The sequence below is a fragment of the Triturus cristatus genome, chromosome 12 (genome assembly GCF_964204655.1).
Source record: "Triturus cristatus chromosome 12, aTriCri1.1, whole genome shotgun sequence".
NCBI lineage: Eukaryota > Metazoa > Chordata > Amphibia > Caudata > Salamandridae > Triturus > Triturus cristatus.
Genome location: NC_140595.1, coordinates 569,072,484 through 569,144,572, shown reverse-complemented (window position 1 = coordinate 569,144,572; position 72,089 = coordinate 569,072,484). Strand labels below are relative to the sequence as shown.

At 43.5% G+C, this 72,089-nt stretch overlaps 1 long non-coding RNA gene across 1 annotated transcript; it reads left to right on the top strand.

The window, feature by feature from the left end:
• The first annotated feature begins 36,425 nt into the window (after window positions 1-36,425).
• LOC146776274 (uncharacterized) lies at window positions 36,426-38,286 on the top strand. Its single transcript, XR_014971960.1, has 2 exons — window positions 36,426-36,541; window positions 36,815-38,286. It is a non-coding gene; the product is annotated as an uncharacterized LOC146776274 (long non-coding RNA).
• The last annotated feature ends 33,803 nt before the right edge of the window (window positions 38,287-72,089 follow it).

Sequence of the window (72,089 nt, the reverse complement as noted above, 5' to 3'; positions counted from 1 at the left end):
TGGGGTAGGTTTGAAGGGATTGGATGAAACGTAGGATGCTAATGTGACTGACCAATCAATCTGTACTCCTATACATGAACAGGCCAGCCAGGCATATATAAGGCAGCCAGGTCCCATGAGAGAGCACTTGCCTGCACATCCATTCATCCATGACCACTGCTGCTGATAGTGATTCCTCTGGCACCATGTCCAGGACTGTGGAGAGGTCACAGCCATTCACCCAGGAGGAGAACCTTGCCCTGATAGATGTGATCCTCCCACAGTTCCAGAGCCTGTATGGTCGACCAGGGGTTCAGGTGAGTGCAGACTCCACTAGCTTAGACTGTGCCCCTTTTGTGTGACAGTGACTTCTGGCATTGTGTCCATGTGTGACAGACATGCACTGTTGTTTGGAGTGGGTCCCAGGGTGTGGAAGGCCTCATGTCACCCATGCAGAGCATGCTGTGTTTCCTGTGTGCACTCCTCACTTGCATAGTGCCTACTGTGACAATGAATGCAAGGTGCATGCCACATTCTGCCTGCATACTCCTCCTGGGGATGTTGTTTCCACAGTCCTGATGTGATCCTGTGTTCCCCCCAGTGTGACAGGTGTCAGTACCCATGGATGTGTGTTTGTTCAGTGTACCTGTGCTGTGAGTGTCCAAAGGCCGTGTTCGTCCCCTGCACATTGGTGTGTGTGTTAGTCCCCTGTCATGTGGGTGAGTGCATATGGGGAGTGTTGCACACAAGCAGCATGAGGGATGGATATGGCCTGGCCATCGGATGTGAGCAGGGAGCAGTGCTGTGTGCATGCCGTGCTGAGCCAGCCCCACACCTGTGACACCCCCGTCTACTGGCACATGGGCAGAGTGAGGTGTGTACCCGCAGTTGGCAATGCCATGTGATTGTCCTGTACCTGTGTGTGTCTGTGTACTCTGCTGAGGTAGCATCAGTGTGCTGGGGCAGGTGACTGCTGTGAGGTGCTGTACATAATCCTGGTGTAGCCTGTGAGGCACAGTGTGATCCCTGGTCAGTGAGTGTGTGGTACCCCTCATGCCACCCGTGTGCTTCCACTGGCACGTAGTGCATTTGGCCTTCCACAGTGGATAATGTCCCTATGACAAAGGTGCAATTAGTTGCATGCATACCATGGCCTGTTCATAATGAGGATTGTTCTATATGTGTGTCTCTGTGTCTTTGCTCATGTGGATTAATGTATTCTCTCTTTTGCATCCTCACAGGTAGGCGCCATTGCCAAGGGGGAGATCTGGAGGGAAGCCGTCAGTGCCGTGAGGGGTACAGAGGGTCGGAGGCGGAGCCTGTCTCAGGTGAGGAAACGCTGGCAGGACATCCGGTGCTGGACGAGGAGGATTGCACGGCTCCTGCTGGGGGACTCACCTGAGAGCCGTAAGAACCGTGGCCGCCGTCGTCTGACCCACATCCAGAAGCGTGTGCTGGCGGTGGTCTTCCCCGATATGGACAGGCGCCTACAGGAGAGGCAGCAGCAGGAAGGGGGTAGGTACATGTGTGTCAGTTGTGTGTCCCCAGCCAATGTAAGTGTGCAGTTGCATGGATACACTGCCAGGGTTTGATTGTGCAGTGCGTCAACTTCTCCACAAAGTAGCACAGTGCTGTTCTCACTCCCTCCCTTCCCCTCCTTGAAATGTGTTCCCTGGTCTGTCGCCACTCTTGCACAAGGTTATTTATGCAGGCAGTTCATGCAGGTGCCCTATGCTATCAGCATCATGTGTGGGGGTGATGTGCCACAGGTATGGGGACCTTGCGTGTGCCATGGCCAATTTCAGTCATTGTGGTGTCCATGTCACTTGGCACTGATTGTGAATCACGACATAGGGGTGTGTCTCCAAAATGTACAGCCTTCCAGCATGCATGTCCAATTGTGTGCCCTCTGACATGATGTGCCTGAGTGGGAGGCCTGCTAAGTGCAGGGACGGTTGCTTAATTTGCAGTCATGTCCATCCTGGACCATGGAGGAGTGTGGGCACTACTGTGCCCTGGGGCACCTCTTCCTAGGTATCATGTGCGTCATCCAACAATATGGCCATTCACTGTGTCTTTGCCATGGGTTGCGTAGGGTGGCATTGTACCCTGGGCTCAACTGTTAGGACCTACAGGTTGCTACATGTGTCCACTGTACAGGGGGACCCATTTTGCTTGTGCATACTCACAGTGGGCATTACCTGTGTGTGTTGTTGAGACAATCTGATGATGTTTGCCTGTCAATGATGTGTGGACATGGCCACCAGGGGCTGTGTGTTTACAGTCATGAATTAGTGGAGGCCATGTGTTTCCATCCCAGAGTAAGAGGTGTACATACTTTCTCCGTCTCAATGAGATTGTCTCAGGTGTGGGTGGTTTGTGCGTACAAGGCCTACATGTCAGAAGCTTCATCCTGCTTGCTGGGTTTAGCCTGTGTGTGATGTTTGACTGGACATACGCTCAAGGTGCAGTGACCCTGTCATGTGTGGCCTGGTTTCATGTATTGCCTTTGCAGCATGCGGCAAGAGTAAATGGATATGATTCATGCTCATCCCTTTTTGACGACGCAGTGTGGTGCAGGTGCTGTGCACATTTGTCCCCAGAGGCTGACTCCTCTCTAAAATTTCAGGTGCAGTGATTTGCTGTTGTGTCATGATCTCCATTGTGTCTCAGTGGCATGGTGGGTAGAAAAACTGTGTGTTCCATGGCCTACATGTGTACATTGTTTTGTAGGTGTTACTCCTGTTGCTTTTCAGGCTATGCAATGTGACCTATGTATATTTGACTCATGTGACATAAGTGTACAGGTGTCTGATTTTCTCCTGTCTCTTCACCTTGCCCACAGCATCGCCGGGGGACACGGAAGGAGACACTAGCACGGACCGGGAGGAGAGATTGAGCACCAGTACCAGCAGTGCTGTCCTGTCTGGCACATGGAGTGGCACGGAGGCCGAAGGGAGTGAGGCGGAGGACCTGTTGACTGCCAACACAGACTATGACGCAGACGGGTCCGAGGCTGAGCTCCCAGAGGTGGCGGAGTCTGCCCCCCCAGCTGATGGCAGCCCTCCACATCCCCCCGCCACCTCAGGTTCCATCACCGGCCTCCCACATGCTCGTGGCCCTTCCCTCCGTGCTCGGTCCCCACATGTCTCCTTCCTGCCAGGCACCGCACCCCCTGCCCCTGTCACCACTGCTGCGGTGAGTGCGGAGTCTGTGGACATCCTGAGGCAGTTGCAGGTTGGTCAGACTGCGATGCTAAATGTCCTCCATGCCCACACCCAGGTGCTGACCCAGATGGAGGCATACATGGAGGGCATGTCGGCTGCGCAGTCTGACCAACGGCAGTTGCTGAGGTCCATAGACTCCACACTGACTGCAGCACTGGATCTCCTGCAGCGCTGCGTAACACCCCCTACCCCTGCCCCATCCACAATTCCCACTCCCGTGCCTGTCCCACGCACATCCAGACGTCAGCGTGCACGCACCCCAACAGACACAGGCACCACACCACCAGGGAAGTCGAAGCGCACACCTCCTGTCACGCACACACAGGGTGAGGAAGGCACACCCACTGGGTCGGGGGGGAAACGTAGAACACGCAGCCACAGTGGGAGTCCGCATTCCACACAACCCACTCCCTCCAAATCCACTCCCCTTAGCTCTCCTGGCCAACAGTCAGTGACAGCATCATCCACTGCGAGTGTGCCCCCCAGCCCCAGGATGACACCACCCCGCAAGCGGTGGAGGCGGGACCCGGCCAGGGGAGTTGAGTCCCCCACCCTGTCCACACCCTCCCCCAGTGGCGCTGCGACCCATCCCTTTGCCCCCCCCCCCTCCTTGGGGCCTGTGGTTGGATTGGGTACGGGGGAGTCGCTGGGGGAACTTGCCGACGTGTGCAGCGCCATTCTGTCCTCCACCTTTGGCGCTGGCACCCCCCCTGTGGCAGATTCATCCCTCCCTGCACCCACAACACCTACCCTTTCCCCTCCTGTCCCTGCGGTGCCTGTTTCCACCCTCCCCCCTGATGCCCCCTCTTCTGTGGATGAAATGGACTTGTGAACTGTGCAGGCAAGCTAGGGGACACACGTCCCGATGTGTACCCCCCCCCCGGACATTGCTGCTGGGCTGGCCCATGGCCCTTGTACATAGTGGACATTTTCTCTGATATATTTTCCTGCTGAATAAAGCCTTTTCTTTTTGTTTTGCACACTGATGCTTTCCTGGACTTGCTGTTGGTGCTGGTGCTCCCTGCGTTGGGGTGGTGATAATGTGTTAGGGGTCTGTGAAATGTTGGAGTGTGCTGCTCATGGGGTGTACCCTGCCATCTGCGTGCCATCACAAAGGTCTCTGCAAATGGTATTTGGTCATGTTTGCTCTCACTGTATGGTGACATTGTCCCAAGGTGTGTTCCGTCCTCTGTGGCCCAGGCCATTTTTCCTGCAGGGTGTCTCCCAAATGCTGTGCTGTGCTGTGTCTACATTTCCTGGATGTGTGAGGGTTGCCTTTCAATATAGCCATGCTGGCTCAGCGATGGCTCCGCCTGCATCTGGGGTATCACCCTTGTAGGTCACTGAACTTGTTGATGGGGTATATTGTCCGATGTCTGGGCACTGCTGGGAGTGATAGGTACACACCCCTCCTGTGTCTGGGCACTGCTGGGAGTGATAGGCACACACCCCTCCTGTGTCTGGGCACTGCTGGGAGGACCCTGCACCCACCCCTCCTGTGTCTGGGCACTGCTGGGGGTGTTTTGCACACCCCATTCTTATAGCAGGTTCGGTGCGTACATGCACGGGTGGGGGTTTGGTGCGTACATACACGGGTGGGGGTTCGGTGCGTACATACACGGGTGGGGGTTTGGTGCGTACATACACGGGTGGGGGTTTGGTGCGTACATACACGGCTGGGGGGGGTTCGGGGGCGTACATACACGGGTGGTGGTTCGGTGCGTACATACACGGGTGGTGGTTCGGTGCGTACATACACGGCTGGGGTGGGGGTTTGGTGCGTACATACACGGGTGGGGGTTCGGTCCGTACATACACGGGTGGGGGTTCGGGGCGTACATACTCTGCTGGGGTGGGGGTTCGGTGCGTACATACACGGGTGGTGGTTCGGTGCGTACATACACGGCTGGGGTGGGGGTTTGGTGCGTACATACACGGCTGGTGTGGTGGTTTGGTGCGTACATACACGGGTGGGCGTTTGGTGCGTACATACACGGGTGGTGGTTTGGTGCGTACATACACGGCTGGGGTGGTGGTTTGGTGCGTACATACACGGGTGGGGGTTTGGTGCGTACATACACGGCTGGGGTGGGGGTTCGGTCCGTACATACACGGGTGGGGGTTCGGGGCGTACATACTCTGCTGGGGTGGGGGTTCGGTCCGTACATACACGGGTGGTGGTTCGGTGCGTACATACACGGCTGGGGTGGGTGTTAGGTGCGTACATACACGGGTGGGGGTTTGGTGCGTACATACACGGCTGGTGGTTCGGTGCGTACATACACGGCTGGGGGGGGGTTCGGTGCGTACATACACGGGTGGTGGTTCGGTGCGTACATACACGGCTGGGGTGGGGGTTTGGTGCGTACATACACGGCTGGTGTGGTGGTTTGGTGCGTACATACACGGGTGGGCGTTTGGTGCGTACATACACGGGTGGTGGTTTGGTGCGTACATACACGGCTGGGGTGGTGGTTTGGTGCGTACATACACGGGTGGTGGTTTGGTGCGTACATACACGGCTGGGGTGGGGGTTCGGTCCGTACATACACGGGTGGGGGTTCGGGGCGTACATACTCTGCTGGGGTGGGGGTTCGGTCCGTACATACACGGGTGGTGGTTCGGTGCGTACATACACGGCTGGGGTGGGTGTTAGGTGCGTACATACACGGGTGGGGGTTTGGTGCGTACATACACGGCTGGGGGGGGTTCGGGGGCGTACATACACGGGTGGTGGTTCGGTGCGTACATACACGGGTGGTGGTTCGGTGCGTACATACACGGCTGGGGTGGGGGTTTGGTGCGTACATACACGGCTGGTGGTTCGGTGCGTACATACACGGCTGGGGTGGGGGTTTGGTGCGTACATACACGGCTGGTGGTTCGGTGCGTACATACACGGCTGGGGGGGGGTTCGGGGGCGTACATACACGGGTGGTGGTTTGGTGCGTACATACACGGCTGGGGTGGGGGTTCGGTCCGTACATACACGGGTGGGGGTTCGGGGCGTACATACTCTGCTGGGGTGGGGGTTCGGTCCGTACATACACGGGTGGGGGTTCGGGGCGTACATACTCTGCTGGGGTGGGTGTTAGGTGCGTACATACACGGGTGGGGGTTTGGTGCGTACATACACGGCTGGTGGTTCGGTGCGTACATACACGGCTGGGGGGGGTTAGGGGGCGTACATACACGGGTGGTGGTTTGGTGCGTACATACACGGCTGGGGTGGGGGTTCGGTCCGTACATACACGGGTGGGGGTTCGGGGCGTACATACTCTGCTGGGGTGGGGGTTCGGGGGCGTACATACACGGGTGGTGGTTCGGTGCGTACATACACGGGTGGTGGTTCGGTGCGTACATACACGGCTGGGGTGGGGGTTTGGTGCGTACATACACGGCTGGTGTGGTGGTTTGGTGCGTACATACACGGGTGGGGGTTTGGTGCGTACATACACGGCTGGGGGTTCGGGGCGTACATACCAGGGTGGGGTGGGGGTTCGGGGCGTACATGCACGGGTGGCGCTTGGGTGCGTACATACACGGGTGGGGGTTCGGGGCGTACATACCAGGGTGGGGTGGGGGTTCGGGGCGTACATACACGGGTGGCGCTTGGGTGCGTACATACACGGGTGGCGGTTCGGGGCGTACATACACGGGTGGGGGTTCGGGGCGTACATACACGAGTGGGGGTTCGGGGCGTACATGCACGGGTGGGGGTACGGGCCGTACTTCCACGGGTGGGGGTACGGTCCGTACATACCCCTGCCCACGCTCTGCGTGCCTGGGTACGGGCCGTACCCATGCCTTTGGTGTGTGGGTACGGTGCGTCCCACCATTGTTGCGGGCCGTGGGGTCCGCACCGTACACAGGCCTTGGGGGCGTGGCTACGGGTCGTACCACGCGTACCCCTACATGACCCCAGCAATGCTGGTACGAGCTGTACCAAGGCCTTTCTGACGTGGGTACGGGCCGTACCGCTATTGTTGGAGTGACGTAGGGGGACGCGTGGTACGTTCCGTACCCACGCTCTTGCGGCCTGGGTAGGGTACGTACCGGTTCGCGTGACCATCCACTTCCGTTGTGGCGGACGCTTGCGTTGCTGGCCTTGCCCCCACCCCCTGGAAGTGACCAGGCCCTGATGGTCAGGTATGTCCAGGCCATGTGTGATTTGGTACCATGTGTTGGTGTTGTGTGTCCTGCCCCTGCCCCCCCCTTTGCCCCTGGTTGTTGTGCTGACCTTCTGCGGCGTCTGCGTCGGTTCCTGTACGCCAGGTGGACTGCTAGGAGGGCAGGGATGGCACGTAGGTTCGGGTCCATGTCTGTTCGTCGCGTCCAGCTGCTCCTTGCGTGTGTCGTCCTGATTTCCCGGCAGTTTTTGGCAGCCGGTAAATATTTTCCGTGCGGGATGACGTCGGTTCGAATCGTACTTCCTGGTTCGTGAAACGTAGGCTGGATGCGTACCGACGTCACGTCGGCTCCTTTCAGGATCGGAATTGTGTTTAGTTTCTGTTCGGTCGGTGTTTTGTTCGAATCGTACGGAAATGGTGTTTCCGTATGAATCGTACTTGCATTTTCGGATGGATTTCGCACCGGGTACGAGTCGGACGGAGAAAAGGCTCCGTCCGACGGTTCGTACCCGGTTTTTACCGGATCGGAATTGGCACCTTAATAGGGGTAAGCCAGTTGTTATAGATACATATGGCAGAAAGAATCTTTGCCAACAATGGCTATGAAATGTATTTAAAGAAATCTAGAACAGTTTCCTAAAATCTTCTTTTAGGATACAAACCTTTCGGAAGAGAAATGGATAAGCACCTAATTTCTCAAAGAAATGTGTCCCGTAACAACTCCAATCTTTTATCGATTTTCTTTTTTTGCTCATATCTGTCTGGTTATGCAATCAGAGTCAGGCCCACTCATCCACTAATATCCTTCTAAGGAAGATATGGACAAAAGAACATTCAAAAATCTCAAATAAATGACAGACATTCAATTTAACAAGATGACTTTATGATTAAGGAGATTCCTAAAACTAATAGTTACTGATAAGTACTGTACAATGAGAGACAACTTAACCCCAAAGAACTGAAATCATACATATGCTCTGCTGCTGAGGAATGAATTGCACCAGAGGAAAAATAATGTGCAAACAGTCATGCAAAAAAAAAAACAAGCGGTAGCCAAGAAAAGCTAATGATTCTAGTGCTCACCAACGCTACACTGACAGCTAGCACTAATGCCAATGCAGCCAATGAATAAATGAAAATTGCTATAGCGCACAGTACCATAAATGAGGTACCCCGACACTAGTGCCAATGCTTAAAGCACCGAACATAAGATATGTTCAGTACACCTCAATCAAGGCAGCAGCAAATGTCTAGGTTAAACATGGGCCTGTGCTCGGAGTGCAAGTTCTTGTGGTATAAACCTTTTAATTCATGACTCAATCCAAATTCATGCCATATGGTCCCACCCCATACTATTCATTATTAACACGTCAACCCCAACAACAGTAGGCGCCAAGCAAACTGACTCTGCTGCTCGTGCATTGATAAAAGGAGCCTGTACATCTCTGCTTTCCTAGTGCTGAATTCTGGTATAAACAAATATTGTAGATGATTCAATGACATGTTTCTCCCACATGGACCTATGAGGTTTCAGTGTTTTATGGTCAGGCATGCAATCTAGACATGAACTATTGCACAGCAATGTCTTCAAGGATTACAAAGGGAAATGAATAAAATGTGAACAGATTTGTGAAAAAGTGTCTAAGCTCTAAGGGACTTTCTCCATAAAAAATGGGAGAAATACATTTGCACCTCGAGCAAAGGCACATATGCTAAGGGAATCAAGAAGCTAATAAGGCATTAGTAACTCAGGCTTGTGCCCTTTTAACCCGGTACAAAGTGGATGTGGATCCTGATAATCGAATTCGCCATAAAACCTTAACTTTCTAAAGACTTCAAAAGGCTACATTGAGAAACAGAAATATACAGTGGAACCTAACTGAAGATGGACTAAATTAATTCCTGGTAATGAAGACAGATTAATTTATAATGGGGGTAAAACATTAACACTCCTAAGTTCAGCAAATGAAGGAATGGCCTCCTCACCTTTGAGTAACAGCTATATTGATCATTCTGAGACACAGATATTGGTTGGTACTGATGATAAAATATGCACCACAATATATACCGCAATGACAGCTGAATCAATTTATGTAGTCACAAATCCTATTTTAATGTACCTGATAAATGTGTGACACCACTTTGTAGTTAGATACTTAGGGCCTTTTGCAGAGTCTTGCAGTGCTACGACCGCAGTACTCGAGGTGGCGGTCTGACTAACGCCACCACTCTGGGTACGCCGCCATATTTCGAGAGTGGTACAAAAGGGGGTGGTGATGGACGGAGCATCAGAACCAATCAAACACTCACACCCAGTCAACAGATCTGGGTTTGATCCATCACCGTTCTTTAGCCCACTCTGCCACCCCAGTTCAGACATGGCCATATGCAAATCAGTCTGACCCTGTGCCTCATGGGAACAGTCCAGCCCGAACTGCCAAGCCATGCCTTCCCTGGACCGGAAACAAGCTTCCTAGGACCGGTTTCTGGCATTCCAGCCGTCTTCAGCCAAGCTTGCTTGAATCCAGTGGCAAAGTGAGCAAGGGACTCACGTCTGAGCATACCCTGCCAACTTATGGCGAACAAAGCGGTACAAAAGGGGGTGGTGATGCACAGAGCATCAGAACCAATCAAACACTCACACCCAGTCAACAAATCTGGGTTTGATCCATCACCGTTTTTTAGCCCACTCTGCCACCCCAGTTCAGACATGGCCATATGGAAATCAGTCTGACCCTGTGCCTCATGGGAACAGTCCAGCCCGAACTGCCAAGCCATGCCTTCCCTGGACCGGAAACAAGCTTCCTAGGACCGGTTTCTGGCATTCCAGCCGTCTTCAGCCAAGCTTGCTTGAATCCAGTGGCAAAGTGAGCAAGGGACTCACGTCTGAGCATACCCTGCCAACTTATGGCGAACAAAGCGGTACAAAAGGGGGTGGTGATGGACGGAGCATCAGAACCAATCAAACACTCACACCCAGTCCACAGATCTGGGTTTGATCCATCACCGTTCTTTAGCCCACTCTGCCACCCCAGTTCAGACATGGCCATATGCAAATCAGTCTGACCCTGTGCCTCATGGGAACAGTCCAGCCATGTCTGAACTGGGGTGGCAGAGTGGGCCAAAGAACGGTGACTGGGGGGAGTGCTTGCAATGTTCAACACTCCGTCCATCATTTCCTTTGGTTTTTGCCATATTTCGAGAGTGGCAGTCGGACCGCCACTAGATTGCCACCTCCTCCAGGATCCAGGATTGCGTGGTGATGGCTCAGCAGAAAGGGTCAGGAATCTCCTGCCGGTGCAACTGTGGCACTGCCGAGCCTATTCCGAGTTGCATTTCCACCGCTCATTTCATGGCGGTGAGCCTGCCCTGAAAAGGGTGGCGGAGATGCAACTAAGAGGGCCCTGCTTGCTGCTTCTGGGCCTGAGGGTGCCTTGAAATTGCAACCCCGTTCGTGCATGGTGTGGCATGCCATGGAGCATGCCACAACATGCAGGAACGTGCTGCAGGTGCTGTCATGGCAGCGGTCTGCTAATAACGCTTTCCTATGAGCTTAACACAGCCGCAGCCATGAGACCGCTGCAGCACCGCCCGCACTGAATTCAAGTTGGAATCCGGCAGGCAGGTGCACCACGGGCTTGGTGGTCCTTTTGTGGGCGCAGCTGTCATATTCCTACAGGAGGACCACCAAACTCATAATAAGGCCCTTAGGCTTCTATGATGATATACCGAAGCAAAAATATCGAGGCACAATTACTATTTATTTATTTATTTTATAGTTTTATAGAGCGCGAACCAGCCCCGTGAGGGTATTAGAGCTCTTTACAGGATTTAGGGGGAGGAATACAAAACATAAGGATGGGAGGGATCAGATTGGGAGAGATAGGGATACATTATACGGGAGGAGCACGCAGTCTAAAGTCCAAGCTACATGTGGGAGAAAATTAAAGCAGGTAGATAAAAAATACAAGAAGGCTACCTTATACAGGAGGTACACGCCGTCTAAGGTCCAAGCTACATGTGGAATACAAATTAAAGCAGGTAGTTATAATATAGAAGAAGGCACGCAGTCTCAGCTCTTGGGGGGATGCCCAGGAGTGCAGAAAAATGTATCATCCGTGGAGGCCGTGGATAATGCCGAGGTGGAGGGTGGAACAAGTCTATGAGGTGATTGCAAAGTATTCATTAGATGAGGTATTTTCCCATTAAGAAAGTTTTGGTCTCCTTCTTAAAGTGTGCCAATGACAGCAGTCTTCTGATAGAGAGTGGGAGAGAGTTCCAGATTCTTGGAGCGGCCCCAGAGAAGACTCGATTGTAGGTTTTTATGTTCTGCAAGCGTGCTGGCTGCAGCAGCAGGTTTTTGGCAGATCGGGAGTTTCTATCGTGAAAAAATACCAGGATCAAAAATACTGTGTTTACATACTTTGTAAGTAAACTACACAAATATCAAGACAAAAATATTGTGTCCCAAAAAAAAGGTACAATAATCGATTTTACTATAAATGCCATTACATTCAATTCAAATTATATTTTAAAGTTTAGAATAATAAAACAGTTAAAAATAAAAAATATAACATTCTATATAAATTAGCAATTTAAGAATGTATGCTTTAAAATCGAAATTCTGTAGAAAATAAACACAAATAAATACAATTACAATTGTTCATAATATGAACATACATAACAAAACATAAATCAAATTATATAAAGAAACACAGTAACAAAATGAAAAAGTTAAAATATGAGGTAAAAAAATAAAAAGTACTTTTTTTACAAGTAATTTGAAATCATATTTTTTAAAAAACAATAGAAACGTTAAATATATATTGCCACTACAACAGTAGTGAAAGTGTTGGGCTTTCCAGGGTTCATATTTATTATTTCCATTTTAATCTTACCAAAAGTAGGGTAAAGTGTTGGACTTAGGAGTGATCAGATTTACTATTTCCACTACAATCTGAGCAACCGTAGGGAAAGTGTTGGGCTTTAAAGGGGGTCAGATTTACTAATCCAACTACAATCAGAGCAACAGAAGGGAAAGTGTTGGCCTTTTGAAGGGTCAGATGTATTATTCCCAATACAGCATTTTTAAATAATACAGCAATACATTTAAAAGAAATGCAATGATATTTAAAAAGTACAATTTTATATCACAATTAAAAAATTTAAAAAACTCACTTGTCTTGTACTCTGAAAAATTAGCAATAATATAAAATCTTAACTAATAAAAAAGTAAACATACAAACTAATTACAAACATAATTAATACATATAATATTAAAGAATTACTAAAGATAAAATCATTTAACACTACTAAAGATAAAAGCAATTGAATCATTTTAAATTAAGAAATAACCTGATCAACCAAATAACACTTAATACAGAAATCAACAAATAATTAAAATAACAATTATTCAACTAATGTATTGCCATAATTAAATTTAAAAAAAAACAATTAAAACAATCATTATAAATTAAAACAAATATTTAACATTTTAAAATACTTCCAACCTATCCCAGCCCCTTAAAAATACAACAACCCACTACTAAATTAACAATTTGTAATTACTCTAAAACAATTGAATTACATATAAAAACGTACAAAATAATATTCATCACATGAATTCAAAATGATATTTGATACAACTATATTAAATAAAACAGTATTATATAGTTTGCTGAAGATAATTGTTTTGTAACTCATTCATCTATTTCATCGGGGTTGAAGATCAAGAGAAAAGATGTGTTTTTAATGAATTGTTGAAATATATATCAAGCATCTGACCTGTTACATTTGTTTGAATGGATGGGAATACAATAAGGATAAGGAGTTAAATTAATGGGGACCCAATTTTTGAGATCAGAGATTTTCCAAAACATAGTAACCATTGGTATATGTACTGACCAGTAACATTAGCCCACTGAGGCAAAATGGATTCTTTTTGAAAAATGTGCACATTTGATCACATTAAACACATGGAAAGAAGGGAATTTTGAATGTGTTTGCGACGTTAAATGGCTTTGACATAAAACAACTGTAGGTGATTCAACAGGTTATACCAAATACATGGAAGGAAGATGAATTTTCAAAGTTTGCAATATAAAATCTGTGATGATGCATAATTTATAATGAAGGGATGATTGTTAATCAAATCTGCATGCACCTTCCCCGTTAGCTAAATGACACAAATTTGAAAAAATATATACAACTCAATAAGCAAGTTGTTTAAACGCAGGCATTGTGATCAGCTGCGGAGGTATTGTGTAACCCTCATTCTATGTATTTTGTCTATAAAAGTGATAGAAACTAATGGACAAATGGAATCTCTCAGAATATGCTGTGCACTGTATATACTAAATAACTGGCATTCCCCATTCTCTGAGCAAACCATTGAAATACTTATCTTGAATTTGAGTGCATATTTTGTGAGTAACTTGTATTAAGGAATCAACATGTAAAGAAAGATACTGGAAGATACACACTTTATTTTTACCCCTGATGTTTTCTCTATGTATATAGGTGTCCATTATTTATGCTGACATAATGACTGGAGACAATTGATCTGATGAAGGCAAAAATGCCGAAACGCATTATCTAATAAGGCAACTTTAAAGCACGGTATCCTGGAGTATTTCTTTGAAGAAATCAGTGGAATGTTTGGCAGGTTGGCATCCACCCTCCTGGCATCAGTTTAGAAGATGGTAGAGCCTAAAAGCAGCAGAAATCTGGAAGCAATATTATAGACATCTACATTTAAAAAAAACGTATTAAAGACTTAAAAAAAATATCCTTACCTTTGATATTAAGTCCCACGATATTTTCTAATTAGGTTGCCTCTACTTTAGTGAACAAACGTAAATACACGCTGGTGACTATTAACTCATGCAGTAGACTACACGCTAGTGACAAATAACTCATGCACTAGATTGCTGTGTATAGGCCACACCAATGCACCACCTTTCAAAAAATGCATTGACTTTGCAATTAACTCTCTTGTGGGTTTACTGTTGGCGCGGTAGTGTAGCTGCAATTTCTTTTATTAACTTTGCCTCACACTCATGGTGTAGTAAAGAGAATGAAAGAAACATTGCAGCTAGCCATGGACCTCTGGTATTGAGTGCCAGCAATTCATGGTGTCATCGCATACACACAGCCCAACATTCCTTAAATAATCTGCTCAGAACTGTGCTGCTTTTCAGGGGACTGCAGTTAACGTATTGAAGAACCTAACTGACAGCAGAGAGACACTAAAAGACTCTCTTAAAGTTCCTTTCACTGAGGAAAATCCTGGATGGGTATTCAAAGCTGGCAACTGGATACAAAATACATGGCATGCAGCTGTTTGGTCTCTTAATCCTCTCTAATATTTTCTTTATAGGCACCAAAACTGAAATTCTACTGCTATCTCTATCAATCACCTTACTGAAACTGCATTTTTTGGCCAATCTTTTTTAACAGACCTCCGACATCACCATCCTCTCAGCGCAGCAAGGGTCCTGAAAGTGCTCTGCATGAAACTCAAGCACCTGAAGAATGAGCAATTATCTTCACATCAGATGCATTAAACCTGATTCAGAAGGCCCTGCCTGCAATCTCATGCCTGACCATTTGGAAAACAAAACAAAAGATATGTTTGACCATCTTGGAGATATGCATGGATAAAGGCATTAGGAGTCTTTCTTATTCCATGAGTAACCACAATTGTCTTCCCACCACACGCTTTTCAAGCAAAGCCATTTGGAGGGTCCTGTCATCGATGCGAACTTGGGACCACCTAAAAGAGGCTGATAGTGGCAATTCCCCGCATTTACTGGGGTGGAAGATAATCTATGATAATAATAAATGAACACCAAAGGACAACATGAGGGAACATGGGTAATGCAGTCCCGTGTCCTGAAATGTTTACAGCAGTGCCATCCTCACCCTGTTTGGAGCTATATTATTGAGTCATTTAGTGACGTACACTGTTTGAGGTGGTTATCACAAATGTATAATTTATGAGATACAAACTTTGTTTTCTTTTTTCTTTGTCAGGCATGGCACTAGACGGTTTTCCCTGAGCGGAAGTCTTTTTATTATGTCTAACATTGAGTCGCGCCCTTTGTGACGCTGTATTTATGTTCGGGATTTGCCGTCTGTGGTCATGTGACCAAGACCTATCAGGGTCGAGATGTGTTATCTTCATTTGACTGAAAATAAACTTTGATCTCTGAAACTGCCCTACTGGAGTGGCTGGATTTTCTTCACTGGACATGGTGAGAGGGTCTATGCATATACACACATATATATATATATATATATATATATATATAAAACACAGATCCTCTCACCTATATACATATATATATATATATATATATATATATATATATATATATATACATATTTATATACACATATGTATAGCATGAGAAACCACACATATATCTGCTGCGTGTAAAACAAGAGAAAGGTGTGCTGTTCCTAGGGGTGACGAAGGGAGGGAGGAAGGGAAAGAAAAGGGGGCAGGCCACGTCAGTGATGGCTGGGTTCCATAAGGTGCCAGGCCGATCAAGGATAAGAGTACTCGTCCAGGGATAACTCCTATAAGGAGCAAGATCCCTCACACACCCCAAGAGGTGTCATGCTTCATCATAGGGCATCTCCTCGTTGGGCTGGCGCTGCAATGCCCAACAGGCCCTGCAGGGGGGCTCTTTGCCGGAGGTCTTCTCGGTTTGCCGTCATGAAGCTAGATGGTAAATATGAAGCTAGATGGTATCTATGTGAGGGTGCCTTTGTGTAGTGAGTAGACGTGGGATAGTGAGTTTGCAGTAAAAATGGCTCCTGGATTCTCCAAACCTTTTATGAGGAGTACCTGGGCCATGGCTAAAAACAGACTAAAGAGTCACGGACTGGGAAGGGAAGATTAAACCTGTGTCAGTCCTAGTGAGTTGTGCAGGGGGTCAACATGTTTCTTGCCTCGAAATGCCCAAAGGGATCTAGGCAATTCTTCAGGACCTTTAAAATCCTCATCTACTCTAAGGGGGGAGGGGGTTAGTGGTGTTCTACCAGTAGGAACTGTGTGTCACGTCCCCTTAAGTATGGATTCGGTACTAATCCTGGAAGTGTAAAAAGGTGGGAAAAAAGTGTTACCAGAGGTATAAGTATACCTTCTGAAAAGTAATGCACCTAGAGGAAAAATGGGTAAAAGGAAAAGAGAGGTTAATGCAGGGTAGGAAATGGCCATGCTCACTCTGGAGAGGGAGGCCATGGGTACAATGGGAAAGGAGAGAATAGGTATATTATCACCTATGGACAAGCAGTTGTTACACTCAGCAAGGTGCAACCTGAGAAGAGATAGGGGACAATTATGGTTATGGTATACAACAAGTTAGTTTACAATGAGATTCATAAATAGGACCATACACAACACTGCATGATGGTATCATCCAATCATGCTCCACGGTGGACAAGGTGGTATAGTTATGTGGCAAAATTGGTGCTGTGTCACCTTGTGATAGTAATGCTTGGCAGTGTACATATAGTCCAGTGAGAAAGACGAGTCTCTTTAACCTATAAGTTCTAGGCAGTTTACACAAATTCAAGTGAGTACAATGACATACATGCATCATCAATGCCTGATGGTGGTCAATAACATGGAGATGATGTGGTGAACATAAGTCATGCGGTGGCTATTCATCAACAGCGGTAGTATGTTGTAGCATGTATCACAAGCAGTCCCCCTCATATTGCCCCTCTCTACCTAAGTGAAGGGAAAGTGATGCCTCAGTAGAAACGGTACGGGGATGCCCCACTAGAAGTTGTGAGAAGGACCCACATGGAAAAGTGAGGGCACCATGATTCACAATACTATAGTTGTGGGGGACAGATGGGGCTGAGTGAGCCCTGTATCTAACAAGGATATCAGTTGGAGCTAAAAGTAAGAGGGCGCTGCTTACAAAAATTCATTACTGATGGCCTTTGAGTGCTGCATGCAGCGTATCGTGGGGGAAGCTACTGGAAACCCTCTTAATGGATAAGATAATTTTGCGCTATGAGATATGCCCCTAGACAATCCGGGGACCCAGAAGTATCTCTTCTCTTTATCAGTTGCCTGGAGGCCTGTATGCTGGACTTATTAAGCCCCCTGTGAGGTTTTGGCATATAGAACAAGCCCATCCAGTCAGAAGCAGGTGTAAAAAGTTTTAATTCCAGCAGACATAGCATACAACATGATGCGTTTCGACCTAGACTAGGTCCTTGTCATATGAAAATGCGAGGGTCAGTGGCTCTTTGCTTTTTTTCTTCAAGGCATTCATTTCTATATAAATGTTTGGCAGAATATATATATATGTATCTATATATGCTATATATATATATATATATATATATATATATATATATATATATATATATATATATATATATATATATATATATCACTGAAAAAACCAGAGGTTTCACACATGTTATAGTTAGCTGGTCAATTCACTCGTACAAAACCATTGAAATTTCCCCGTTATAGTTAGTTCAGCTAACTATAACTTGCGCGCCCGCAATCCACTGCTGATGACGTCACATATTACATCACTCATGACATGCTCAGTGACATCACTCATGACATCACTGATGACATCTCAAATGACATCACTGATGACGTCATCCATTGAGTATGTGTTTCTGAACAATTTTAATATGTTTAATATATATAGGGAAAGACCTGTTGAAGAATGAGTGGGTGTACAAGTGTGTAAATGGATGATTTTCTGTGGTGCGTAACATGATTCTATAAGTGAGTCATTAAATGTATCTTACTGCAGACTAGTAACTAAACTGTGTAAATGTCTGTATGTGTCTGTATGTTGGTGTATAAGTGGCTGCATGGTTTTGTGAATAGCTATATGAGTGTCTATATAAGTTATTGATTGCTTGTCTCAGTATCTGTATGGGTTCCTGAGTGTTTGTGTGGGTAGGGTGTGTCTGACTCTATGCATAGATGTGTGAGTGGGTGATTCTATGGGTGCATGGTTTTAAGAGTGCATCTGTGATGGACTGTATGGTTGAGTGAGTGTATGTATGGGTGTGTTAGGGATTAAATGTATATCTCAGTGGTACATTTGTGACTAACTACATATGTGAAAGGCAGTATATGTGCGTGTAAGAGTATATAAGTGGGTAGATGTGAGAGTGTGTGATTGTGAAAGTGACTATATGGATGAGTGTGTGCTTGTATCAATGATTCTATAAGAGTGTAAGAATGTGATACTATTTTTATGAGTAAGTGAACTTGAGTGTGTATAACCGCATAGGTGAGTAAATGGGAGTGTGATTATTTGCATGACTGAGTAGGTGTAAGAGTAGCTCTATGGATACTTGTTAGTGTGTGAGTGTATATATAAGTGTATAAATGTATATGATAGTTTTGTATGGAGTGACTGTAAGTATGAGTGACTGTACAGGTGAGTGAGTGGAGGTGTATGAAGACCTAAGAGTTAATAAGTGGGTATGTAGTTATTGGTATTGCAGTATGTATGGTTTTGAGAATGGAACTCTTAAATTTTGAGTCGGTGTATCAAAGGTTATATTAGGGTGTGAGAAGATGTGGTAATTTATCACATGGATGACATCATCAGTGATGTCATCAGTGATGTCATTTGAGATGTCATCAGTGATGTCATGAGTGATGTCACTGACCATGTCATGAGTGATGTAATATGTGACGTCATCAGCAGTGGATTGCGGGCACGCGAGTTATAGTTAGCTGAACTAACTATAACGGAGAAATTTCAATGGTTTTGTACGAGTGAAATGTCCAGCTAACTATAACATGTGTGAAACCTCTGGTTTTTTCAGTGAATTTGCAAGGTTTTTAAAATGCTAATTCCTAACTATAACGTGTGTGAAAGCTATGGTTTTTTCAGTGGATTTGCAAGGTTTTTTAAATGCTGATTCCTAACTATAACGTGTGTGAAACCTATGGTTTTTTAAGTGAATTTGTAAGGTTTTTGAAATCCTTTTTTTTTCTTTTTCTTTTTCTTTTTTTTTTTAAACAATATGCTACCTATGTATATAATCATTGATTTACTGTATCCTGCAATATAGAAAGGTTCACCTTTTTTAAATAAATGGTTAGATATAGTTGAATAACATAGTTAATATCTTCTACAAACCTTTTTTTTTTTTTTTTTTTTTTTTTTAGGATTTGTTTTCCGTGCACGTACGGTAAGCTTAGGGTACGCGCACGGTACGCTTCATATACGGTGCGCGTACGTAATATTTATGCTCCGTGTGCGCATGCGTGCGCAATTTACGTACGCGTCTGTACTTCCTGTGCGACGCGTAAGCGCTTGCTCCCTATGCGCACGCGTGAACACACATTACGTGGAAACGCCATACGTGCGTGCGCGCGTGCCTCTAATGTGCATGCACGCGTGCGTGTGTCTTATGTGCGCGCATGCGTACTTTTACCGTGCGCCTACGGTAAGCGTACGGAGCGCGCACGGGAGGTCATGTGATCCAGAAACAACACTTTTCATTGGTTTAAACTTGTTTCATATCCAGAAACTTCCAACACCACACCCATTCTCCTCATTACTGCTTGTGATTCCCTAGGAGAAGGAGCTGAATTGTCTTTGGGATACAATGGCAGAGCATCAGTCCTCTTCGGGGAGTGAGCAGGGCAGCAGCATCATCAGACAGAGAAGGAGGAAACAGAAGAATTCTTTTGTCTGGGAATATTTCACATTTCCAGAGGGGCAGAAAAAGGTCAATGCTCCATTAGTCACCTGCTCGCTTTGTGAGCCTGTCTTATCTAGAGGTAATCCAAGGAAGAAGTATTCCTTTGGAAATTACTCTATGTTTAGACACATTAGGGATGTACATCCCAGGACTTTTGCTCGACATACTGAAGCAAACCCTCCAGTAAGTCACCCGAGCACATCCGCAGTAGCTCAGCCGAGTACATCTTCGGCAGCTCAGCCGAGCTCTGCGTTGGGAGCATCACCCTCTTCTGCTCCTCTGGACATCTACCCTCGGTTTCAGAGAGTACATATAAGGTGCAACACTTTTTACTCTCTTATTGCTATGGGGGAATCTAGTATTCCTCTAATAGACAATAAGATTGAGCAGCACAAGAGCAGTCCCTTTTAATATTCCCATTCTTTCTTTCCTCTGTCCCTGTAGTAACACAAGGGCTCTTTTAAGAGCCACCCTACCTCACAATTTTTTTAAAATTTATTTTATCAGTTTTAAAAAAATTTTTTTTTACCGTGCGCACCTTTTTAAAAAAAAAATATATATATATATATATTTATTTCACCCTTCAATGTACTTGAGGGACCACAAGGGAAATGACAAAAGCAGAGTGAGGAGAAGTGAAAACAAGGGACTACGAAAGTAAATGTGTGATAAATACAGATATTTCAAACTTACCTGACCAACTTAATTATCATTAAATGTTCTTTTTTAATTGCTAGAAAAAAGGATTAATTTTCCTAAAAAAAATTTCTCAATCTGTAACAAAAGAAAAAAAGTATTGATATTTAACAATACATTTTAGAATACAGTACACATATTTTCATATTTAACAAAGACATGTTTTGCCCTTTTTTTGCTGTTTTCAGAATATATTGAATTTCACTGCAATTTGTGAAACCAATTGCATTCATCACTTAACAGCGGGCAAAAAAATTAACAATCTGGAAGATTGTTTAAAAAAAGCCCTGAATCTCTTCTCAGAAAAACATACCTTGATAGAAATATAATATATATAATAAAAATATCATCTAACAATAATAACTATTTGCAATAAATAACGTCTGTAAATCTTGTTGCTTAAGCTCATACACCCAAATAATATCTGTCAAAGAAGTCCACAAGAGAAATGTTTACCTTTCCATGAGGCCAAATGGTAATTTTAAAATTCTTTTTGGATGAAATATCCAAAGGTAATCCAATAGAATCGCAAAAAATTATTTGTTCAGATGTTGCAATTTGTATCTAAAATTTTGGTTTTAGAAAAAATAAATAGGAATTTGGTAATTCTGCAGGCAAACGTTGCTTGAAAATCAATTGAGAATCATTACACAGTGTCCAGCCTTTTTCACATTTAAGATAAACTGTGTAATGACCAGAAGTTATCGAAGGTCCATCATGGAAAATTATTGCAACTGCAACAAAAGTTTTTCCTGATATTGATAATTGTTTTCCTACAAACTTCTTTATAGAAGTGTCCAATTTTGTTCCATCAGCTCTTCAACTTTGCATCATTAAAATTACATACTGTCCATATTTCTTTAAAAATAACGTTGAAAACATGTCTGATTTACATTTAGAACATTCCATGCTGTGATTGGCATCTTTAACTAATTTACTAAAAGTGACTGATTGACTCTCTGGTAATGTTAAATATATGAACCTTTCAGAATCAACATTAGAGCTGCATGTGTTGAAACAGTTTTCACAACTATGTTCCCATTTATAAGAGAGACCAAATATATTTTCTATTTCTACCTCTTCTTCTTCCAGTACCATAAGAATATACATCAAGAATTCCTGTGCATCTTGCTGGACATTTTGAGTAAACTGTGTACTTCCTGAACATACATCTAAAAGTTTTCTAACATCAGAAGCACTTTCTATTTTAGTTTTATCATTACTCAGCTTCTCAAAAAGAAAACTCAGCAGAGAACAGAATCTTTTTTCATGATTTAGTATTATCTGCTCTTGCAAATTTTCAAGATAAAATACAACATTCAGCACTACATTAGCGTAGCAGTTGACACCAGAGCTATTTTCAAAATGACAACCAACAACCTCTTCAGCATTGTCCTTTTTCTTTTTGCTTGCAATCACATCACTCTCCTTTTGTTTTCTCTTCTGTACATCCTCATTACAGATATTCTCAATTCTCCTTTTCCGACAAACAACACGTTTTTCAAACACAGGATACTGACCTAAATGAGGAGCATAGCTTCTTCTTAATCTATTATATTCCTTTACACAGTTTGCATCAGCACTAACTTTTGAGTCATCAAAGTCTATCATGAATAGACCAGATAATGTTTTCACTAGTGACAAAGCAACATATGCCATACCTTTTTTGAAGACAGTTGAACCAATGTTTACAAAAGCACTATCTACAGTTAATCCTTGAGATTTGTGAATAGTTACAGCATATGCTAGAGAAAACGGAAACTGCTTCCTACGTACATATAAGTCTTTCACAAGCAAGAAACAAACTGAACAACGACAAATGTCTTTAACCTCTTCAATCTGATCAAATTTTATTTTTAAAAATTCAATTCCATCTTTTTTCTGGTATTTCACAAAACCCACAACTTTACCCATAGTTCCATTCACTAAACCTTTTTCTACATCCAAATTTCTTCTTAAAAATACTCGACAGTTCATACAAACATAAAGATTTTTTTCTAATCCAGCTGTTTTCGAAATGTTCTTCTCTAGAGAATCCAATTTATTTTTCAGTTTGCCTGTTAATGTAATAGTAATTCCTTCATGCTCGATTTTGTCCACTGCTTCCATTTTCTTAATCTCTCCTTTTCCAATTTCAAAAGTTCCTCATTGAATATCGAGCATTCACGTAGTGTTGGCATTAAGCAGATTACAGTATATTTTTCTGCAATGTTCTGGTATATTTTCTCTGCAACTATTTCTTCATTTGGAAATAAATTATGTAGCATCCGACTCTGTAATGCTTCTCTGCCAACTTCTGTAAGTAGTCCAATTCTGATATCTTTCAGAATACTTGCATAATCTTCATCGTTTGCTTGCCTCATATTGGTAGTGAGTTCTTTGTACTCAAAGAATGACCAAATATTTGCATTACCAATACTTCCTAATGACTTCTTTGTGTCTTCATGTGTCACAGTATTAAACACTGGTTGTCCTTTAACTGGAGTGAGCTGCAGCAGATCCCCAAAAACCATAACATGTTTTCCTCCAAATAACACGTCATAGTCTCTCTTTAGAATTTGCTGCATTCTTAAATGCACAAAGGCAAGCATTAAGTTTGATACCATGCTTACCTCATCAATAATGAGAACTTGCATCTTCTTCAACACTCTTGAAACTTCGAAGCATGCTTCTCCTGTTAACTTGTGATATTCTATTTTGTTCTCATGTTCCACTGGTAACATTAGCAAGTGATGTAAGGTAATTCCTTTTATGTTATATGCTGCTAACCCAGTTGGATCAGTAACAACACAAGACAAAGTTGAATCTGTTTTTTGCTGTAGGTAGCTTCGGATGACTTTAATTAAGAAACTTTTTCCAGTTCCAGCTTGTCCACTCACATACATCCTGATTGGTTCAAATGATGCACATGAGCACTCTTTCTTTTCATGTAGTAATCCATGATCAATTATGTTTGTGACTTCTTCATAAATTTGTTTTTGTTCTTCATTCAGTTGCTGTTCCAAATATGTTAAGTCTACTAAATCTTCCTGAGCTTGATTCATAGCTGTTTCCACTTCAGTCATTGCTATTGCAGCTTCATTTTCTACGATTGGTTGTCCTAGGGGATCTTGACTGAGTGTTCCAGAACTTTGGCTGTCTTGAGAACTGTCTCTAGCTACTTCAGCTGCAATTGTAGCTTCCTGTTCAATTTCTTCATTTAACATTTGCACATAATTTGTGAAAGTACTGCATTCAATCGTATCTTTACATGCATTAACGGAATCTTCATAGCTGTGAAAATCTCCAAGTAATTCATCCTCTGAACGCCATGGTTTAAACAGCTGTAAAAGTGCTAAGTAGTAAAATTCCTTTTTGTCAGGAGTGTCGCAACTCAGCTTCCTGTGATTAATCAAGCTTCCTTTTGTTTGCTTCACCAAACATCCTTCCTCACCAATGACTTTATATTTTCCATTGTTGATGTCTTCTGTGGCTTTCCGTGTAAAAATGTAGTTCTGCAGCACTTCATAGAGACACATGTTCTCAAGATGACGACTTCTTTTTGGGTAATATGTGTCCAACATGTTTGATTTCAAAATATCTGTACTTTCCGGGTCATTCTCTGCCAAATATTCAATTTCTCCAACAGATTTCAGTACCCGATTTCGCATTCCTGCAAGGCCTAAACTTACCCAAATTTTTCTTCTGGATTTGGAGTACAGACTTGCAGATGATAACCTATCTGAGCATTCGTAGGATCCAATTTCTCGATGAGATAACATCTTTAAACTAAAACTGTATAGCTTTTTACTGACAGTCTTCTCGTGAGAAATCTCTTCCCACATTTCCTTCAATTCCGTTTTCTCAGATTTAGTGATGTAAGATGTGACATACCGAGCAACAGCAACAGAATTGTCAGCTACATACTGAATATCCATGTTAGCATTCCACATGGATAAAATGACTGGGTTGTAGTCATTTATATATTTTGACTCTTCTTTTCTTCTTAGGTTGTGGGTATTTTTAGGCGATTTTCTTGTAATAGTATGTCGCACAGCTGACATAAAACTGTTGACTCTTCCTTTAGAAAGAACAGGTCGTGGAAATCCAAATCGACATTTTGTGTAGAATTTTTCTTTACTCTTGTACTTTCGTTGACAGTATTTTCCACACCGATGACTTTGGAAACGTAAAACTTGCTCTTTTAAGTGTTTCTCTTCTGTGCTTTTAGGTATAGCACATGTTGCATATCCTTCGATGAAACTTAAAACTGCATCATCAGAATCTGTTCCAAATTTTGGGGCATCCTTGATCCACAACAGCATATGAATATGAGGAGCATCTCTTGCTTGGTACTCTTTTCTCCAAAAGAAATCCACAACTTCTCCAAGAGGTGGATTTTTTTATTGCAGATGAAGGACATCATAGCCTCAAATCTATGATTGAAATATCTGCAAACATTAACCGGATCCAATAAGCACAATTCTCCTGCTGTCTTGTATTGGATGTTTTCAATATTTGAATTTCTCTCGAAGAAAATCCAGAAGATCATCCCAAGCGTACTCAGCACAGCTTAGGGTGAGAAACCATGTAGGAGTTCCTAAATTCCATAACATACACTTCAATTCTCCATGGCGTCGGTACCAATATTCATTTGTCCCACGCTGACAAGCCATTAGATTAATTAATTGAGATTCCAAATGATCATCTCGCTGTTGCACTTTGTTCATAAGATCCTTTCCAGACACATTACGTAGATGTACTCCAGTTTTCAAAATGTGATTTACTGCATAAGATAGTGCTGACAAGTCACTTTCAAATAAAAGATGGAACAAATAAGGAATACTTTGACAAAATCTGGGATCTTCTGCATATAATCTTGTAGTCCGATACTCAGAAGCAGGAATCTGTACTGGACGTTCATCATATCGTCCACCTTTTCCTGTAGGAAACAGCTGGGGAAAACAACGAGCTTCCAAGCTCTCCTCCCAGACACTCACGGGAGTTCCTTGTACTTTTTTCATCTGAAACAGATCAATAGTGTTTGCCATAACTTCTTTTGAATGAAGAGGATGTATGCTGAAATGTTCATAAATTTCTTCTTCTTTTGACTTATCCACTTTTTCAATTTGCCCAGCTGGTATTCCTGAGTCTAGTAGTAAAACTTCTTCATCTTCATCCATATACATTGTTTCATACCATTTATTATTTCTTTTCAAATATAAATTTGCTCTTTGTACTTTTCGTACATCTACCAGCTCCTGCCAAATTTTCTTGTTCTTTGTTGGTACTCCATTAACCAAAATAACTAATGGTTCAGTTTCCAATCTATCTGCATCAATAGTTTCCATATTTTTTTTCAAATCCAATAGCAAATAGACAACTCTTCCTTTTAAACCTCTTTGTAAATCCGAAGGAGGTAATTTGCCTGTTTTGGGCTCCATACGAACTATAGTCTGAAAAGGATGGACACATTGAATGAGTATAGACTCATACGTATTTAAATCACTAAGTTCTGCAGGAATTTCAACCAATTCTAAATTATTATGTACAGCTCTTGCTGCCATTTTATTTTCTTCTAACTTGTTATAACAGTATTTACAAATACGGTGATATTCACCCAAATCAAAACAATTTTCCAGAAATAAATATGTAGCAAAATCCAACCACTTAGTATTATTTTCTTTTTCACTTTTTTTATAGAGATCAACATACCTTGTTTGATTTTTATAATGGCTTCTCCGGCAACAAATACAAGTAATATTTGGTCTTTCATTAGAGATGATAGTAAATTTTGTCATTTGATCTTCAAAATTTTTACTAATAGTAGGTTCTACATTCTCTTCCACATTTTCTTCAATTACTGTGTCATTATCTGCACTTTCTTGTTCCGGACCAAAGTAACAAAACTGAATTTCATCAGTAACATTCTCTACATCTGATACAGATCCACGGAACAGAGCCCTATTCAACTCATTTAACTTTAGTGCTGGACTTTTAGCAAAATACAATCTTCTTACAAACTTTCTCATTTCAGTATGATGAACTGCCAGCATCCTAAAATGGTGAAAAACACTTTGGCAAACTTTCCTAGAAAGACAAGCCAGAGAATGTCCTTGCAAACCAGTATTCTCTCTCACTCTACATGGATCTAGTCTTTGAAGCACCTTAATCTTCTGTTTAACACTTTTTTTACTATATTCTCTTAGAAATTCACGTAATTTATCAATAGATTCCTGTCGTACAGTACAAATACTACTACAATTCCAAGTGTACACTGGGGCTTTAGGACGTCTCCCCATAACCTCATCAGCTATCACTTCTTCCTCATTTCTTGGAACCATTTTCTCCTTTTCCATTATACAACCATCATTCACGTCATAAGCACGACCTCTGGTGTCAACTGCATGTAGCAAACTATTACTTTGAAGATAACTCTCTTCATTAAAAAATGGTTCAGTACTTGAACTATGCATCCATTCTCCTAAAAACACTTTACAAATGTTATTTCTTTTCACTACTCTTTTCGTTTTGCTTTGTGACTTCATTACATTGACCATTTTATCTAATGTACGTACGGATCCTGTTCAAAATGAAAATGAATAGTTTTCTTTTTAAATCTAAAGCCTTAGCTACAATTGATTCAATATCTTTTTTTCGCTTATAAAATGTCGCTTTCCTCTTGTATTTTTTCACATCCTTTAGCAAATTGGACATCACTCTTCTCTGAAACATTTTTCTACGAATGTCTTTAAATGCTGTTTTTCTTTTTAAGTCAATCTTTATTGCTTCTAATTGTACATTAGCATTTTGTAATTTCTCACTTTTGTCCTGTTGTTTTCTACTTGAAACTCTATTTGCAGTGGGGACATTTTTCAAATTAGTTCTTTTTTTGAAGATATTTTTAAAAAAATCCTTGGTTTGCTTACCAGAAGACTTTTTATTTTTTCCAACATGAGGATCTTCAACTAATTTGGGTCCTCCAGTTGTCTTCAAATATAAATGTTTTTTCTGTTCTTTTCTCTTCCTTGATTTTATAGGCATCTTTAACTTATTTCACTGTTGTTCAGCAATACCTGAAAGAAACTAAAAAAAAAACCTTTATGTAATTTAAATGTATTACTATATTTTTTTTGTGCTTTTCAAATCTTATAAAACTATCTACCTCTTTCCTACAAGTGAAAAACACAATAAAACCATCACAAATTAAATCTTCCCCTTTCCTACGAATGTAATTCTAAAAGAACCAGAATACCACAAATTAAAACTCAGACAACAATTCCTGTGTGCGCACAGACTCATGTTGTGATTCTAGTCAGAAAATGAAATTTGATTTGCAATTTGAAAGCACACTTACTATTGTGGTAGAGCAAGTGATAATTACTGTAACAGTCTGACACATTTTCATTATTTCTTTCAGAAACAGAAAACAGCACTTGCCCAAACAGCTATTTGAGACCATGAACATGTGCAACCTGAATGACATACTACACTCTACCAAAGGAAATGTGCCTTGGTGATGTTCAATGTATTAGCGTTACTCACTGCTATCTGAAACATTACACAGCGCTGAATAGTAAGCATGACTGTACATGAGAAACAGCTTGCTCTCTGCTAAGATTGTCCTTCTGGAGACTGTCTACTGTCAGGTGCAAAAGAGATCTGCATGGGCGCTTGCACAACTGCATAAACATTGGAGACATGTATGTAACACTACATGTACAAACTACATGACCCATTGCAGGAGTGGAAGGAAAATCTACCATGTTGATGTCAAATGTGTTTGCATTGCCCTCTCATTTGTGACATATTAATTTGGGCTCAATGGTAGCCATCACAGTTCAATAAAACAAGCTTCCCCTTTCCTACGAATACAATTCTGAAAGAACCAGAGTAACACGAATTGAATCTCTGAGAACAATTCCTGTGTGTGCACAGACTCATGGTCTGATTCTAGGCAGAAAACGAAATTTGATTTGCAATTTGAAAGCACACTTACGACTGTGGTATAGCAAGTGATAATTACTGTAACAGTCTGACACATTTTCATTATATTTTTCAGAAACAGAAAACAGCCCTTGCCGAAACTGCTTTTTGAGACCATGAACATGTGCAACCTGAATGACATACTACACTCTAGCAAAGGAAATGAGCCTTGGTGAGGTTCAATGTATTAGCGTTACTCACTGCTATCTGAAACATTACACAGCGCTGAATAGTAAGCATGACTGTACATGAGAAACAGCTTGCTCTCTGCTAAGATTGTCCTTCCTTCTGGAGACTGTCTACTGTCAGGTGCAAAAGAGATCTGCGTTGATCCTTGCGCAACTGCATAAACATTGGAGACAGGTATGTAACACTAGATGTGTGGTAAGGGTTAATTGGACTTTTGAACATGTACAAACTACATGACCCATTGCAGGAGTGGGAGGAAAATCTACCATGTTGATGTCAAATGTGTTTGCATTGCCCTCTCATTTGTGACATATTAATTTGGGCTCAATGGTAGCCATCACAGTTCAATAAAACAAGCTTCCCCTTTCCTACGAATACAATTCTGAAAGAACCAGAGTAACACGAATTGAAACTCTGAGAACAATTCCTGTGTGCGCACAGACTCATGGTGTGATTCTAGGCAGAAAACGAAATTTGATTTGCAATTTGAAAGCACACTTACGACTGTGGTAGAGCAAGTGATAATTACTGTAACAGTCTGACACATTTTCATTATATTTTTCAGAAACAGAAAACAGCACATGCCCAAACTGCTTTTTGAGACCATGAACATGTGCAACCTGAATAACATACTACACTCTAGCAAAGGAAATGAGCCTTGGTGAGGTTCAATGTATTAGCGTTACTCACTGCTATCTGAAACACCACACAGCACTGAATAGTAAGCTTGACTGTACATGAGAAACAGCTTGCTCTCTGCTAAGGGTGTGCTTCTGGAGACTGTCTACTGTCAAGTGCAAAAGAGATCTGCATTGATCCTTGCGCAACTGCATAAACATTGGAGACATGTATGTAACACTACATGTGTGGTAAGGGTTAATTGGACTTTTGAACATGTACAAACTACATGACCCATTGCAGGAGTGGAAGGAAAATCTACCATGTTGATGTCAAATGTGTTTGCATTGCCCTCTCATTTGTGACATATTAATTTGGGCTCAATGCTAGCCATCACAGTTCAATAAAACAAGCTGCCCCTTTCCTACGAATCCAATTCTGAAAGAACCAGAGTAACACTAATTGAATCTCTGAGAACAATTCCTGTGTGCGCACAGACTCATGGTGTGATTCTAGGCAGAAAACGAAATGTAATGTGCAATTTGAAAGCACACTTACTACTGTGGTAGAGCAAGTGATAATTACTCTAACAGTCAGACACATTTTCATTTTATTTTTCAGAAACAGAAAATAGCACATGCCCAAACAGCTTTGTTATGCTGAATACAAACCATCACAGTTCCAAAAAACAAGCTGCCCCTTTCCTGCGAGTGCAAGGCTAACAGAGCAAGAGCAACACGAAATAAATCTCTGATAACAATTCCTGTGTGCACACTGTCTCATGGTGTGATTCTAGGCAGAAAAAAGTATTCCTGGGTGATACCACTACACCTTAACTTATGGTGAAGACATACTCCATAATATCTAACATGTTCAAGGCACTTAAATACCTTCCTTAACATAAAATGTAAAACACAACTTTTAAAGTGGTAGGAAAATGTACCATGCTATTTTCAAATGTGTTTGCATTTGCCTCTCATTTGTGAGAAAGTGATTTCTACTGAATGCTAATCATCACACTTCAAGAAAACAAACTGCACCTTTCCTGCGAGTGCAAGGCTAACAGAGCAAGAGCAACATGAATTAAATCTCTGATAACAATTCCTGTGTGCACACACACTCGTGGTGTGATTCTAGGCAGAAAACATTATTCCTGGGTGATACCAGTACACCTTAACTTATGGTGAAGACATACTCAATAATATCTCACAACTTCAAGACAGTTAAATATCTCCCAAAACACAAAATGTGAAAAACAACTTTAAAAGAAGAATCACATTTCTATTATTTATATCAAAATGCTCCACATACATTCCCTCTCAAATTCATAACTCACCTTTAAAAGTAGTTAGTTCAGAAATAAATGTGGCACTCAAACAGCAGATTATCAGAGCCAAAATCTCTGAGCTGTACACCTCTCTCCTCTCACCAGAACCAGTTAATGGCAATGTTTCCCTCTCTTTTTCCACACATATACATGTTAACTCCAAATCACAGTGCTTCCCACAATTTTTTCAAATGGAAACACACATTTCTATTGGTTGCAAATTTAAACCCTTTCCAAATGATCCCTTCCCCCAACATGACTTCTGACTGCTACCATAGCAACATATCATGGAACACTGGTGTGAGCAGAGAGGTCAGAAGTTCAGCACACAATGTTTCTAATCCAAAGAGCAAGATTGCTTGACTTTTCAAACCTAACAGCAAATCCAAAGTATTGTTCTGTGGATACACATTTTTCTGAGCTAATACAAAACATGCTTGTAAAAATCTAAACATACAGCCTAGTTTTAATTGTAAAATGATTTGAATCAGCCAATCAGTTCTTTTTTTTTTTTTAAAGTATGTTAGCCTCCATTTTACAACTATCTTTCTTTTCATATTGCCCTTCTACTGAAAGACACCTTCTGAGTGCATCCAGATCTCCTTGAAAGATGTTCACAGTGTGGATTGTAGGTCACAGCTATGTCTTCTGGAGTGAAACGTTTGCAGAAAAAAGAGGTATTGTGAAAGACCTTGCTTTGCCAAATGTAGACATTAAATGGATTGGTCAGAGAGGGTTAAAGTGGCACCAATTAATGCCTTTGGTGAAAACCTTTCTACATCTCCCACAGCCTAACCTTATTATTGTGCACTGTGGTGGAAATGACCTAGGCACTTTAACTGGGGTAGGTCTGGAAATGCTTATTAAGGACACCTTTGTGCAACTAATGTCACTTTTTCCACAAACTGCCTTTGTATATTCTAATATATGCCAAAGGCAAAAGTGCAACTGGTCCAACCAATTTTGTCTGCAGATTGACAAAGCAAGAAAGCATGTCAATAAGTCTGTTTCTGCTTTCCTCAGAGACTATAGTATGGGTTCTATATACCACAACAACTTGCGTTACAACATGCAAGACATTTATAGAGGAGACGGTGTACATTTCAATGATGAAGGGAACAGAGTCTTCCTCTTGAACTTTAGACTCTGCATCGGTACTTACTTGTAGGTACAAAAAAACACTCAATGAACACAACTGCTCTTTTTAGAGCCAACCAACATCCAAACATTTGATTTTGATTTTTAATTCTATTTTTTTATTTTTTTTTTACCTCCGCACGCGTACCGTACGCGCAAGGTACACGTACGCCGCGATTTAAAAAAAAAAAAAAAATGTATTTTTCACACTTCTGGGTCCTTTTTGGACCCCCTGACAAAGGCTAGGGGGTCTGCAACTCTCTACCTTGCCCCCTTTTCACGTTCTCCACCTTTGTTTTTTAGTGTGAGACACACAAAATGGCGGCCGACACTTCCTGATTTCGACCGACTGGAATGTTTACTGTCATGTAACCACCAATCAGAATTACGCTCGCGCACGGCAGCGTGCGCGTGCGGTATGCTTACCGTACGCGCACGGTGCGCGCCTATAGATATATATGTAATTTTAACTGAAATTTTCTCAGGAACTACTGAACAGATTGACTCCAGATATTCAAAAGGCACATCCCTGACCTGAGGACTACCTCTTTCCCAAATTTCAAATAATTCTGTTCAGCCGTTCGGGCTGTACCTTGGACTAAAGGTCCCTATGGAAAAATGCATGGGGAAAACGCGTTTTGGGACCCCCCTTTTTTCACAGCCCCCGCTTGACTAATCACCCTGAGACTTTCAGGGTAGGAGCGGAGCGGAGCTCCCCACCTATTTTGAAAAATTTGTGAGGATTCGTCAACCGGCGCCAAAGTTATTCAAAATAGATTTTTCAGATTTCCTATGGAAACACGGTCCTAACTATAACTATCTACTGGCGACCGCCAGTAGATAATATATGCTAAATATATATGTATCCAACACAAGAAAGTGTCGTAACCTGGTTCTGGAGAAAGAAGCTTTATTTCAATTGGCGCAGGCAACAACGATGGTGAGGCACCTGACGCGTTTCAGAGAATTGCCTTCCTCAGAGGTGCATTACATGTGCAGTGTCCCAGGTGTGGATAGTGAAGTCACCTGCCTGACTGCTGCCGTACTGCAAGTCCCATGATTCATCAGGAGCCTCAGTGGAATACCCGTGCAGTCATGGTGATGTTTGGCCACACTGTCAGCTCCAGCGTGATGTTGCAGGTAAGTACGGTGCTTGGGCAGATACTGGTGCACACAAGCTCGTTGTTGTAGCCCCACAATGTCATAAGGCGCTGTATCCAGAAACCGCCAAGCAAAGGCATCAGCCTCACTCGGCTCCCTTTCTCGCCTTTCACTGTAATAATCGCTGGTAAATCCTCAGGCTCACAGTGGGGCAAGCGGGTCATGCCCCCCTTATTCAATATCCAAAACAGCTCACTGTCATCGGGGGCCCCCAACCCTGCAGGGCGGTCGTGGCATGCGGGACACAGCATTTCCCGTACTTTAACATCCAACACAAGAAAGCGCCATAACCTGGTTCTGGAGAAAGAAGCTTTATTTCAATTGGCGCAGGCAACAACGATGGTGAGGCACCTGACGCGTTTTAGCGAATTGCCTTCCTCAGAGGTGCATCACATGTGCAGTGTCCCAGGTGTGGATAGTGAAGTCACCTGCCTTACTGCTGCCTTACTGCAAGTCCCATAATTCATCAGGAGCCTCAGTGGAATACCAGTGCAGTCATGGTGATGTCTGGCCACACTGTCAGCTCCAGCGTGATGTTGCAGGTAAGTACGGTGCTTGGGCAGACACTGGTGCACACGAGTCCTTTGTTGTAGCCCCACAATGTCCATAAGGCGCTGTATCCAGAACCCGCCAAGCAGAGGCATCAGCCTCACTCGGCTCCCTTTCTCGCCTTTCACTGTAATAATCACCGGTAAATCCTCAGGCTCACAGTGGGGCAAGCGGGTCATGCCCCCCTTATTCAATATCCAAAACAGCTCACTGTCATTGGGGGCCCCCAACCCTGCAGGGCGGTCATGGCATGCGGGAGACAGCATTTCCCGGAGTTTCACATCCAACACAAGAAAGCACCATAACCTGGTTCTGGAGAAAGAAGCTTTATTTCAATTGGGGCAGGCAACAACGATGATGTATATATATATATTTCAATCAAACGGATGCATTGCAAACAATATTTCTTATATTCACAACTATTGGTAATCTGCCAAAAATGTGTCCAAATATTAAAACTGTGCCCTACATGTGTTGCGACCCTCACACATCTAAGCTATATTGTGGCTATACCAATTGACTAGAAAACTAGGCTGACTGTTTTTCTGCTATCTTAAACTGTTCTCAGTTGACTTAATCTGCCCTCAATTGAGAGTCTGTATAGAGAGAATAGCCGAACATGAGGAGAGGTACCTTCAGTGGATTAACTGCATAGCTTACCCTTGTTGAGAGCCACCCTCTGTAGAGTGACTGCATAGCACAATATGCTGAGACACACCCTCAATAGGCCATCTGCAAAGCTGGTAGCAGCCACATTAGTCTGACTGCATAGCTTAAACACCTGAGAGGCACCTTCTGTGAACTGATCACATATATCTAAATGTGCTGAGAGATACCTTAAGGAAACTGATAGAAAAACAGAAGGCACTGAGACTTCAAGAAGCTCAGCACATACAGAAGGTCTCTGAGCACTTCTACCAAGCCAAAGAGTGCCACTGTACATAGTAAAAAGCAAAAAATGCTAAATGCTTCCAAAGAGGCTGTAGCAAATGCTGTCAGGTTTAGGGTTTTTCTTACCAGTCTTGAGGCATTGGGATGGTTCCTGGCTTTGGTTTTTGTAAGTCCTGGTTTGTTCGAGACAGGGGCGACCCCTTCTAGTAGCCACGGTGCTGCCGACAATGAAAGCCGAAGCAGCCAGGGCCCTCCAGAAGGAGCCCCAAGAGGAAAACCACGGAGGGAAAAAACCTCTGATGATGATGAGACTCCAGGAATGAAGGAGAAGACAAGGAGCCAGAAAACACTGGAAGATCAGGAGCCCAGAAGGAACCAGGGGAAAACTGGAAGTCAAGCTGGAACAGAAGTCGCAAGGGCACCAGGAGCGCCAACGGAAGGAAGGGATCACCAAAAATAAGAGTCAAGGAACCAACAGGAGCGAGGACACACCAGCAGGAACAAGGAGTGTTGCAACGCAAGGAAGGAAAGGTTCTGATCCCTTATATACAAAAACAATGGGAAGTGACATACAGGAACAGGAAGTGACAACACAGGAAGGATGTGTCGCCATCTTGGATAGGGAAAGGAGTGAAGTGCAGTATGGGAAGATCGCCATGTTGTAAGGAAGGAAGGTAACCCTCCCCCACTGCCTTCTGGGAGCAAGACTGAGAAGAGGAGAGCAACAATATGGCCCCCAAGGAAGGGGGATTACCAGATGCCAACAACATGTATGGGCAGCCGTGCAAGTACACAGCGAGCCCAACAGAGCAAACCAACAGGCATCGCAGGTGCTTTCTGCAACACTGAATAAAGTATTCCTCCTCTTCTCATGCCACTCAGCTTCCTGCCAACCTTTTAATCTTTTTCAGTGACCCCTGACGAAGAACCGTACAGGTTCGAAATGCATTGGGTATCATTGTGAGTCCTGATTAAATATGATTGGTCGCACATACTTATGTTAAAGCCTGGATCGGCAACAGAAAGTATTTGAAAAAGCGAAAATAAAGTATTTAGCGCAATGGTACTGTCTCTCGATTGATTCTATGAACATATAAGATTTGGACAACGTGGAATATGGATGATTTGATGAACAAGGATGAAAGATGGTCGAGTTTGAAGACAAAAATGATTAAGATAAAGCATTGTTCGCATTCAAGCAGTGCAGCAGCTGGGTGCGGATGAAACGCACCCTTTCTTAAAATTTCTTCGAGATTCTGTGAAGGGGCGATTCACAGTGCTGACTGCACGCATTCATTTTGCAGTTTCAGCTATTCAATGTAGATTTGTAAAGAGGAGGAGTGCATCCGCAATTTATACACTTGCTGCGCAATTTCTTCATCGCCCCAACGTGTGGTTGCACCCCATTGGTTTCGAGTAAGTGAATTCAATAATGGATTGAAAGATTAAAAATATCACTCCGGAGACAGTGGAACATCGACTGACTGTGCACGGACTTCATAAATGGATTAGTACATCATGGCAGATTGGAAGGATGGTGAAACCGAACACTTGTTGGATGTATCATACACTTTATGGACTTTCTCTGATAAACTCGAGGTTTTTGTTGAGGGGGCATTTTAATGTTTTCAATGTTTTTGAGTTGATTTAATGGCAGTGATGTAGTATCTTTTGCTTTGATTCCGTGTTTCATTTGGCATGATTTTGGAAGGCACAGGGTGGAGTGGGTTTCTGTTTTTCAATGGGTGGTACAAAGCATTATGGGTTTTTGAGTCGGATTAGCCGGCCTATGAGAATGGAGGTATTTCACTTTAATTTAGGAATCACGTGGGTACATCTAAAGCACCTGCAAGAGTTTTTCAAGCATTAGTAGCGGGGTAAGGGAGCACAAGATGACTCTTTGGAAAGGAATGGCGTTACGTAAAGGTCACAATGCTGAATACGGCTTACATAAGGTAATTGGGGTTTGTTTCTAAAATGTTTCATTTTGTGTATTTATGATCATGGGTGGGGATTTTTGGGTAATTACAGTTAGGCATAAGTAAGTGTTTAAGCAATGTGCACGTTATGCTTTAAATAAGGATTGTGTTTTTTCGTTAAGTGCTGGAGGGTTGGAACTGTAAAGTTGACATCTGGTTTCGGGAAGAGGTGAAACGAGTAATTGGAGGCTTTGAAATAAGGTCTGTGTGGGAGTGGTTGGTTAAGCAAGTTCTTTTCATCTTTTTCAGTGACCCCTGACGAAGAACCGTACAGGTTCGAAATGCATTGGGTATCATTGTGAGTCCTGATTAAATATGATTGGTCGCACATACTTATGTTAAAGCCTGGATCGGCAACAGAAAGTATTTGAAAAAGCGAAAATAAAGTATTTAGCGCAATGGTACTGTCTCTCGATTGATTCTATAAACATATAAGATTTGGACAACGTGGAATATGGATGATTTGATGAATAAGGATGAAAGATGGTCGAGTTTGAAGACAAAAATGATTAAGATAAAGCATCGTTCGCATTCAAGCAGTGCAGCAGCTGGGTGCGGATGAAACGCACCCTTTCTTAAAATTTCTTCGAGATTCTGTGAAGGGGCGATTCACAGTGCTGACTGCACGTATTCATTTGGCAGTTTCAGCTATTCAATGTAGATTTGTAAAGAGGAGGAGTGCATCCACAATTTATACACTTGCTGCGCAATTTCTTCATCGCCCCAACGTGTGGTTGCACCCCATTGGTTTCGAGTAAGTGAATTCAATAATGGATTGAAAGATTAAAAATATCACTCCGGAGACAGTGGAACATCGACTGACTGTGCACGGACTTCATAAATGGATTAGTACATCATGGCAGATTGGAAGGATGGTGAAACCGAACACTTGTTGGATGTATCATACACTTTATGGACTTTCTCTGATAAACTCGAGGTTTTTGTTGAGGGGGCATTTTAATGTTTTCAATGTTTTTGAGTTGATTTAATGGCAGTGATGTAGTATCTTTTGCTTTGATTCCGTGTTTCATTTGGCATGATTTTGGAAGGCACAGGGTGGAGTGGGTTTCTGTTTTTCAATGGGTGGTACAAAGCATTATGGGTTTTTGAGTCGGATTAGCCAGCCTATGAGAATGGAGGTATTTCACTTTAATTTAGGAATCACGTGGGTACATCTAAAGCACCTGCGAGAGTTTTTCAAGCATTAGTAGCGGGGTAAGGGAGCACAAGATGACTCTTTGGAAAGGAATGGCGTTACGTAAAGGTCACAATGCTGAATACGGCTTACATAAGGTAATTGGGGTTTGTTTCTAAAATGTTTCATTTTGTGTATTTATGATCATGGGTGGGGATTTTTGGGTAATTACAGTTAGGCATAAGTAAGTGTTTAAGCAATGTGCACGTTATGCTTTAAATAAGGATTGTGTTTTTTCGTTAAGTGCTGGAGGGTTGGAACTGTAAAGTTGACATCTGGTTTGGGGAAGAGGTGAAACGAGTAATTGGAGGCTTTGAAATAAGGTCTGTGTGGGAGTGGTTGGTTAAGCAAGTTCTTTTCATCTTTTTCAGTGACCCCTGACGAAGAACCGTACAGGTTCGAAATGCATTGGGTATCATTGTGAGTCCTGATTAAATATGATTGGTCGCACATACTTATGTTAAAGCCTGGATCGGCAACAGAAAGTATTTGAAAAAGCGAAAATAAAGTATTTAGCGCAATGGTACTGTCTCTCGATTGATTCTATGAACATATAAGATTTGGACAACGTGGAATATGGATGATTTGATGAATAAGGATGAAAGATGGTCGAGTTTGTAGACAAAAATGATTAAGATAAAGCATCGTTCGCATTCAAGCAGTGCAGCAGCTGGGTGCGGATGAAACGCACCCTTTCTTAAAATTTCTTCGAGATGCTGTGAAGGGGCGATTCACAGTGCTGACTGCACGCATTCATTTGCCAGTTTCAGCTATTCAATGTAGAGAGGAGGAGTGCATCCGCAATTTATACACTTTTAGACAGTAGGCATTTTCTTGTTTAACCATTCTGTGTGCCTCTGCCTGTTTGTGTATTGACTGTCTGGTTTTGGAGTGACAGGAGCTGGGGAGGTGCATTCTCTCAGACAGACACTGGGGAGGGGTTGATGTGTGTCCTGCTTTTCCTGAATGAGTCAGGGCTGGGCTGAATAGACCATTCAGAGTAGGGGGAGGTGTTCTCACTAGCACCTGAATAGGCCCGATCAGCATTTAGAGTGGTGGGAGGAGATTTTGCTTGCACCTGAATAGGGCCTGTCTGCCTTAAACAATGCTGTCTCCACCTCCTGCCGGGCAGCTGCACCATAGACGACAGAACTGGTTTGGACTGGGCTCAGAGACCCTTGCACAAAGAGAACAAAGACATTTTGGGGTATAAGTATTAGATCTAAAACCCCTGAACGTCTGGAATCAAGAGGAACCTTTGCCAAGGAGAAGAACTGAAGAAACTGAGGAGAAGTACTGCCCTTGCTGTGTGTCTGGGGTTGGCCTTCAGTTGCTGTTTCGGCCAAGGAAAGGAGAAGGACTTTGCTGTGTGTTGTGTCTCCTGCTTGAGGAATGTCTCCAAGGGCTTGAGTAGAGCTTGCCTTCAGTTTTGAAGTCTCAGGAACACAAACACTTCACCCCCAGCTCCCCTGAACTTCCTTGCTGGGAGTTCTGACCTGCCAGGAGTGCCTGTGACTGTGTGGGGCCTCTGGAGGTTATTTCTGCTGCTGGGAGCTAGAAAGCAACACAACAACAAGAAAACTGATGCATCCCTCTTCTTGCGACAGTTTTTCCGATGCAACGCCATGGTGCAAGAAGAATCTCCTCGTACCGCCACGCCACTGCTGAAACCGTCGCAGCGCCTGTCACCGTGGCAAGAATCGACGCATCGAGGGATTGCGGCTGAAAAGGTCGCTGCAGCACCGCTTGCCGCAGCCAAATCGTTTCTAGATGCATCCCAGATTTCCAAGCATCGTCCCTGTGCGGCAAGTTTTCCCTGACGCATCACCTGTGGATTGGAGTAGTCTCAGAATCGGTGCATCGCTTCCCCCAGAGACCAGACCCGATGCATCGCTCCGCTGTGTACAGCGGATTTGTCGCATCGCATCCACGAATGTCTCAGGAACGACGCATCTCTTTGTTTTTCGACGACTTCTGATCGCTGCAGCTGTTTGTCTTGGTGAATTTTGTCGCAACAACAGGTTCTTTGCAAGAAATCACGCATCCATATTTTTCTATGGACTCAGTTGCTGAAACCTTTTGAAAGTCATTTTTCTTAAAACTTGTATGTTGGATTTTTGTCGTTTTGGTCTTGCAAAGCTTAGATAAAGATACTTTATTTTGTAAACCGATGTGGTGTCCATTTTTGGTGTTATCACTGAGTTACTGTGAGTGTTGGTACAAATACTTTACACATTGCCTTTGGGATAAGCCTGTCTGCTCGTGCCAAGCTACCAAGGGGGTGAGCAGGGGTTATCTAAAGTGGGTATCCCCCGTACCCCGACTAGAAGCACGGGTCCGTATTTGGACAAAGGTACCTACATCTGCCAACTAGTGACCCCCATTTCTGACAAATACAGATGATGCTTTTTCCCTTATGAGCACACCACTACTGTCGGGATACTGTGGGAGTCCCCAGTATCATGGAAGAACTTAATTATAGATCACTCAGGTGGGGGCCCTGTGCAGCCTACACAGTGGTAGCCGAGGGTCACAGATGAGAATTCATGGCTCCTGGGCATGTCAGTTGACCTTTACCATCTCCCATACTGACTTGACTTGGAATGGTGTGGTGCTGACAGCATTGCAAGAGAATCCATCAATGTATGCCCTATTCTAACTACACTTGTTTAAGCTAAAACTGCACTCTTCCATTTAAATGTTGCAATTGCAGTTTCTGTGTAATCACAGAACGATGGAGTCTAAATACTTGCCATGAGTAGACTCTTTGCAAACATTTCCATATGGAGACATTTTACATTAGTGAAGTGAGAACCTTGTACAATCCTCTGACACCCACAGATAAAGTTTTCGCTTTAGAAAACTGTAATGGCCAGATATACAACCATTCCATTTTGCGGGTCGCAAATTGCGATTTTTCGGAACTCATAAAATGTAATGTACTAATGTGTCTCAAAAACATTTAGCAATTCCCAATGGGGTCACAAATGACCTGCCTCAGCAATATTGATGAGGCAGACCGCAATTTGCGACCCATTGGAAATGGGCAACAATCACAAGGATAGTGACCTGCTGGGGACAGCAGACCTCCATGTCTGTGTTTGCTTTTTAAATAAAGCAACATTTTTTTTCAAATGCAGCCCTTTTTCCTCAAAGGAAAACGGGATGTATATTATAGAAAAAAATGAAACATTTTCCTTTCATTTGTTAAGGGCAGGCAGTGGTTTGTGGGACCACTGCCTGCTCTTCACAAATATTTTTGCTGCTAAACACAAAGGGGCAGGGATTTCCTGGAGACCCCTTCTCGTTTGCAAATAGCTTACCACCAATTTGAGATTGGTGGCAACTGCAATTGTTTGCGGCCTTATTTGTGGTTGCAAAGCAATCGTACATTTCCCTGTGACTCGCTATTAGGAAGGGACTCCCTTGGCACGCTGCTTCCTAATCGCGTCTCGCAAATCCTGTATTGCTAGTCAGTAATACTTTTCGTGCTACAACCCTTTCTAGAAGTCACACTCGGCCTGATTTTTCATTTGCTACTGCTAAAAATGGTTGTACATCTGGCCATAAATAAATAACAGTTGAAAATATTCTCCAGCTAAGATGTGAAATAAGTCCAGCAGTACACCTTTCTAACCACTGGTACTGCAACATCATCCTATGGAAAATAATGGCAGCAGGGAAAATAGTTACAACAAACAAATGATGGACGGAATGCTGACAATGCAGACATTCTCCCCCAGTCAAGAGATCTGGGTTAAATCCATCGTTCTTTTGCCCACTACGCCACCCCAGTTCAGACATGGCCATATGCAAATCAGTCTTGACCCTGTGCCTCATGGGAACAGTCCAGCCCGAACTGCCAAGCCATGTCTTCCCTGGACCGGAATCAAGCATCCTAGGACCGGTTTCTGGCTATCAGCCGTCATCAGCCAGGATAGCTTGACTCCAATGGCGTAGAGAGCACGGGTCCCACGTCTGGGAATACCCATCCCACTTAGGGCGAAAAGCGTTACAACAAACAATTGACGGACGGAATGCTGACAATGCAGACATTCTCCCCCAGTCAAGAGATCTGGGTTAAATCCATCGTTCTTTTGCCCACTACGCCACCCCAGTTCATGGGTCCCGTGCTCTCCATGCCACTGGAATCAAGCTATCCTGGCTGAAGAGGGGTGAAACCCCGAAACCGGTCCTAGGATGCTTGTTTCCAGTCCAGGGAGGACCTGGCTTGGCAGTTCGGGCTGGACTGTTCCCATGAGGCACAGGGTCAAGACTGATTTGCATATGGCTGGGTTTAAATTGGAAAGGCATGGTGAGCAAAAAAACGATGGATTTAGGCCCAGATCTCTGTACTGGGGTGAATGTATGACATTGTTCTGCATTCTGTCCATCAATTGTTGTTTTAGCAGGGAAAATAGGCCACATAAACTAATTTTAAATTAAAGAAACTAATTTGAACATTTGAAAAATATAAATACATTTCATTCAATATTAATACAAATTAATTTATAAATACTGCATTTTAGTTTATGATAAAATATGTTAATAACCATTTGAGATGTAAACATTCATGTAACATTAATTTCTTTGACAAATATTTAAATTAAATGTATTCAATAATTCTGTAACTATTATTTTTTATTACATAATAAATCAATATTAATGTTATTGTTTAGGTGGGATTTTTGTTTTCAAAGCATAAAAAAATATTTTTTATGTAACTTGATGCATTAAAAATAATTACATATTTAACTCAAAATTAAGTTAATGCTGTAGATTGTCTTTGTTACGCATTTAAAACAAATATTTTAAATTAATTTTGATGAATATGATTTTAAAGACATTTTTACTCTTTTGGTAAACTTTAATTAACTTTTAAACTTTTCCCTTTGCTTTACCATAGGGAAATCTCTGTCCTGTTGGCAAAGATCTCCGCCTGCGTGTGAAAAGTTACAGATTTACAATTTCAAATTAGGCTACACGCCCTGAATTTAGGAGGTGGAGACATGTAAGCCTACTCTGTGTAGTAAATTATACAAGCTTAACTGGTGATTAGCCAAAAGTTGCACATTTACTGCAAAGTGAAATAGTAACCTCACATATGTAGATTTACTCATGTGTAAGTATAACTTTGTGAATAGCTCCCATTGCATCTTTGTACCCAATCCAATGGCACCTACCTCTTCACATTTTGACCTTTCTCAAAACCCCTGAAAAACTGATATTGACCTGAAAAAAACACAATAAAGTCCTTGGGCCTGCCCAGAGGTATATTTTGTGTAAAAAAGAATCTCATGGGAGCTCCATGGAAGAGAGAGGCCTGCAGACTTCGGGTAGCGTCTGTGCTTATTCATTCACTTGTCTTCTTGCCTTTGCAAATCTCTCTTTGTTGTCTGTGTGTGTTGTCAGATAGCCTTCCTCTTGAGATCTAGATTCCCTTCATTCCTTCTGCCTCATCGTTGATACCTCTCTTGCATTTCCTAGAGCAGATGTCCACCTAATACTCTACCACAGCCAGAAAGGAGAGGATCTTCAGTCCCAGTTGTCAGACAATTCTCTGTTTATGATGCCTGTGGCAGCGTGGGGTCTCAATTGCATTGAGTGCTGTGATGTTTATGTGCCAATACTTAACATTAGCATCTAGACACCCACATAGCCATATTTCAATGGACAACCAGGATCCAGATCTAGGGTCCTCTACCCATGCTCCATGGGCCTCTGCCCACCCACCTGCCCTTTCTCCCACAGGGCAGAGACCAGGATTGGGAGGATCCTTTTCTCAAGAGATGCATGAAAGTCTCAAACATCGCTCTGCACTAGAACCAAACTGCACAGCTTGAGAACAGTGAAAAACACAACCAAGTTAAACCTATAAATTTACTATGAACTTGCCATGGGAGCTTTAGGATGCAAAGCATCGCAAAAGTATCTGTCAAACAACGTATGTGCACACATAGGGCATCATTACGATGGCGCGATAGGGACCGCCCGCCATAGGCGCGGCAGGCCCGCCATGCCAATCAGGATGCGACCGCCACCATGGAGGTCGCATCCTGCATTTTTTACACTGCGGTGGGCGGTGGTGTAAGAATCACCCGCCGCAAAATAAAAAATGCATGTTGTGCATGCAAATGGTATACCCCACCCCCCCAACACCCCGGGGGTCCGCAACGGGCCCCCAATACAAAAGACTGCATGCCTTTACATGGCGGCAACGCTGCCATGGAAAGGCATATCTTCGCCTGCATCATAATATGGATGGCAATGTCTTGCAGACACCGCCACCATATTATGCCCCTTTTCCGCCTGGTCGACGAGTCGACCGGCTGAAAAGCGGCAGACCGTCTTTCCGTCTGCCGCGGACCCCTCAGCCATACTAATATGGCGGGGGGTCATTCAGGCATGGATGGCGGGCGGATCGCCCCCGCCGGGCCAGCAGTGGCTACCACCGGCCCGGCGGGGGCGATCCGCCTGCCATCCTAATGGGTCCCATAGTCTTTTTGTGCCAAACGTTGACACAATCATAGTTCCCAATGTCTTGGCATCATAAAGAGCCCAAACCCCCAAAAGTTACGCAAATGGGGTGTTACTTGTAATTAACAAAATATGAATTTCATGCAATTAACATTTCGGCAATTGTCAATGTGTTAACATTTATTCTGGGGGGTTGTGCGTCGAGGAAGGATTTGGTGCTAAATATTGCTCGCCCAACTTCACGCAGTGACGTCTCTGGTCAGAGTCACTCTCAAACAGCATTTCTCTTGAGCACTGACGTCATCGGTGCGTGACTATCTGTAAATAGAATGCTGTACAATTGTTCCACAAATGCGCACAACACACCGATGCAGATTTCCCCCCAGCACTGCGCTGTATGATTTTTAAAAAATCCTGGCTGGGGTAGTTTAGTGAAGTGTCCTCTCTGGCCAGCTGCCATGGAATATTCCTTTCTAATAAAAGTCACTCATGGGGTAAAGGAGGCGGAGTGTAAAAAAATAAAAAGCCTCGACAAAGGTGGAAGCAAATGTGGAATGGTAGATGAAAGGTATTTTAGCTTCTGCATGTACCCTCTATTTTTCCCGTCTGGGTGTGGGGTGAAGAAAAACGGGAGACCCAGGCATAACGTACTATTTCATATGACGTAGCCATGCTCGCTAGAGATACGTTTTGTTTTCTTACGCTTGCAGTTCAAGCCCCTCAAAGATAACCTGTGGTTTGCTTCACTTTCATTGTCTGTGAGGCCATGGGAACACCGGAATGAAAAACAGCCGTGTTGAGCTTTGTTTTCAAGCCTGCAATATATTTCCCTTGGCAACAGTAAACAAAGGATGGCAGCTTCCAGGAAATGAGTGACAGCTCGGCTCAGGGACAGCTGAAATGAGGGGAGGTTGCCAAACATTATAGAAGGTATAAAATGGACGATGGGAGCAGACTGCACGAACATTTAGAGGTTTCGGGGAACATCACTAACAATTCGAGATTAAATCGATTTTTTTATAAACCCCCTCACTTGCCATACAGCCTTATTTTCCATTGTTTCTCATTCGAGGTGCTTCGTTCTATTGTTTGGTAGCGAGCGCTCTTTCTGTGAGGTTTATTAGCTTTTACTTACTTATGGCATGTAAAATGGCTATTTGTTTAAACACTATCTTGTTTTATAATGTCAAGTAAAGGGAGCGATACAATCTCAGTGATAGAATTCTCATTAGAAACTTAGCGTAAACAGAACACCACCTCTAGGGCCCAGTGTACTAAGGAGTGGGTTACAAAGTACTGCAACATACCCTGATCCTTTGTTTACCATATGATTGTTAATGCCCCGGTTACTTATCAGTAATCTTCATTACTCTGAGTATTGTCTTCCTCGCCACATGAGTTGCGTAGTGAGCTTCAGCTCTACACCAGACTTGAAGGAGGTCCTGCAGCACATCAAGGATAACATGGCTTTTTCTGTACCTCCAGTGGAGGAGCAGGCGGAGGACTTATGCAGTACCAGAGACAGGAGCCCGCGTGGCTGCCTTTACATCCTTCGGTCAAGAGGGTGATAGACAATGAATGGCAGGAGGTGGACGAGCAGGCTTTCCCACGCTGAAGCTCACTACGTAACTCTGGCAGCAAGGAAGACTTACGAGGAAGTAATGAGGGACAGCAGACCTCCATCACTGCAATCACATTTTCAAAAAGGCAACAGACAGGCTACAATCAACTCCACACCCTTTCCGCCACACTGAAGATAACCGTGCATAATTTAGAGTTGGGTCGGTCTTCAGTGTGTCAGTGTTGGAAACTACCTCATCTCCTTCACTGGCATACACCTCTGGTGGATTGAAGGCATAAGGACTATCGGAGGTTTTACCATTTGTCTGCCCTCCCTATTTAGAGTAGGCCATTTTTTTTAGTATTGCTTACCAGCATCCAAAACGTGGCGGTAAGTGAAAGCGAAAACATTTCAATGAGTGCCAAGCCATGAGAGAAGTCCCCCATAGTGAGGGTGTCTGTTCTTTTTTTTTTTTTTTAAATCTGGCTTTGGGTTTTGTTTTAGAAAAATAAATAAACGTGAAAGTATGCTGTATGGCTCCTTTATGTTGATGGAGCCGCAAGGCACTTTTTGAATATATTAACAGGGACTGCCATGAAGGCAGTTCCTGCCAATGTGGGGCAGCAGTCATTTCTAAATTTGGAATCAAGTTACTCCATCAGGGTAACAGAGTAAAATACTCTGCTACCCTGACTAAGTTACTGCACTCTAAGCCTGGCCCTTTGTTTTAACAAGCAAAAAGCCTATTCACGCTGCTGCTCATATTTCACTCTCTCCAAAAATAGAGGCTAAGTTAACACAATTAGGTCATCAAAAAAGAAAAAATCAGACAACCACATGACTCACCACCTGCTTTGAAGGCCACGCAAACATGATGGAGAATACATATTGAACATGGTAGAAAGGTAAAAACGGTGCAGGGAGCAACGAGGCCAATATAGTGGGACATTCACATGCACCTAAGGCTGCGCTTGGATGAAGGTGTAGACAAAGGGACGTGGGACCTCTTGCAGCCCAGTCCACGCTACAGTTTCTGTGTGAGAGAACCTTATTGCTACCATCCCACCAGTCTTGGTGGTCGCCCAACTGGCATCCCTAAATTGGCTTCGAGGATCCAGGTCTGCTCATGTTCCTGTGCTGCCGCACCACCAAAGCACACAAGTGCACCTCAGCACATACTGTGCAGCTCAATCCATCCACCCCAAGGCAACACCAACACTGCACTGGAGGGCAGGCCCAAAGCCCAGCTGATCAGCCCACCTGCCGAGAGTGAAGACAGCTGCATGCCCTCTACATCAACATGCTTAGCCACAAGGGATGCCCTACACTGCTGTTGGAGGTACAGCAGTGAATTGGGATGGCTCTTGGCTCGAGCACCTTGGCACCACTTAGCAGTAAGAGAGCGTAACCTCGCCCAGTATGTACAGAGAAGCTGGGCTGATTCCTATGCACTATGCACACCATAGGTGTTACTGCTGCTCATACATACTGGTAGTGAATACATACCTGGGAAAGGGACTATTACAAGTGACACAAGAGACATATTCTCTACAAAGCAGGCCTGAAATGTGTGCTATCTAAAAGAGAAACTGCAGAAGCACTTCCACAATATGGCAGATGATCAATTACATGCCAGCGTTCCTGCACCCAACTTGAATGATGGTGCAGTGGGCAGACCACCAGCTGACCTGCATGGGTGGGCAAGTGTGCCGGTGCTTTCCATAGTGGGGTGTTCTGCCTCATTCAGTGAGCTTACAAAACCAGTCACATTAGCCCCCATTGAAACACTTGGATCAGCAGGCTGAATAACTGCTTTAAGCTACATGTGAAGCAGATGCCACCCTGCCGTGAAAGGACGTTGCTGCTGCATTTTACGGGAAAGGAGGTCTTCGACTTCTTCAAAAGTCTCCCCAACATGGCAGGTGATAACAACTATGAACCAGGAGTCACTGCCTTTAGTATGAACTTCGACTTGCATGTAAATTTGGACCAAGAATATTCCAAGCTACAACAAGCAAGACAGCAAGAGGGGGAAACTATAGACTGGTTCCATGCACGTTTGTGCAAAGTGACCAGCAAATGCATCAACTACGATAAAATAAACAGAAGTGTGAGCCTAGATAATTAAGGGGTAGAGATCATCCATGTGGTGATGGGTCATCCTGCGAGTCCTAAGCAGGAAGTTGGAAGACATACTAGCTCCACAAACTATCAAACAGCAGAGCAGAGCAAATGGAAATGATGCTTTCAGTATCTCTGAAAATGGATCCAGATGCCCCAATGAGAATCATAGATGAAGTTGTGGTGCAGTAAAAAGGGCCACCTCAAACATCATCCAGCTAGAGTTGAACCAAACACGGTGAAATAAACCTCTTTGCACAAGTATGTAGGAGTAGAAGGTGGAACTGAAAAACCCTCACGCCAAAAACGACCCCATCACCAGTGGTCATCGTTACGACAAATGCAAACCACCAAATGAAACCCAAGATGTCACTACTAGCTACTAATCAGAGGACGAGCTAGAAGAGGTCTTCCTAATGTCATATGGTGGGAAAGGAGCAAGATAATAAAAAATCCCAACCCATGTGTGAGGTTGAAATGCGGGAGGCGTGCACCATGGCCCTAATAGAGAGAGGTTCAACTGTAAATGTTATGGGCTATGATCAGTTCCAGGCTCTGAGGCCCTGCTGCACTTATTTATTTAATTATGTATTTACTTAGTTAGTTACATTTATTTTTTATGTTAACTGTATTAACAATACATGAACACAGTATTACAACATTTCTGAAAAGAAACCAGTAGTGTATTTATACAATGAAGCATAGTTCTGAATTTCACATGAATTGGACCAGAATGGTGATACAGTGTCCAATAGTAACCTAAGTACCTCATATCAATCAGACAAGAACACATGAACAAGATAATTTCGAACTCCTAAGGTTGTGCATGGGTTTGGCCCCACCCCACATTATGACCCACCAGAATCAAAATTGACGCATGAGAGGCCACTCACCACAATCCATAGCTAGAACCTTTGAAAACAGAGTGCACCACAAAGCAGGAGGGAGGGAAGTAAAAATGTTCTTTAGCACGAAAAGAGTGGAACCTTGTTGAGCTGCCACACTGCAGAGGACCACTGCTTAGTCTTCTTCATTTGACAAGCCATGATAGCCAACCCACAATCATCCTTAAAGACTCTAAGCCCTTGCATTGCATAGCATAGGTGCCTCAAGTGCCACACAGGGAAGCTACACAAAGATATCATGATTAAACCAATAGCACAGCAGCACCAGTGAGTGCCCTTTCACCTTTGTCCTCAAGAAGAACTAGAGTGACTTGAAATGATGGACGTGATTGAGAGTGCCAAGTCTATAGGTGTTCCCCATTGTTATTGTGTCCAAACCCAAGCACCTAGGATTTGTGTGCCTGTGCATCAACATGAGGCTCTCCAATCAAGCATGAAACAACACACCACGCCAACCATGGATGACAGTAATGTTGTCCTTATAAGAGCACAATGGTTCTCTAAAGTGGATATTAACGGTGAGTACTACCAGCTACTCCTTGACCCAGCGAGACAATATATCTACACTTTTTCAAGCCAAACATACGAATGGCTGAACTTTGGTATCTTTTCTGCAGCCAAAGTTTTCCAGAGAGCGGTAAGGGAGATGCTGTCAGGGCTAGAAAGAGTACTCAACATAAGTGATATATTAATTTATTCCAAGACAGTAAAAGACCACCACCAACATATCAGTGCCACTCTAGAGCGACTCCAAAATTACGATCTCAGAATACACCAAAAGAAGTGAAAGTTCTTTGAAGACCACATCAAGTTTTTCAGCTACATATTCTCAAAGGAACAAGTGAATATACACCCGAAAAAGTCAGATGACATCAAGAATGCCACAACTTCAACCACGTAAGGTAGGAGCTTGCTAGGCATTGCAAACTGCTACAGCCACTTCTGTCTGAACGTAGCAAACAAGACTGGACCACTGTGGGCTCTCACAAAAGCCCAGGCTAGATGGGAATGGGGAACCACCCAATGATAGGCCTTCAAAAAGGTTAAAGAGGCACTGCTCCCTGATATAACTATTGTCACTTTAATCCTCAAAGCAACACCAAATGAATTGTTTATTTCAGTCCTAGTGCATGAGCAGGAGAGCGACAAGTAGTCTCTTATGGCTTTTGCGAGCATGGCACTAACTGATGTAGAGACTCAAAATGCCAAGATTTTAAGTGAAGCACTCACAATCAAATGGGAATGTACCCATTATCACTGCCACTTATATGGCCGCAAATTCAAAGTAGGTATGGACCATAAACTTCTGCTCAAACTCTTCCAAGGCACATAACAACATCTTCCACTGAGAATTAAGAAGTGGTTGGTACAATCCAAATATTGTATATCAGCCAGGAGCAGACAACCCTTCTGACTTCTTATCAAAACATCCAAAGTGCACGAGAGTGACTGGCAGGCATGCAGAAGCCATGGGTGAATACATAAAGATGGTCTTCCAGTCTTTATGCCCAAAGGCCCTAGGAATGAGTGACATGACCTAGGAAACTCACCTAGATGACAGTGGCGGCCAGCATTATTCACAGGTGGCGGGGTAGGTAGGGGCGTACAGGGAGGGGTGCACTCCACTGTGTCACTCAGTGTACCCCAGCCACCCTGTTGTTTATTCCAGCGTTTAACAACACTCTCCAGGCAGCACCCCAGTTGGAGACGCGACACCTGGATTTCAAGATCAGCCATAAACATGCAGAGGAGAACAGCGACAACACTGCCTGATGCCGGAGAGCCACCAGAAGGAAGCTGCTGTTAGGCAAAAGTATGCTAGTATTTGACAGACATCCCAAATTGAAGTTTAGTACCACGTGCGAAGGAGGCTCCTGCTCCCGGGTGATGATAAAAGGGGCAACAGCTCATGGAGGGATGGAGACCGCTGCTCATAACATCTCATGGTTCAAGAGGGCTCCACAGAATGTGGAAGACCCATGCGTCTGTGTAGGAGAATGGAACGATTCAAGAGGACAAGCGAAGTAGAATGGTTCACACACCTGTCACTTGCACCACTGATGACCCAACCAGAGAGACCTAGCCTAGGACATTTGGGAGAGTCCTCAGGACAACCATCCAAAAATCCAACCCTAAACACCAAACCAGAAGAAGTATCTCGCCCCAGCAAACAGTACAACCTGACACCTAACTCAACCCCCGAACCTGAAACTTCATGTGTTATGGCATTTCTTTCCTGCTAACGCTTCTATGCACGCGTGTATGCACTGGGAATGTATACACAAATAAGAGGGCACATTGTCAGTACCAAAATTTTAAGGGTCTTTGACGTGCTGAGGATGTTTACTCAGCATGCAAGAGTTGTATGATTTCTGTTTTTGTTTTTAAGACTGCCACTGCTTGCCTGGTAGCCTTTTCAGAGGGTTTGGTATTGCTAGAAAGATCAGGGACTTTAGATCTGTCAGCTAGTCTGCCATCATTTATGGGGGTGTCGATAATGTCTCTAGGTGTATCTCTATGCAGCGCCAGAGGAGGCTCTGCCAGCGTGATGCTGCTTCGGCATAATAGTTTGGGCAAACGCCGGGGCTTCTGCTATATCTTGGCAGAAGTCCTCTAAATGTAGGTTTTGTTATATGGCTGCACTACTTGGCATATTGTGGGTACTCCAAGCATTATGGAGGCATTATGGTGGCACTGGTATAAGCTGGCTATTCGCGTGAAAACAGTATATTTGACAATATTATGGCTAACTTCACCATATGGTGGTCTTTCTTAGTATTCAGTGGGCACCAATGGTTTCTCATGGGCATCCTCAAAAAAGTGAGTATGCCTGTCATTTGGCAGCTACTGCTAAAATATTATGGGCAATTTGGGCTGTGATAATGATACACTGACAAATGTGGCAGAGTCTACCAATGAATGGGAGTTGTACATGTGAGTATTTAAGGAAAATGACAAGCTCGTGTTTGGGAACCAAACCTGTAGGTTTACTAAAAATGAAAAACTGGAATGTCCAGGAAAAACGTTTGTTCTGCAAAACATGCATGAGAATTTACTACTTTCACCAATAAATGAAAAACGTGCATTTGACAAGAAATGGTGTGTTTGTTTCAGGAAATGTGAAGATGCAGGTTTAGGACAAATGATTGCAGTTCATAAAATATCTAGAAGTGACAGTCAAATGATAAATCATGTTGAAGCACATATTGCTGATGCTTTTCTTCTCCTGCCCAAGGGTATTCACTGCAATGAGTATTATTTTATGATTAATGTGAAGGCATCTCAGCTTTAATGTTTTAAGCGTTTCATGATATTATCATCAGTGCTGCTGGCTGTGTAGGATTAGTGTAACCTTCAAGATAGCTCTGTTACCTAGATCTGTAATGTTTCTGTAACCTGAGCAGTAGCTCTAGTTTATGAGTATTTGAGCTATGTCTAACATGAGGGATAGCCCTTCTGTCTATTGATTCTGAGCAACCTTTAATTTTTACACTCTGCCATCTTGAATAGATTTTGAGTTATGATATATGGCAATACACCTGCTTGGAAGATGCAAGGTGCGAGAACGAAAGGAAAATAAATGTCAAAGTTAAGAATGTGAAATATTCATCTTGAAAAATGAAAGGAGGGCATGTCAGCGTGAACTACCTATTGAGCCTAGCTCATTTTAGCTGCAGTTTTAGATACTTTATTGAAAAAGGCTTTGTGTTGCCAAATTGTTGCCATGTTTTCTTGGGCCGCCCAAACCAATGCATCCGAGGATAACAATTAAATCTCTGCATGGAAGACCCTAAAGGCATAGGAATTGTTTGCAAGTGTCGTATGAATACTTTCTAATTTGATAAATGTATTTGAAACTTTATTGGAAAGGCCTGACCATCCCTCTCCGAACACCTCTGGCACCGGCACCACCTAGCTCATGTCAATCACTAACTCAGTCATTTGATTCGTCTTTTTTCTAGCTAATATGTGATCTAACGAGTTAAAATGTAAAGTCGCCCCCTCTGAATCTTTTGTCCAGTAGTGTCAATTCCCTACAAATTATAGTTTACAAAGGACTATTTTTTTTTACAAACCATATATGTGATTTGGCTAGTATCCCTTCACACATATGCTTTAAACCCAAAGAAACAGTAAGATACTCCTCCTGTTTTGTTGAAATAATTCTCTTAAATAACACTTGTTATTTATAATACTTAAAATCTGCAATTACATCATCGTTGAGCTCAGTATACAAATGTATGTTATTTATTATTTTTGTCATCATGAGATTTGTAAAATATGTGTGTGCATCCCATGCCTGTAGTAGCCAAAGAAAAAGCAGTATTCGAGTCTAGGAGAAAATCTGGTAGCTCAGTAGTGTAAATGTGCTACTCTCCTTCGCCGCGTTCGGCTCGTTGACGCAGGCAGCGTCTGACCGCTCCAGATAGCCACCCCAGTAAAGACAGCTTAATCCACAGCCCATGTTCCTAGTCCCCTGGTAGCCAGTGATGACGACGAGCGAGTGGAAACTGCAAACAACTGAAATTTTTCTGACATTTATATGTAGGGCAGGTACAGTTTGCTGATGGCTTTGCTACATGTACACAGCATTCCCCTCTGATCCTCTTTGTTGGCCAACAGTACGGCGCCCCATAGGACATGGCATTCCAGGAGTGGCTATAAAGAAAAGCAAACGTTAGCATCATGGGAAATGTGTATCTTGCTGCCTGCTGATGCCGTTTACTTCAAACCTAAAATGCAATGTAACGGATAACATTGAAGAGAACTGGGACCCCTCAAAAGAGCAGCTGCGCGAGTGCTTTGCGGCAGTGAAACGCGCTTACAGCAAACAGGCAGGAGATGCAGGTCACCAATAACATCACAATGGAGGTGCTTATGTGCATGGTGCAGCTCTAATGTCTAATGCTACAACCTGCATTGAATACTAGTAAGCCTAAGCACAACCATCAGTTTCAAAGACAAGGTCTGATTTACAGAAGGGTGACAATGGCGGATCCTTCAAAATGGAGGATGGTCTGCGTTTCTGATACTTAAGATGCATTTTTTGCAGCGGCTTTGTTGGTGGATATCCCCCAAAATAGATATTACAGCCAATACAATTGAGTTCACCTTAGTATAATCCGCAATTTACCAAAAGTATATTAGTTCTGCTATCTGTCGCAGCTTTAAGTCCGCCATTATGTTTGGTGGTGTAAACCGTACGAAAGACACATTTTCAAACAAGTTAAGTATTGCACAAACACGTTCTTGTACACAGTCTGAGATAACACACACAAGTGCCCTTAAGTATCTTCTAAATTGAAGTTTGGGCTTCAGTCAGTGAGACTATATTAATAGTCTTCTTATAAACCTTCCAGCCAAAATGTGTTTTCTCATACAAGTCAATAACCCCATGACTTCAACAGGGCTATCACAAATGCAAATTTCATTTCACTGGAATCCCACATATGGCGTTTCCATCACTTAGTTGGTATTATATTCGCCATGCAAAAAGTATCATAACTACTCCATAGTAGATGGAATATGTAAGTGAGAGGGGCCTTAAAAACAAAAACGTGTTTCAAAATACCACAAAAAGTCAAAACATTATGAATAGATCCAAACCCAAATGTCTTCAAATTAAGAAAAGTTGACTCTTCCAAACATTTTGGGAATGAACCAGTTACAATTTAAAGTAATAATGATTATTTTCATAACTAATATGCCTTGGAAGGAGTACAAAATCAGCGTATTACATATTGCCGTTATATAAAGGTGTGAAGACAAGAAAAGAAATGCTAAGCAAAAATTACTATAAGAATCTCATGTTCCCAGATGGAACATTACGTCCAAGAGATGTGAGAAGACATGAAAGATACCTTTCCTGGGCTAATATAATACATGGAAGTTCTGAGCTGGGAGGGAAGAATTTGGCACTTACTAAAAAGACCAAGTAAACTAGGATAGACAACTAGTTTGTTTAAAAAGTATGATATAGTATAGTAGGTGTCAACTCATACCCAGCCTACAACAATAAAAGTAAGCACTGTGAATACAATTGACAGATAAATGTACAAAGGAAAGTGTCTAAAAACATAAATAAAAACATTTGTTAGTAATACTCTTAGGATTCTTCTTGTATAGTTCAAAGTAAAGACTAATGGATCAGGTTAGAATTTGACAGACATGGTACTCTATCGCAAATGCGATGGGGTACTATGCTCACCAAACTGATGTTCCACCTTCCCTATTTGGGGTTAGAAGAACTGTCAGTTTTCTGTTAATAGAGCCCCTGTTGGCTCCGTGGAAGGAAAGCTTCTTTCGATGGCCCAATGGAGTAGGGGCCGGCAGAGGATGGTCATTGCGCTGACCTTCCTATATAGGGTTGACCGTATCATGTCCTTTTTTCTGTCCATCAGTTAATTTTGGCAATGAGGTATGGAAAAAAATCATATAACAACACACACAGGCTGAGGAATAAGTCTCCCACTTTGGAATTTCTTTGAAAAATAAAAAGTTTGTAAAAGTTTGGTGGATGGCCATCACTGTCGACAGTAGCTGTCCACCAAATCTTTTGTACCTTGACAGGAGCCACCATGATGATGGTTCCTGTCAAGGTACAGAGATCTCTAAATTTGGCAGATGGTAGTCTGTCACAGTGACAGAACTAATGTCTTCTATGACCATGATGAACATAGTGCAGTCCTCCAAACTTTAAATCTAGCCCTAAATCAGTAGTGTAAGTGGAGTGTACAATAATGCGTAATGCGAGCCCTGGATACAAACTTTTTATATGTGCTTAAATTGCATGTATCAGTAAAGTATCCATAGAATGTATTGAGAATATGTTGCTGTAGGTACTGAGTCCCTAAAATGTTGAAATCCACCCTTGACAGATAGAGATAGAAGCTATGTAGTCAGTGACTCTCTATTATAAAATGTGCAATACATTTCCATGTGCTGTAATAGGCATGGAAAATCATCCAACATGGGCATTTGCAGATTTTCAACCGCAGGTTTACCTCCTAAGAGAGTCCTGGCACGGCAAAAAACAACTGTAGGGGAGAAACTCTCATTGTCAGTATGGCACTCATATTTAGCTGGAATTTGAGATCATATTTGTACTCAGCTGGGGTGAATTTCATTCTTTAAACATTGCGAAAATGCATTTTCTCTGCAAATGATGAACAATCAAAACAGGAGCAACTCAATATTGTAAAGCTCTTTAGAGGAGACTAATGCTTATACTAAGGCAGAGAAAAGCAGATAGAATCAATAAATCTTTGGTGTTGGGGGGTTGCTCTGTGAGTTTTAAGGTGACCATATGACTCCATGTCTTCAGTACACAAGCTTCCAGTTCTGGATTTTGATTTAACATATAAGTGCACCTGGGATTTGTAGTCTTTGTTCATTTTAATTGAGCCAGCTGCCCAACACACTTGATAAAAATGATATGCGAAGGCAAAGTCCAGGAATACAAAAGTGGTATACCAGTGACATGCAGTTGTCTGGTCACCCTAGACAAGAGTAAAGTAGTCTGCAGTGGTCCAGCCAATTCTCCTACATGAGGCAGGAGAGGAGAACCACAGGTTGTATCACGGCTAACAACTATCAAATGACCGAATGTTGTGGTAATTGAGCTACAGAAGCAATTAAGCCAGGTGGGTAACAAGTAGCAAAAATATTGAAATGTATATATTCAAATCAAATCATTATATTGATAGAAAACATATTGATTTCCTATACTTAACTAGTAAAACCCCCAAATAATGAAAACACTAATATCATTGTTAAAATATACATTATTAACTATATCAATAACAAAAATATCAGAAACAAAAATATTGTTACCTTACAATAAAAATATAGTATATCAAACATATTGATTCACACAATATCGACTGAAATATTGTCACCAAAATAAATAAATAATCATTAGTAAATATATAAAAAATACTATTTAAATTAAGCAATTACTTCAAATAAACCCAAAACATTATATAACATCAACAAAATCTTTACTATTCACCCCAATAACTTATATACCTAAAATATAACAATACAATCCCCCAATAAATATTAGCATTAACTACAAACTTTCAAACCGCAACCTAAGTTTTAAAAAAACATGTATATATTTAAATAATTTTTATATTAAAAAGTATTAAACTATATATTATCCATCAAAAATAAAACCTAAATTAGCGTTTACCATAGAAAGACTGAACTAATCAAAAAAATTCAAACTAAAATTAAACCAACCAATAAAATAAAGCTATAAGCAACTTTAACCAATAAAATCAAACACACAATTAAATCAACATTATAAAAAGTAGACTAATTAAAACAACTATATTCTTCAAAAACAACAAACGCTGCATGACAAAGAAACTCTGCCAGATTCCCTCACCAGACCATTAAAGACGAAATATAGGGCCACATGTATCAACAGTTGGAGTACCGATTACCTAATTGCGATTTTCTGTGAATCGCAATTAGGTAATCGCTATTACAAATGTATGAAACTCAGATACTTTCATTTAGCAATTCCTAGGGGTCGCAAATCGACCTACCTCATTAATATTAATGAGGTAGATCGCAATTTGCAACCTCCTCGGAATCACTAAAATCATGGCAATGGTGGCCTGCTGGGGTCAGAAGACCACCATGTTTGTGATTGCTTTTAAATAAAGAAATTATTTTTAAAAATGCAGCCCGTTTTCCTTAATTACTTAAAAAAATGAAATGTTTCCTTTTTATTTTTTAAGAGTAGTCAGTGGTCTGTGGGACCACTGCCTGCTCTTAAAAAATGTGCGAATGTGCGAATAGGTTCCCACCTACTTGAAGTAGGTGGTAAAATGCAAATGTTTAGCGACCGCATTTCGATCACAAAATATTCCTACATACCGATGCGATTTGGCATCAGGAAGGGAGGCCCTGAACACGTCCCTTCCTACTAGCAAATCGCTAACCCTTTTGCGAATACGTAATAGGTTACCAAATTGCAAAATAGGGTTTGGTACATTAAGAAAGCCTTTTTCGCAAATGGCCCGATTCTGCGAATCAGCCGGTTTGCGACCTTAAAAAAGGTACATACATGTGGCTCATATACATCTTAACAACTAGCTAAAGAAGTAAGTACAACTTACATTTAAATTAAAACATAATTGCTATTAAACTTAAACATTTGAAATAGTAAATAATTGTCAGAGAAACACTATCATAAACTAGCAAAAATATGGAAGAAATTAAGTATACATAAATTATTACAAAACTATAAACTCAACTGTTAGACCTGACAGCCTTAAGGTGGTCTTCCCCAAATGTTTGAACTGTTTAACTCACTTTTTGCTGCAGTCTTTTTTTTTGGCCTTAGGACTCTGAGTGCTTTAGTACTGCCAACCAGTGCTACAGTGCATGTGATTCTCCCCTAAAACATGGTTTGATTGACTTATCCACAACTGGCACATTTATTTTATCTATAAGTCACTTGAAGAGTGTACTACATGTGCCCAGGGCCTGATTTTGCCACCCACACAAGTAGCATTTTAAACATGTCTCAGACCTGCCACTGCAGAGCCTGTGTGTGCAGTTTCACTGCCATATCGACCTGCCATTTAAAAAAAACCCTTACCAAGCCTGAAACTCCCTTTTCAGTACACATAAGTGACCTTTAAGGTATACCCTAGGTAGCCCATAGGGCAGGGTGCTGTGTACTCAAAAGTGTAAGTAAAAGGTAGGACATGTACTGTTAAGCTGTTGTAGTAGTGAAAAACACCCACATTTGTTTTTATCCACTGTGCGACTTACCCCTCTCATAAGATAACATTGGAAATTCCTTATTACACTTATCTGCTGTAATTCCTGTTTGGGAAGAAGTAGTTCTGTCGTGTTTCATATGATTGGAATGGTGATGATAAATCCTCTTTGCTGACAAAGTTGAATTTATCATTACTATTTTAGAAATACCACTAGAAAGATGCCATTTTGCAGCTCCTAGCTCTGTGTTCCTGCAGCCTGTCTCCAATACATGTTTGGGATTGATGACAGCTCGGCTTTGTGCAGTCCAACTAGATAGACACACACACAAAGGAAGGTTAGGTGTGACTAAGTGGCCATCCACTTCATGATGGGTCATCTTGGGCAGGATGGGACGGAGGAATTGACACTTACACCTGAATAGACAATATACTATCACCACACAAAGGGCTGCATACCACCCTGTCAAGCTCCTGGAGCCAGAGAAGAGAGGGTGGACCTCTGGGCATTTTAAAGCCCCTCTTTGAAGTCACCTCCATTTAGAAGGCACAAACAAGTTTAAGTACTAGGTCTCTGACTCCACCTAATCAGACACCAGTGGACCTGTGAAGAACATCTACCATGATGAAGGGCTGCTGTGCTACTACAAGGAATGCCACTCTGCCAGATTGCTGCTCTGGAAAAATTGCTTTTCTGCTGTCCTGCCTAATACCCTTTGCCCTGCTGAGGAAGAACTGGACTCTTGCTTTAATCCAGAGTGCTCTCCAAGGGCAGGCTAGCTTGCCTCCTGTTCTAAGACTCAAGGATATCAAAGTATTGCCCCCTGCTCCTGTGCCTGTACCATCGGAAGTGGATCCAGGTGCTTGCTCCAGTGAAAGTCCAGCATCCTCTGCTGCGTGAGGCGGAATTGATGCATCGCTGGTATTGCAGGAACAGAACCGGCACATCACATTCAGAACTAGCGCATTGCCACATCACAGAACCGGCACTTCATCATCAGAACCGGAGCATTGCCATCATTGCGTGAAGAAAATTGATGCATAACCTTGACTGCGAGATCGACACTGCTGCATCGCTTGCTTGCACCCAACATTTCGCTGTTGCGACCAGAATCAAGGTACTTTTGTTCAGTGGACCTTGGGTGGCTCCTGCCCCCAGCCCGCATTGCGGTCAGCCTGAACTCTGGACTTTGCCCCGGTCCAGCACAAGCAGCGCAACCAGATTCCCCTTATAGGCGCTTATTGCTTCTAAGCACTATTTTTACTTTTAATCTTTAAAAATTCATATTTCAACTTCTTTTTTAATCTTTGTCATGTTGGTCTTGTTTTATTTATAAAATCATACCGTATTATTCTAAACTGATGTGGAGTCTTTTAGTGGTGTTTTCACTGTGATACTCTTTGAAGTGCTGCACAAATACTTTACACATTGCCTCTTAAGTTAATCCTGCCTGCGCTGTGCCAAACTACCTGAGGGTGAGCACAGGTTAATTTATGGTGTGGATCTGATTTATCCGGACTAGAATTGGGGTTCCTGCTGGGACAGGGTGCATACCTCTGCCAACCAGAAACCCAATTTATAACCACCCAAATAGCGAGCAAAAAAACACCCAAAAAACATCATGACCTCAACCTCTACAAACTACCACCAAATTAACATTTAAAGTTAAACTTAGTTTTTTTTCATTCAACAGAAAAGAAAGCACCTGCTCCACATTAGAACATGCACAACAGAAAATCTGCAAAACCGTGTAGGAAAGTGTCTATTTTGGACATGGTAAGTCCCCACTTTTTGCCTGGAAAATGATGTAATTTTGACAAGTGCACAGGATCCCTGCCAATCAGGTCCCCTGTATCAGAGCTCCTTCCCTAAACTGTACTTATTGTTTCCACATTTGGCATCACTTTAGCTCACACATAAGTCCCTAGTAAAAGGTACCCATGGTACTAAGAGCCTTGTGCCTAAAGAGTGTCTCGAAGGGCTGCAGCATGAATTGTGCCACCCTAAGGGACCCCTCACTAAGCACATGAACACTGCCGCTGCAGCCTGTGTGTCTTGGTGCAGACAAAACTGAAGAGTCGACATAGCACACATCCCTGTGTACCATGCCTATAGACACTAAATGGGATATAGGTAAGACTCCTCTATAACAGGCCTTACCCCTAAGGCAGGGTACACTATATCTTCGATGTGGGCATGTCTGCATGAGCAGATATGCCCCTGCAGTATCCATGTTGGTTCCTGGATATTGTAATTGACCAGGGCTGGACACTGGTCATTAGATGTTCTCCTGCTCCATGATGGTTTCAGTGAAGTATGGGAGGTCTGGTACCAATCATCTCGCCATAATAAACCTGCACTGATTCCAGTGTCAGATTTATAAAAATTGCACACAGATGACCCCTTAGAGGGATCCCCTGAAACCTACCAACCCTTAGTGTGGTCACCGACTGGCCTAAGCCAGCCTGCTACCGCAAGACAGTGTTCTGACATCAGGGGGTGAGTGCCTCCATGCTCAGAGATCGAGAACAATGCATTTACTGGGTGGAGGTGTACACACTTCTCCCTGGTCAGCAAGAGTATGAGGTACGCCAACTCCACCTCTCAAGTGCTGGAGGCAAGGTGTACTACACTTTTCAATGCCCACCATCTTGAAGATGGTGGGACTTATCCAATCAGAGCCGGGTTTATGCACCCCTCCAACAGGAGGGGGGCATAATAGAGTGTGTAGAAATACCAGGTAAGGGGACCATTGGCCACTACCTGTCTCTCCCTTGTAATGCCCCAAAATCTAGTATTAGGTTGCATCCCCAGACCCTGAACTTTAGTTCCTGATGATCTAAGAAGAGCCGAACACCACAGAGCTGCACTGGCAGAGAAGATTACAGAGAACTACTGACTTGGCCCCGGCCTGTCTGCAGCCCTCAATGATCCTGCACCAAAAGATGACTTGTTCTGCAGCCCAGCGACCTTGGGTGGACTGCCTGATTCCAACAGAGATCAAGATGTCCCGAGAACAGTGGATCTGTTCCCAGCAACAACCTACAACAAGGCTTCTGTGACCTAAAGAACCATGAAACCATGCTCCCGGTTCCACCTCCGCACCAAACACCTCTGGCCCGAGTCCAAGTGGCCAACTGATTCCAGTGAGGTTCCCCAGCGCATTATGGGTTGACCCCTTCCGGACTCCTCAACGTAGTCTGCAGCCTATGCACGGAGACCCCCACAACCGCGACCTGCTCCGGTAAGCCGTTTCCAACATCAAAAGACACCCCTGCCGGCCCTGGGCCTTGGTGAAGTGGACCAAAGGTGTCCCTATGACCCTAGGCATTGCATCTTACCTCTCCAGCTGTTGGTTTCCTCTGACCAGAATCCTGACCTGAGCCTCCAGCCCTTTTTCCGATTTTGCCTTTCTCCATTGCTGAACATTGTGCACCCAAAACTGTGTTAGCACCCTGCTGCCCCTGTGTCACTGGTGGTGTAGTGTTGGTGCTGCTTTGGACCCTGCCTATTGCTTTCTTCAACCCCCAGAGACTGGCTCCCAAAACCACTGCTACTTACCTGCAAGCAGCCTCTGTCCAATTGCCCCATTCTTCATTGAGTTGTATTGAGCGCTCAACACTGTATTTCCATCCTGCGCCCTGCAGCCCCTGTGCCTCTGGTGGTGTACTGTTGTTGCTGAACTGAACCTTGCCCAATACTGATCTTAACTCCGAAGACTTGTTTTGTAAGTTGATGTTACCTAGCTGTATGCTGATTGTTTTTTTTCCTCCCGTAGGTTAACATTGTAAAGTCTGAACTTTTGATATTGAAAAGTGTTGCTATTTCAAAACATATTTACCTAAGATGAAGTTCTGTGGTTTTACAAAATATATATAACCATGTATTACTTTTATAAAATGGTCAGGGATTTATTTATTTATTGCGTATGTGTCTCATTTTTTGCCACCGTGTATATAACACTGCCCTCTGATAAGCCTAACTGCTTGCCCACACTACCACGAAAGAGAGCATTAGTATCATCTACTTTAGCCTTTGTAAAACCTCTGGGAATCCATTGGACTCTGCACTCTATACCATTTTTTTGTAGAGTATATAGAAAGCCAACTTCCTACACTGTGTGAAACATCTAAATAGAACATATGTAAGTATATAAAATAGAAGTAGTTGCATACTTTTACATACAAATAACAAATGTACAGACTTTAAAAGAATATATCTATTTATAATATTACACTACTTTCAGATGCAATGACAGAGGCTGCAAAGTACTTCACTTCACAGAAAGGAAAGAAGTTACTAAATCACTACACCTACAACCAAGAAAGTGCATCAACAGAAAATATAAACGGGAAATATACTAAATATTTTTCTAAAGCATGCTATGGGATAACAACTACAAAAGATGATGTTGTAAGAGGGCGTGGCTTCGCTGAGCAACACGATGGCCACTCACTAAGAGGGCATTGCCGGCCGAGTGCAAAATCCTATCTTAATCCACAGCTAGAATGGCATATGCCTCGTAAATGAGCACAGCATACCTGCCTTAGAACTGCAGACACCAGCTAGCTACATCGTTGAAGCCCAGGAAGATCCGTATCTGCTGCTCCCGAGCCGGGGTGGATTGGGCCTGTGGTGGCCGTCTGCAGATGGGGCGGGGAGTGCTGTCAGGACCTGCAAAGTCCTATGTCGCGGACCTGCTGCCCCTGGTTGGCCTGTCGGCGCTGTGGTGGACTGGGAAATGAGCTGGGTGGGCCGTAGGGGTACTTTCATGAGGATTGTGGAGTCCTGCATCACTGGGGGAATGGGGGACACCATCACTGCAGGTCAGTGGCCGCGACTGCTGATACGGATGGGACTCCAGTGGGTCTCACGGCACGGTCCCCCTGCGCAGTGGGCCTGTGGCTTACCCCCGCCTCGACGATACATCATGCCCCACAAAGAGGCCCGCACCGATCCCGTGGCTTGGCCTGGGGCTGCTGCCACGTGAATCGGAAGTGAGGAGGAGGCAATCCAATCAAATGAAGGCCCTCATCGGATGCTGAGTCCCAGACATACCCGGGCGACTGTCATCTCAGTGGTAGGGGGATCAAAAACTACCAACAAACTGGGTTGCTATATTCCCCCCAGTGTTCCTGTAGATCCCCTGTGAGGTACACATGTATCTACATGGCTCAAAAAGATGTGACCTGGATTCAGATAGTAAATATTTTGCTCAAAGCCAGGAAACATATAAGGTGGAGGCACCTGTAAGATTATTAAAAATCCTGATACATGCCAAAAAATAAAACAACTTCTTGGATTGAACCACCATCTGTGTAATCACTGACAAGGGCATGGGCGTGCACGGATCTATAAAGGACATCTGGATATTCCGCAACTGTATATAGTGGCAAGCACTCACTTCCAATGCCTCACTGAAGTACCACAGAGTAACTAGCTGCCAGATGTAAACAGCCAAAAACTTAGCAGAAGCATACCAATTTGCATCTAACACCACCCCTTCCACAAATCACTGCACAGTAAACATCAGAGTGCTGACTGCTATGATTACTCCCTCAAGATGACCCATATACATTGTCACTGAACTTCAACACAACTGCGTCAAAATGGGGAAGCATAACACAAAACAAGCAAAAATGTCATTTGACAGAAGGCTTACCCGTCAGTTAGATAGCAAATCTATGGCTGATTCCGTGATAGGGGACATGGAAGAAAACCTCCAGCAAGACGAGACATACGCACCATTCTGAAAGATGTCAAAGCCAGCCTGCTAGCCACAGACATCCTCACCGCACGTTTGGACAATGTCAAACAACGCATGCATAAAAAAATACGGATTGACGTTCTAAAAAAAAAGGGTATCTGTCGTGTTCGACCTCCAGTTCGACCTCCAGACAGATTCAACGGAACAGTTGCGTCAGATGGACAAAATACTTAAGGTGATTAAGACCAAAGTTGAAGACCTGGAAGCTAGATCAAGACATAATAATATCTGGATTACAGGAGTACCTAAAACCACCAAGATAACTACTATGGAAAAATTTGTGGAAACTCTACGGCGAGACCTTGTTGAAAAATAACTCTCTGCCGTATTCCTAGAAGAACAAGCCCATCACTCTCAGCATGTCCCATCATGGGTTGCCTGTTTAACTATTGCGACTACGACTCCATCCCGAAGCAGGCACGCTTATTAACAATCCAATATCAAGGAAATAGAGTCTCTTTCTATCTGCACTTTACCCCGTTGGTCCAGGTAACACAGAGAGAGTTTGTTCCGGCAAAGCGAATGCTCCAATAAGCAGGGATGACATATGCTCTCCTATACCTGGCAAAGCTGCAGGTCACCCACAAAGGAAAACCACACTTTTTCACGGACGCCAAGTCTGCGCTCAGGTTCCCCAAACACATTGGAGGTTCCTGCAGGGCTCTAAGTGACAATGACTAAATATATTACCAAGAAATTAAATAGAAGTGGTAACAGTGGGAATACATGTAATCCTATGATCATTACCCTAGGACTACTGCTACACAAATACCCATTTACGGAAACTGTATGAAGAAGCACAACCATAACACAGTTAGTGCTCTGCACCCACAATGCTATAAAATATGCCAGCAAATGCTGGCATAAACAAATAGCTTGGCCACCCAGTCATAAACGGCAGGGCTGTATGCTCGCGACCCCTAGTTTCCCCAGCATAGTTCTCTTGCAGCCCTCGGGCTCTCAGACTCCAATTTCTTATTAGGGCTTAAACAGGTGAGTTTTCAACACAACCTAATTAGGAGGGTGGTGTGGGTGGTAGGAGGGTTGAGAAACGTCTGTTAATGTTTGCCACAAAATGTCATGCCACGTCCAACACTGCAACAAATGACATACATACCACAAGCTGTAATGTAGCATTTCACACACGCTCATGCTGTCACTGTATGCGAGCCTTAGTACGACATGGCTGCACATTCCACTTACTACTAGCCAGCTCATCATGAATACTCTTGACGTGTAGAATGGCGACCATAACATGCATCACATGGAATGTCCGTGGATTAAACAACTATAAAAAACACGTCTTGTCCTTTGATATATATCCAGACATAAAGTCGATATATGCCTCCTACAGGACACTTATCTAAAAGACAACTCCGCAGCCAAATTGCATGCACTCTGTTGGGGATACATTTACGTATCTGCTTACTCTAACCACTCCAGATGGGTGGCAATACTAATCGTAAGAGGACTACCATGGAAAACCGATCAAAACTAATCTGACTCAGAGGGTAGATTTATCTTGCTAGAAGGGGTACTATATGGACCACAGGTCACCATAGCAAACATTTACAGCCTCAACACTGATGATCCAGAATTCTTTATTCAAACATGGGCAAAGATACAATCAAGATACTCTGGGGCGAGGACTTCAATGTGATTATGGTGGAACATATGGACAGGGTGGGTACCTCCCGTACCCATCATCCACAAGCTGTGGCCATGCTCTGAACCCTAATGCATGATAAATCTTTAATTGATACCTGGAGAGAATTGCACCCCACCACAAAAGAGGGCATCTGCGTGATACAATAACGTGGAGCCTGGTCCAAACTGGAGTTTTGGCTAACATCCTGCAATGTCCATACTTGGGCCACAACAGCCAAACACTTACAGTGCACACTGTCAGATAACACACCGTTCATAATCACGCTACAGATCCCGCAGACCCCCTGCATTCATTTGCATGGAGTCTCCCGCCCACGGTGCTACAAGATGCTGTATTGAGAACTGAAATTTGGAAAAATCAAATTCAGTATTTTAACTCAGTCTCAGTGGACTCACCCAGGATGCTGTGAGAGGCCTTCAAAGTAGTCATTCGTGGAGCATGCATAGCCACACAGTCTGGAGTGCTGAGAGACATATTATGCACTCTTAACAATTTGGAGGAAGACATCTGAGATCTGGAAAGCATGTACTTCCAAACTCAATACCCCACTCTGCTAGCTACCATTAGAGAGAAACTATCTGACTTCTAGGAGGAGGCCGATAGAGAGATACAATTCTTGCACCGACATGCACAAGCTCGGCGATATGGTGAGGGTGATCACCCTAGCAAAACACTAGCTAATCTAGTCAGATCCCCCAGAGTTTCCTCATACAATACTGAACTACAAACCACAAACCACAGACTTTACTCTTGTTCACTCACCAACAGCCCTATTAGACACCATGACAGAATTCTATGCCCAACTGCACACCACTTTGACGTTCCCTGCAGAATCAGAATTTCTACAATACCATCAGCGATACACATACCTGGACAATTATCAATTACACATAAGGAGGAACATTTCCTTTTACATGAAAACATGAATATTTAAAAACAACTCCTGATATTCTCTACAGCAGATAACCTAACCATTCACTCAGATATATACCATATATGGTGACATTGGTTGTTGGTGGCTTTTTAAAATGGAGGGGCCCATAAAACAATTTATAAAACAAAAGTTTCACTTACCTTGCACTGCATCTCCTCGATGCTCTGCAGCATGTCTTTGATGTTCCTGGCGTCAGACTTCAGTACAAGTGTGGGGTCCCACAGCCCTTATTCACAAGACCCTGCTCTCATGCTGTTAAACAGCATGAGTGAAGCATCTGGAATGGCTGGAGCAGGCTGGCTCTCCACTCCGAAAGGCACGGGAGCCCTGTGCCCACTCTCCAACCCGGCTGTCTAAGAAGAGAGGTTTGAATTGCGCATGTCTGCTTGGTCATAGCACCTTACTAGGGCAAACCAACATGTGGCCACTCCTCACTGCTGCCAATCAGCAGCAGTGACTCACTGCTCCTGCCCCAACACACTCCATTTGCTGACAGAGAGTAAAAAATAAAATAGTAATAACATTATTTTATTACCATTTTATTTTAAAGTCTTTCTGCGCAGCTGTGTGGGGGGTGACACTCCTCCGCTCATATGGAGGAACCGCTGCTGCTTGGTGAATATCAAAAAATAAATATCCCTTTTATATATGCCCTACTACCAAATCAACAAAGCAGCACTTATTAAAAACTCTTAAACCATATCAAACATAACATACATAATTACTACCCCCAAAAAATAATCATAGACTTTGAGCAAGACATGATACAAACCATTCTAAACATTTGCCTTCACAGAGCCATACAAGCATTTTCCTATAATTACAATCACAGTATAAGGAGATACCTCAAAAAATCTGCACTAAGTGTAGAATATTCTACAAACAGCCAAGTGAAATAAAACAATGGTAGTCCCTTTCACAGAGGTAGCCACCCACTACAACTTGCTAATAGAAAGCCCTTAAACCAACAAATTGAAGGCAAACATATCTCCCTAATGGTCTATTTTGAAGATACTTGGGTTGGTAGACTGCACAGCTCGGGACACAGACGTCAACCTAAATTCCAAATACCTTGGTGGAATGTCTATGACAACACCATGATATAGGAAGTCAAAATAAGCAACAGATTGGAAGGATGACATAATGCCTTCCGATCTACTGTAGGCAGAACCCAGCCTAAACTCTAAAATGTATAGAAACATTACAAAAAGAGCGAAGCCACCAACAACTAAGAATGGAACAATCTGTCAGCAAAATTGCCCCTAAACTAGGCAAACAAACCAAAAGAATGTATGGCATGCTACAATTTAAAGGCAAACTCTTCATATATAACAAAGGAGTGCATTACTTACAAATGATAGCCAAAAGCATATAATAAAATAAATAGGAACCTTCCAAAGTCCTAAAAAAGTATTACAAATTCTAAACCAACATGCCAAACCGTTTAGTTTTAAATAATAAATATGATATTTTAATGCATGATTCCTACTCCAATGTTAATGACGACTGATATAATAAAACTATATATACATTTTTTAATGTAGCCATCACCGACCAAGAAAGTAAAAAATGAAATCAATACATCACATAAATTAATTCCACAATTCCACATAACAACCACATAATATTTATGCAAACAATCACAAATCTAATTTTCCACCCAAAAGAAATACAATTAAAATAAATACAACTTCCTGTTCTGTTGCTGCAGATCTTTCTCTGTGTCCATTTAATAAAAAATAGTAGTCCACAAAAAATAGAAAACAATATTGTTCCATTCTTAGTTGTTGGTACCTTTGCTCTTTTTGTAATGCTTCTATAAATTATAGGGGAATATTCACAAGGACTTATCTCCGATTTACCTCCACCTTAACGCACCAAAAGTGGAGATAGACCTAACAACCCATTCACAAGCTGGTATAAACTGCAGACAACCCCAGTATTCCCGCGATAACTGCCCCAAAATGTATCTCCACGGTGGACACCACCAACTAACCCTAATGAGATGCAGAGTAGGCATTCCCACGCAAAAACACACGAAAAAACCACGACATCACAATGAACTGCCAGATCCGCGAAGAGAACCAAAAACAGGCGATAAGCTGTGGTAGCCACTGGTATTTAATACCTGCCTCAAGCAGGTATAAAGACGGATGACTACCTGCAGTAGCCAACGGAGCCCCGCACACAGCCACACCTGAAGAACAAACAACATCATGGAGCTACTCATCATGCAGCTCGGAGCCCCAACAGGGCCATAGCACCCGCCGCCACCACCCCCAGGACCGCCATCACCCCCAGGACCCGGACCTGCCCCCCGACCACCACAGAGGCAGCGCAGAGTAAGACAGCGGACCTACCAAAAACGCACCACTCTCACAGACCTAACGAAGTCATTGCCCACTAGAGACAAAGCTGCTGGCTGTGCTGCACCTGTTGGCCCTTGTACCTTCCAACCAACAACTGCCAGAGCCAGAGGGGTCTCACAGCCAGTCCTATCAAAGTTCATCACACCTTTCCTGGATGCCATCCTCAGCTTCATACCCCAGTACCTTCACTTCCCAAACACTGAGCAGGAACAGCTGGAGACAAAGCAAGGCTTCTACGCCATAGCCAGATTCCCGGCCGTGTTGGGGGCAATCGACTGCACACATGTCCCACTTGTGCCCCCTGTGGATACTGCACACCACTACCGCAACAGAAAGCACATACATTCGATCAATATGCAGGCAATAGTGGACCACCAGGGACTGTTCACCAATGTCCAAGGTACTGTGCATGATTCCTTTATCTTCCGACAGTCCATCATCAACCAGCGCTTTCAGGATGGCACATATGGAACTGGACTGCTCGTTGGTAAGTGCCAAATCAACACATCACACACCCCAAACCCACTACCACACAACGCACAACTGTGGGAATGCACACGTGACCAAACAACATACAACATGTCAAACTACATGAACACCTACCAGACATGACAACACCACTCCATGGTAATCCTGGGCTACCCCTGCACCCAATACAGACATATCATGGCACCACAGCCACCCAACGGCTGAACGTGTGGAGATGCGGAACGCAGCCATGTGTGAGGATGCAAGTGACCCGTGAATGGGAATGTACACAACGAGAAGTGAGGCGTGGATGTGCATGACAGACATGGGTATGCAAACCACAGACTTGTCCATGCATACCACAATTGCTGGTGACTGGAGAGTAGTGAACAGTGGACGCAACCATGTCACCCCAGGCCATGGGTCAGATAGCGGAAGTGTTGCACACTGCGCCCCCCCTGTGTGCGTGAGCATAGTGGGTTGGCCCTGAGTACGCCAGGGCTGCACAGGGGTGTGGTAAAAAACCAAGTTGCGCAGAGCGTGGTTCACTACCAGGAAGACCAACGTCACTGACAGTGCGGCGCCGGGCGGCCTGCTATGAGGCCGATGCCATGAGCAGCGGGGCATGCGACCCTGTGCGCCTGTTGCAACCCAGGATGCTGATGCACAGACCAGGCCTGTGCGCCCCAGCGCACCACGGCTGCACTGCTCACCTGCCGACACCGTCGTGTGTCAAAGAGGGCCCACCACGTGCCGGTACAAGCTCCAAGCCCCAGTCCCGCGACCTCTGCAGCCTCCGCAGTCCATCGCTGGCCCACATCCCTCCTAACTTATGAACATGCTCCACCGGCGACCTCTTTCTCCCAGTATGTCCCACATGTGGAAAAGTGTCCTGAGTCCTGAATGGCAGTGACCCCAAGTCCGTGGCTGCGGCCACAGCACCAGACTCCCTTCGATCAGTGAGGCATAATTCCATGTTGCAGGCCTGCAACACGTGGTGCCACTAACCATGTGCGCCATGAGTGACTGTCATCCTCCGGCGGAACATCGTTGGTGCCTGAGCCTGTGGCCTGGGGGTTGCCATCAGCAACAGGCAGGTACGGGCTTGGTGTCTGGCATGGCTCTGTGGCATTCATATCCGCCATGTTGCCGGACACAGCTGGCATGTGCCCTCTGCATCATGCCCTGGGGTAGACCTCAAATTCTCCCTTGTGACACTCCGCGGAAGGCACCTATGACACATGTGAGGCCCTGTGCTGCCCTCATGACCCAACACCAGTCTCCCGCAGGGCAGCGTCCCGTGCCAGTGGGCCCGTGTCGGCTGCTGTGCATCCGGGGCCTCTGGCCCTGTGCGACTCGAGTCATTCCCTCTGACATTGCATTTCTGAGTGCCTGATGACTGTTGGAGTTGTTGCCAGCACCAGCTACTCCCTGAGGGCTGGCTTACACTCACCACACACACAGCCTGCACAGGCATCACTGGATTAGTGGGCCTGCCATCACATCCTGCCGAACCAAGTATTGACTCTTTTCTCCCTGCACTGTCACAGGTGATCAAGGATATGCACTCTTCCCTTGGATGATGACACCCCTTCGAGACCCGGACACAACCGCCCAGAGGCAGTATAATGTGGCCCAAATACGCACCAGGGGCATCGTTGAATGCTCATTTGGCGTGTTGAAATCACGTTTCAGGTGCCTAGATGGCACAGGTGGAAAGCTCCTGTACAGCCCGGACATCGTGTGCAAGATGATAGTTGCATGTTGTGTGTTGCACAACATCTGTGTTCACTCCAATGCCCCATGGATCCCAGTTCCAGAGGTACCAGGCATTGATGGTGACGATGGGGCAGGTGGCCCACATCCCACTGCAGCTGCGACAGGAATGGCCCGTAGGAACTCCATCATTGACACTTACTTCACAAGAGCACGTCACATTGTGGCCATCCATGACAATCATCGGACAATACAAGATGTCCAATTGCACTGCATGTGTGATTAAATCATATTTGCAGGTTACAGGTTGTACTTGTACATTGTCATGTTGCATTTTCCAGCAGTTTCAGATGTGATTTGCCATGTTGTGCACATTTGCGGAACCAGTTGTATCCTGTGTTCTGTTGTGGAGGTGTTGCTGTTTGTACTGGGATGTTGTCAATGTCGAGGTGCACTTATGCTTATGTGCGTATGCTGCACGGTGGGCGAGTTGCTCCTGCGCCTGTGATTTGTCTGCCATTGGTCTCTTTCATGTGGTGTGCCTGTCAGTTCTGTTCTTCCACGGTGCTTGGATGTTGTGGGGTACATGTCCTCTGCAGTC